Source organism: Malaclemys terrapin, chromosome 20 (genome assembly GCF_027887155.1).
Source record: "Malaclemys terrapin pileata isolate rMalTer1 chromosome 20, rMalTer1.hap1, whole genome shotgun sequence".
Lineage (NCBI taxonomy): Eukaryota > Metazoa > Chordata > Testudines > Emydidae > Malaclemys > Malaclemys terrapin.
The window spans coordinates 17839377-17904006 of record NC_071524.1 but is presented as its reverse complement, the minus strand read 5'-3'; the positions used below and the strand labels follow the sequence as shown (position 1 = coordinate 17904006).

Sequence of the window (64630 nt, the reverse complement as noted above, 5' to 3'; positions counted from 1 at the left end):
CACCCCAGAGCTGGCTGCACCCCTCTGCCAGGGCCGCTTCAGACCCTGAAAGTGGAGGAGAGAGACACGGTGCGGGGGCTGGGGTCTCTGGGGGGCTGCTGGGGGACATGCCCCACCCCAGAGCTGGCTGCATCTTGCTGCAGGTTTGGGCCGTGGCTCTTGGCATGTAACGATCAGCCTCACACCAGCGGGGCACCTGCCTGCCCCCCTGGGCTAGGGGGCTGGGATTCCCGGCAGTGGTGGTGGTGGTGGGGGGGGAGAAATCAGAAACAGGGAATCCCCAGCAGAGAATTACCCTGTGGGGGGATTCCCAAGGGCTTTACACCCCGCAGTGGTGCTCCGCCCCGTCCCTGCCCCTGCGCAGCACCCCCCGCCCCCACCCCACGGCTGTCGGGCCTGGGCGGCCTTTCCTGGAACCCGGACGATCTGATTCCCCTGGGCAAATCCCACTTCCCTTGCGGAAAATAGGAATCTGGGACGCGACGCTGGAAAACCCCGCCTGGCGGGAACCCTGCCGGCTGGGGGGGCGGGAACCCTGCCGGCTGGGGGGGCAGCGGGGTTAGGGGTGGGGATCTCAGTGGAGCAGGGCCAGCGGCCACTAGCCAGGGATCTGGCCCCAGACCCTTAACCAACAGCATCAACCGGGAAAAGCCCGGGGCCTGGGTCCCACCATCCCTGGTTCTAACCACCAGACCCCACTCCCCTCCCAGAGCAGGGAAGAGAACCCAGGAGTCCTGGCTTCCAGCCCCCCTGCTCTAACCACCAGCCCCCACTCCCCTCCCAGAGCTGGGGAGAGAACCCAGGAGTCCGGGCTCCCAGCCCCCTGCTCTAACCCACCAGCCCCCCTCCCAGAGCTGGGGAGAGAACCCAGGAGTCCTGGCCCCCAGCCCCCTGCTCTAACTACCAGCCCCCACTCCCCTCCCAGAGCTGGGGAGAGAACCCGGGAGTCCTGGCCCCCAGCCCCCTGCTCTAACTACCAGGCAACTCGGATGCCCCCTGGCTTTTATTTCCTGGGCTGGAGGGAGGGAATGTGGGGGTTTGGTAGGGGGCTGGTAGCCTCTATTTCTTCAGCCCCATTAACCCCCCCCCCCGATCTGAGCCCTGCCCCCCCCCCCCAGCTGCTGTTCCAGGAACTGGCTGGCAGAGGTGGGGCTGCCCCACAGGCACGGGCAGGGCGTGTTCGCTTGGCAGGTACAGGGAGTCCATGGTACAGCCACCCGCTACCTGCCGCGCCCAGCCGGCCTGCGCCCCCCCCGGGTCAGGGCTTGCTGGGGCCTGTGGATCAGAGCACAGGGCTCCGGGGCGTGTCTCACGCACTGCCCACGCACTGCCGGGGGGGCAGAGGGGAAACAGGACGCCTGGGTCCCATTCCTGGCTCAGGGGGGAGTGGGGTCCAGTGGTTAGAGTGTGGGGGGGAGGGAGCAGAGCACCAGGACTCCTGGGTTCTGTCTCTGGCTCTGGGGGGAGTGGGGTCCAGTGGTTAGAGTGGGGGGGGGGAGAGAGCAGATCACCAGGACTCCTGGGTTCTGTCTCTGTCTCTGAGGGAGTGGGGTCTAGTGGGTTAGAGCAGGGGGGCTGGGAGCCAGGACTCCTGGGTTCTGTCTCTGGCTCTGGGGGGAGTGCGGTCCAGTGGTTAGAGTGGGGGGGGGAGAGAGCAGATCACCAGGACTCCTGGGTTCTGTCTCTGTCTCTGAGGGAGTGGGGTCTAGTGGGTTAGAGCAGGGGGGCTGGAAGCCAGGACTCCTGGGTTCTGTCTCTGGCTCTGGGGGGAGTGGGGTCCAGTGGTTAGAGTGTGGGGGGGAGGGAGCAGATCACCAGGACTCCTGGGTTCTGTCTCTGTCTCTGAGGGAGTGGGGTCTAGTGGGTTAGAGCAGGGGGGCTGGGAGCCAGGACTCCTGGGTTCTGTCTCTGGCTCTGGGGGGAGTGGGGTCCAGTGGTTAGAGTGTGGGGGGAAGGGAGCAGAGCACCAGGACTCCTGGGTTCTGTCTCTGGCTCTGGGGGGAGTGGGGTCCAGTGGTTAGAGTGGGGGGGGGGGAGAGAGCAGATCACCAGGACTCCTGGGTTCTGTCTCTGTCTCTGAGGGAGTGGGGTCTAGTGGGTTAGAGCAGGGGGGCTGGGAGCCAGGACTCCTGGATTCTGTCTCTGGCTCTGGGGGGAGTGGGGTCCAGTGGTTAGAGTGTGGGGGGAAGGGAGCAGAGCACCAGGACTCCTGGGTTCTGTCTCTGGCTCTGGGGGGAGTGGGGTCCAGTGGTTAGAGTGGGGGGGGGAGGGAGCAGAGCACCAGGACTCCTGGGTTCTGTCTCTGGCTCTGGGGGGAGTGGGGTCCAGTGGTTAGAGTGGGTGGGGGAGGGAGCAGAGCACCAGGACTCCTGGGTTCTATCTCTGGCTCTGGGGGGAGAGGGGTCCAATGGGTTAGAGCAGGGGGGCTGGGAGCCAGGACTCCTGGGTTCTCTCCCAGCTTGGAGCTAAGCTGGTCTCTCTCTGAGGGGGGGCCTGGGGGCTCCGTCCTAGGAACCCAACCTGCCACCCTCACCCCCCCACGCCAGCCTACTAGGCCCCACTCAACTCCCAGAGTACAACATGGCCAGTCACAGTGGGCCTGGGATCGTAGGGGGCTGCCGGTGAGGGGCACCGGCAGAGCTGGGGGGCAGTGGGGGGAGCCCAGGGCTGCATAGATCCAGCTCCCGTCACCCTGGGAGAAGTCGCTCACACAGCAGCCTCCCCCCGCCCCCCATGCTCCTGGGGCTCTTAGCTCCCCGAACCCCGCTTCCCTCAGCAGCAAATCCGGGGGAGGGGGAGACGCTCCCCGGGCGGAATCGCTGGGCACAGGCCCTGGGTGCGGGGGGTCAATCCGGGGCAGGGGGCAGATTTCAGCCCTGGACACATGACCCACATGCCCCCCACCACGGTGCCACGTCTCCCCACTGTGGTGCCACCTGCCCCATGCACCACGGTGCAACCCAGCCCTGCAGCAATGCACCGGCCGCCTGCAGCGTGGTCCCCGGCACCCTGCCTGACCACGTTGAGGTGGCTGATTTTGCCCCCCGAGGGGGAGCCCCAGGTTGGGCTGAGCTCGGGTGAGGAAAGGAAGGAAACAGCCTGTGGGGGGTGGGGCTGGAACACAGCTGTGAATAACAGGGGTGGGGTGGGGGCGAGCAGTGAGACCCCAGCCCAGCCCAGCCCAGGCTGTCGGGAGGTGTCTGGGATCTGAGCCAGGCCTGCCCGGCGGTCCCCCAGGTGCCTGGCGAGGGGGACACAGGAGGTGCCGGGGGCAGCCAGCCCTGGGCTCCTTCTGCAGCTGGTGCCCCCAGACACAGGTGTGTGTGTGCGGGGGGGGGGGGGGGGGCTACAGGGTCCTGCTGAGCCCCTGGGCTGGTTCCACCAGTCTGGGACCCCACCACTGGCCCTTTCCATACAGCGACCACCCCCTGCCCGCTGGGAGCCGCCTCTGCCCCATGTCCCCTCCCCGCCTGGCCCTTCGCGCCAAGGGCCCTGGGGTCTGGCCGAGGCAGCGGCTTCTCCCGGACACGCTCCAGCCCCTGCGTCCTTAGCCCAATGGCACACAAACAAAGCCAGGGAGAGAACCCAGGAGTCCTGGCTTCAGCCCCCCCTGCTCTAACCACTAGACCCCACTCCCCTCCCAGGGCTGGGGAGAGAACCCAGGAGTCCTGGCTCCAGCCCCCCCGCTCTAACCACTAGACTCCACTCCCCTCCCAGAGCCAGGGAGAGAACCCAGGAGTCCTGGCTCCCAGCACCCATCCATCCCTTGTTCACAGGCGACGCTGTGGTGACATTGGTCTGGATTCGCCGCGTCCTGCGGGTACGTGTGCCCTGGGGCTTTGCGGTTCCCCCGTCCACTCCTTGTGGCTGCCTGCGTGGGACGTGGGGGATGCTCTGGTGTGAGTGATGGGATCCCTGGTGCTCAGGGGCTCTGGAGTGATCCAGAAAGGCCCCTCTCCGGATGAGCCGCCCTTCTGGTCACACCTTCCCATTGAAATGTCACATGGTTCGGCAATTAAACAGCCCCTGCGCCCCACCCCAGAGGTGGCTGCATCTCAGCGCCGGGTGCATGATTTGCTGCAGAGTTGCTGTGCAGCTGTCACACAGCTGCCCCGCTCCCACGCCTGAGATGGCTGCGTTTCCTTGCTGGCTGGGAGATCCCCATATAAAGAGCTGTTGTGCTCCACCCTAGAGGTGGTTGCATCGCGGTGCTGGGCAGAGCGAACCCTGTCTCCATGCTCAGTGGAGATGGCTGGAGAGGGAGTCCCAGAGCAGCCTGGGAGTCGGGAGATCCTGGGTTCTAATTCTGCCACTGACGCCAATTCCCCCTCGTGGACTCAGTTCTTGCTGTCGCTCTGTGCCTCAGTTTCCCCACCTGGGTTGCAACCTGCTGTAGCTCCTGGAGCGGACGGATGTGAGGAATGAGGGGTTCATGCCTGGGAGGTGCTGTGGAAATATCAGATCCACACACCGCCCCCACCTCAGGCCTGGGGGAGGAGCCCTGTGCCGGGATTAGTGAGAAAGCCGGTAATCCCCTGGAGAGGGGCGAAGCGAAGCTGGATTTAATTCCTCGTGCCCCGCTTGGCACAGCAGGGCTCGCTCAGGTTTCCAGTGTCTGGTGCGGGGCACAGTGTGGGTGGGCAGCCCTACTCCCCACCCCCGCCAAGCAAAGCAGTTTGGTGTGTGGACAGATCTCAGCTCTCGGAGAGCCTGTTCGGTTACTCCATCCCTGCACTGGGAGTGTCTGAGCCTGTGGCATTCGCTGGGGGGCTTCCCACGCACAGCAAAGGGGTTGGGGTCAGGAGCCCCCTTGGATTTGGGGTCCCACCCGGCCGTTGGTGTCATTTAGAGCAGCCTCAGGGCTGCTCTAGTTAATGCTCTGCTGGGCCCAAGCGGCGCTGGGTGGCAGAGAAGCCGCATGTGGCCCTGCAGGGTGCGGGGTGGGGGTCGTGGGGGACTGATAGGCCTCAGAATTGAGCCACCCCCTGCCCTGATGCCATTGGGGTCACGGGGGGGACGGGACTTGAATTCTGGGGACACAAACCAGCCCCCTACTGGCGGAAGGGGGCATGACATTGACACGCTGCCCCCGGCAGCCCCCCAGCCCCCGGGAAAGAAGTTACACTCACTGCCCCCCAGTGTGACCCCCCGCTCCCAGAGCCAGCAGAGAACCCAGGAGTCCTGGCTCCCAGCCCCCTCATTGATCCCCCCCTCCCCGAGCTGGGGATAGAACCCAGGAGTCCTGGCTCCCAGCCCCCTCATTGATCCCCCCTCCCCTCCCCGAGCTGGGGATAGAACCCAGGAGTCCTTGCTCCCAGCCCCGCCCTCTTCTCTGCCTTTCCCTCTAAGCCCCGCCCCTGCACCCCCCCCTCTCCTCAGGTGACGTCAGACGCACGCTGGCGTGAGCGCGCACGGACCCGGAAGCACCTCCCCCGGCCGGGTCTCCGGGCGCCGCCATATTGGCGGATCCTGGGCGCCGCCATATCGCGCCCGCTCCGCTCCGCTCGGCAGCTCCCCGGCGTCGCCGCGTCCGCCCCGGCCCCAGCCCAGCCATGTCCGAGAGCTACGGTCAGGGGGGGCGAGCGCCGAGCGGGGGGGCAGTGGGGGGAGGGGTGAGCTGAGTGCGGGGGGGGGTGCAGTGGGGGGAGGGGTGAGCTGAGTGCGGTGGGGGGAGGATGCAGAGTGGGGGAGGGGTGAGCTGAGTGCGGGGGGTGTACGGTGGGGGGAGAGGGGAGCTGAGTGCGGTGGGGGGAGGATGCAGAGTGGGGGAGGGGGTGAGCTGAGTGCGGGGGGATGCAGAGTGGGGGAGGGGGTGAGCTGAGTGCGGGGGGATGCAGAGTGGGGGAGGGGGTGAGCTGAGTGCGGGGGGATGCAGAGTGGGGGAGGGGGTGAGCTGAGTGCGGGGGGATGCAGAGTGGGGGAGGGGGTGAGCTGAGTGCGGGGGGATGCAGAGTGGGGGAGGGGTGAGCTGAGTGCGGGGGGGGGAGGATGCAGAGTGGGGGAGGGGGTGAGCTGAGTGCGGGGGGATGCAGAGTGGGGGAGGGGGTGAGCTGAGTGCGGGGGGATGCAGAGTGGGGGAGGGGGTGAGCTGAGTGCGGGGGGATGCAGAGTGGGGGAGGGGGTGAGCTGAGTGCGGGGGGATGCAGAGTGGGGGAGGGGTGAGCTGAGTGCGGGGGGATGCAGAGTGGGGGAGGGGTGAGCTGAGTGCGGGGGGATGCAGAGTGGGGGAGGGGTGAGCTGAGTGCGGGGGGGATGCAGAGTGGGGGAGGGGTGAGCTGAGTGCGGGGGGGATGCAGAGTGGGGGAGGGGTGAGCTGAGTGCGGGGGGATGCAGAGTGGGGGAGGGGTGAGCTGAGTGCGGGGGGATGCAGAGTGGGGGAGGGGGTGAGCTGAGTGCGGTGGGGGGAGGATGCAGAGTGGGGGAGGGGGTGAGCTGAGTGCGGTGGGGGGAGGATGCAGAGTGGGGGAGGGGGTGAGCTGAGTGCGGGGGGATGCAGAGTGGGGGAGGGGGTGAGCTGAGTGCGGGGGGATGCAGAGTGGGGGAGGGGTGAGCTGAGTGCGGGGGGATGCAGAGTGGGGGAGGGGTGAGCTGAGTGCGGGGGGGGGGTACGGTGGGGGGAGAGGGGAGCTGAGTGCGGTGGGGGGAGGATGCAGAGTGGGGGAGGGGGTGAGCTGAGTGCGGGGGCTGGAGCCGGGGGCAGGGGGGTTCTGTGCTGTGGGGGGGGTTGGCCCATCTGAGTTAGTATTAAAGCCAGGCGGGGGTGCGTGGCATGCAGTGGGAGTGCACTGAGGGGGGAGGACAGGCGTTGGGGTGTGGCTGGGGGCAATGGGAGAGGAGGTGGCACTGGGAGGAGTTGGGGTGGGGGAGAGGGGTGCTGCTGGGCCGAAGCTGCCCCACTACGATCCCCCAACCCCCGTTCTCCAGCAGGCTGTGCTAGGCGAGAGCCGGGGGATTGGCTCAGGCCTGGCAACGCTGCCCTGGCCTCGGAAATCCTCCCCAAAGTAGCGTCCTTGGCCCGGTTTGGCGTCTGTGCGTGGTGCCCGGGGGGGCGAAGGGGGGCTGGGAAAATCCCTGGTGCGGAGAGGCCCTGCCCTCGGAATGACCCCCGGGGCGCCAATCGCCCCACAATCACATGGGCCCCAGCAGGGCTTGCGCGTTACTGGAAACCACTTCCTGTGCCAGATCCCAGAGCCAGGCGCTTAACAATGGAAGGAGATGAAGCGCGTACCCCAAATGTGGGGGGTGGGGGGCAGACGAGGGGTGGCAGATTTCTGCCCCGGGGGAGCCTGCCCGTGGTCTGCCCACTGCCCTCTGCGGCTTGCATGAGCTGAAAGTGGGGGTGGTACATGGGGGGTGTCTCGGCATTTTAACCATTCGGATTGGAACTCTTTCCCCCTCGCCCAGTAAACAAACAAGCCCTGCGCGTCCCAGGTTCAAACCCTCATGGGACGGATTCGTCCTTCCCCGGTGGGGACACGGCGCACAGGCTGAGCCAATGGGAGGTCTTTTCTTCTCCGCTCCAGGCACCGCGTTTCAGGGGCCCTGTGTGCACCCGGGGGTGCTGTGGGACAGCAGGGCTGGGCGCTAACCGAGGAACAGAGACGTGACTTTTCCATCTCCGCCCGTGCGGAAAGCCCAACAATTCCGCTTCCTCGGGTTGTCTGCATGGGGGGTTCTTGCTCCGTAACGCCCCGTGCGGGCGGGCGTTCTTCCCCGCGAAGCCTCTGGCTCTGAATTGGGCTAAGGTGGGTTAAGGTGCTTTGGAGGAAGGCCTGGGGACGTCACCTTTCAGTACAGCCCAGGCCGCATGGGAGTCGGCAGGCTGCTGCTAGCATTCTAGATAAAGCCTTGAGGCCTTGTCTGTACAGACAACCGGCTGTGTTTAGCCTTACCGGGAGAGCGAAAGTGAGTAGTGAACTAGCGTCCACACTGGGGCTTGGCCTGGTGTCACTCGGCCAGTAAAATAATAGAAAATCACGCCACCTGCCCCCAGCCAACACGACAGGCCGACCTTTGCTACTGGGCACTTCAAGAGGATGAAGAGTTTGGTTGAAACCGCCTTTGTCGGAAATCGTGCTGGCTGTTCGTCACGGGGAGAGCAGGGGAATCTCTTTTCACTTGTTTTTCTTTGTGCCTTGGTCAGCACTGTGCATAGCGTCAGTTTCACTGTTTGCACGGTTTCCTCGGTACCTGCGCTTGTGTTTGTGTTGTGTTCCGCACGAGCACGGACGGCGCCACGTGAAAAATGTGATCATAAGACCGCAGTTGGCAGAGAGGCAGGTGCAATGGCTCGGACGACTTTGAACTCGCTCATAGCCTAGATATCAAGATAACCGAGCTCCCTTTAAACCTGGCAAAGGCTTTCTGTTTGCTGGGCCCAGGTTTGTCTTTGAGGCGTAGTCCTGGGGTTTTAAGCTTGAGAGAGAGCCCCCAGTGCTTGAGGCTTTTCTTTCTGGGAAAGCAGCATCCCAAATATTTCCCTTGTAAACAAGATAATAATGGGACCTAAATCATTGAAGGGAGATGGTTTTGCTTAATGGGAGAAGCCTTTCTCTCAAAGCTAGCATTGATTTTTAGCTTAGGATTCTCCATCGCTGGCCATTTTAAAATCACGCTGGGATCTGCTCTGGTTCAAAGAGGAATTATTGCTGCAGGGAAGTGCTGTGGCCCGGGTCAGGCGAGATTACTTAGCCCGGCCTCCGAGCGGGGGACAGGCCTAGGTGACTTCCCGAGATCCCTTCTAGTCCCATGGTTCTGTGGTTCCTTCTGGCCGTGGAGTCTCTGAACTAGTGAAGGGGGAGCAGGGAGAACACTTCTGCTTTCGGCGCGCGTACGTTATTCCATCGTTGTTCCCTGCGGGGTTTCTTGCACCTTCCTCTGAGCCGTCCCGAGCTGGCCTTTGTGAACACAGGTGATAGGCTTGGCTGGAGGCTGGTCAGAGCTGTCGTGGCCGTGCCCAGCACTCCTATGCCAGAGAGGGAATGGGGCATGAAACCGCCCGGCCGAGAGTAAACAAACAGCCTGACTTGGGAACGGTGACAAGAGGGAGCGACATGGACACCTTCTGTGACCCTGAGTGAGCCCCTGCCTCAGTTTCCCCATCTGTAAAATGCTTTCCCGCCAATGGACGAGTGGTAAAGATTGAGGTGCTCGGATACCACAGTCATGGGGCCATACATGGACCGATGCCTTTCACCCCCAGTGTGTTCTTAATGGAGCGGTTACCCAGGTGAGGAGTAAAATTGCTGTCCCTAGATCCGAATGGGGTGAATACCTGGGCAGGTGGTAATTTGGCGCGGGAGCAGGGAATGCTCCGTGTATCGTATGGAGCCTGCTCCGCTTGGCAACCCCTCATCTGATGCCAAAAAACTATTGATGAGAATAAGTCTCTGTTATTCTGAGGGCGAAGACTTGCCCTGGAAGGGGAAGGGTGTGTGGGGACGGGTGGAGAGAGGGTTTTGTGGCTTTAGATTGGACCAGAATTGTCAATGCCTTATGTCCCCCGGCTGCCTTCGGTTGCGACCCACCAGTCGAGTAGCATTGATGTGGGCTTCGATGCAATGACTCTTGCTTGCAAATTCTTCCAAACGTGCCTCTGTTAAATGAAAGATGACGTTAGATTCATAAACAAAGCGCCAGTGAGTGGGACTTAAAAACAGCTTCCACCCATGGGAGTCTGCGAGCTGGGCGCGTACATCGGCATCGTGTGAAAAATCCACCCCCTGAGAGACAGAGTTAAACGGACCTGAGCCCCGTGCAGTCAGGGCTAGAAGTGCTGTCGACCTAGCTACCGCCTCTGGGTTACCCAGGCCGCCGGGAGAACCGACCGGCAGCGTGAGCTTGATTACAGCTATGGGGATTGCCGCTGTGGTAGAGGTGCCAGTTCTCCCTTCAAGCAGTTCGTTCCCCTTCCCGTGCGGCGCACGTCCCGCCGGGGTGACTGGGCCCACGCTAGGAGTGATCCCCCATCACCAGGCTGGCATAGGTAAAGGGGCATGGCTTTTGAATGGAGATAAGGCCTTTCTCTGTGTGGGGGACACCCTGCAGAAGGGGGTTTCTAGGCTTTACCGTCGGGCCACCGGGGGCAGGTTAGAATCCGAGCCGGAGATCGCGCCGCAGCTGGAAGGAACTGGCTCTGGCTGGGGGGAGCGTATGGGACTTCAGCCCAAGAGATCTCCTTGGAGGCTTTCGGGGGTGGAGGGAATATGGTCCGGTTCTGTCCAGTGCCCGCCCGCGGGAGGGCGGACGACACGGAGCACTCTGGGAAATCCATTGGTCTCATTCGAACTCGTGTGTTGTTTCTGGCCTTCCCTTCTGAGCGTGGTGAAAACTGCCCCTGAGGTCTTTGCGCACTGCAGTTCGCCCTGGGCAAAGGCCAAGGGCCTGGATCCCAACCCCCGGTGCTGGGCAAAGCAGGTGCTTACAGAGGATCTGCCGGCTGGAGCAGCCCCCAGGCCTGTCTCGGCCTGTGTTCTGGCTCGCACCGTGGTTGGTGCTGGATGCTTCAAGGACTGCAGCAGGCAGGGGATAAGCTGCACCCGTGTTCTGTCCCATGCTGGTTTCTAATAGTTCGCTTGCTTAAGCCCTGGGGTAGGAGGAGGGTTAATGACGCTTCTCAAACTGGTCATTAACTAGGACGACTCTGGCTCTTCTTGTTATGCACATAAATGTCCAGGCCCTTCTTGAATCTTCCTAAGTTCTTGGCCTCAGCAACTTCATGTGGCAGTGAGTTCCCCAGTCTGACCACGCTGTGTGGGCAAAGTCTGTCCTTTGGCCAGCTGTGCATTTCCCACCGTTGAATGTCATTGGAGTCCCGTTGTGCTTGAGCTGCCAGCCAAGGCGAACGGGAGCTCCCGGTCTCCCTTCTCTAGACTGGCCATTTTATCACGCCCCCCGCGCTCGTCTCCTTTCTGAGGTAACCGGTCCCACTGTCTTCACAGGACTGTTGGTCCAGGCCCTTGATTGTTCTGACTGCCTCCTGTGAACGCCACCTAATTCTGTAATAACCTCTCCTCCTGCCAGTAAGACTCGGAGGGGATTTGAACCTGTGACCTCACACGCTCTGTACTGGCGTGGGGCCGGGGCCTAGTTTAATACCTGGCAGGCTCAAGCCCTTAACCCCTGGGGGGCCTCTCTCCGTGCTGAGCGGGGTCCTGTCTCTGCTCCTGCGTTGTCATACCTGGTGAGGCCGCAGCGTGCTGATCGGGTATCCGTGCCCCGCTGTGAGCAGAAGGGAGCTGGCTAACGCCGAATGGGGGGCAAATAATGCTTTAGTAAGTTAACAGCGGTGCCAAAAGACGCCAAGCTGGGATCAGGCCCCCATTGCGCCAGGCGCTGTACCTACACCTAGGATGAGACTGTCCCTGCCTCGGCGCGCTTAGTCTAATGAGACACAGATGGGCCAAAGGAAGTGTCACTAACCCTTTTACTGAGGCGCAGGGAAATGAGGTGACACGGGGAGTTGGATGCAGGCGAGCGCTGCTCGTAATGTTTCTCCGGGCATGTTTCTAAAGACTGGTTGAGAAGATGCTTTGCTTTTCGTAAACCTCCCCAGAACCCCTTAAACAGAAGGTGCTGCCCCTTCCCCCCGCCCCACGCTCGAGTGTTACAACCGTGCTTATTTCGTTCTTCAGATTTCCTCTTCAAGTTCCTGGTGATAGGAAGTGCTGGTACTGGGAAGTCCTGTCTCCTGCACCAGTTTATAGAGAATAAATGTGAGTAGCCCTGTACCTGTGGCCAGTGCTGTTGTTTGTTGAACTGATTTCTGTTCTGCTCCGGTGTGTTTCCGAATACCCGAGACCCCCCGGACTCATCCGAAGGGAAAGATTCCCCTGCACAGTTGTTGCCAGAAAGACAATTGAATTTGCCTTCCGGTCTGTCCTTCGGCTCCAGAACTTGCCTTTACAAAAGAAACTGGCGAAAGAGTGGGAGTTTTCACCTCCAAACGTGTGGTGGAGATTTTTTTTATCAGGACATTTTAAAACTTCAGCCTTCTTGAAAACCACCTTCTTCTTTTAAATGGGAAAACTGAGACGGCTCCACTAGACTAACTGGAAATCCAATGTGAAACCCCTCCTGCTTTGTGGTTTTCATTGCAAATGTCTTTGCACAGCTCTGGCTTCCTCCATGTGTTCAGCAAATTACAAAATTGTATCCCAAAGGGGCGTCCCATGTTAGTAAAGAATCCGCCGGGCACTTGACTTTCACACACTGTTGTGTACTAGGTTAACTGTGCCAAGGAAATGAAAAGCGCGCGCACGCACACACACACACACACACACACTGTTGACACATCATCCCTGCTGCTTCTTTAGCAGGCTTGTCTCCCCATGCGAGCAGATTTGTGCTGGGTTATGACCGCTGCCTGCGTTCCATTTTGAAGCTGCCGCAGTGGGGTGCGGTGGTGTTCCTGGCTTTCTGTTTAGGTGACGTGACTTCCGGGGGGCTGGGCACAGGCTGGGAGATTGCATGGCAGTGCTGGATCATATTGTGTCGCTTCAGTAAGCCCTACAAATAATGTAAATGACTCTTCTCTCCCCCCCCCCCCCCCGCCACGTCGCTCTGCAGCACCTGGAGCTTCCAGTCTGCGCAGGAATCGGATTGAAGCAATTGCAGGTCGCTGGGGCTCTCGGGTATCAGCACTTGGACTGGAAGCTCCTGGTTCCGGAGCGGCTCCGCCTTGGAGCTGACCCCTAAGCGGCCAGGGGCCTTCTCAGTCAGTCACTGATTTGGGATCTCTCCCTTCTCCAGTCAAGCAGGATTCCAACCACACGATTGGAGTGGAGTTTGGGTCGAAGGTGGTTAACGTCGGTGGGAAAACGGTGAAACTGCAGATCTGGGATACGGCGGGACAAGAACGGTTTAGGTAAAAAAAAATCCACCTATCCAGCGAATGAGCGTTTGAAATGTCTCTGGAGTAAGGTCCAAGGAAGGTGTGCCGTAGCAGCCAGCTTTCCAGGCTAAGTCTGGAGACGGGGTAAAATAGCGTTCGTGGTCCCAGAAGCCTGCCAAAGGGGTGTCTTGCATGCGGGAGTTAAGCGGAATCAGAGATTTACAGGGATCGCTTTTCCCATACCCATAGAGATGCAGCCACCTCTGGGGCGGGACATGGCAGGTGGTTACCAGCATAGCACAACGCTCCACGCCGGTGTAACACAGGACAGACCCGTGTGCAGATAGCGGGATGCTGTACTTAGATTTAGTCCTGGACCCTTGACCATATTTCTGCTCTCGTATTACGGCAGCACTTAACGGACCCCAGGCGAGATTGGGGATCTCATTGTGTCCGGTGCTGCACAGCGAGACACGGTCCCTTCCCTGCAGAGGTTACGGGGCAAACAGGCAAGAGCCAGAAAGGGTGGGAGGGGAAACCGAGGCACGGCAGGGTGGGGACTTGTCCAAGATCAGTGGCCGAGCTGGGACTGAGCCAAGCTGTCCTGACTCCCAGCCCGGTGTCCTGCCCACTAGACCCTGCTGCCACCCAGCCACCTAACGCTTGGCTGCTTGTAGCTTTCCCTGTTGTGGAGCCGCCTCCGTGTGCAATTTAAAAAGCCCCCAGTCCCTGAGCCTGCTTGCTTGTGGGGCTGCGGCTCGGGACCAGGGGCGCGGCAGCAGGGTCTCTGCTCCTCTGGGTCTCCCCAGAGCTTGAGGGGTGTGGACGATGGCCGCGTGGCCGCGTCTCTGATCGGGGACCCACCCCCAAGGGCAGCGCAAAGACACGCCCTCCTTTCCATTGGTCTTGGGGTGTGGGGCCTTTCCCCGCTAGGACGCTGGCCTCGATCCGCCTGGGTGGGGGCCGGCTGGTCTCAGCAGGGTGGGGAATGGAACACAGAACCTTCTCCTCTGCTCCGTCCCTGGGGTGAGGGGCTGGCGGGGCACTGGCAGCCGCAAGGAACTCGTTCCAGTTTGGCTCCAGCCGGGGGTGGCCGCTAGAAACCCACCTCGTGCCATGCTTGTCCCTTCGGCTCCTCCGTTACCCAGCAGCCCAACGCCTCCCCCCCCCGCCCCTTTCCCACGGGGCTGTTCCCGAAATGGCCCCCGCGGCTCCCAGCGAGCTCCTGGCCCCGCTGATCGCTCTGAGTCTCTCTCCTCGCCCTCTAGGTCGGTGACTCGGAGCTACTACCGCGGTGCAGCTGGGGCCCTGCTGGTATACGACATTACCAGGTGAGTGTTCATCGCCGGCGTGGGGGAACTCTCCTGGCTGTGGTTCGGGGCGATGCCCTGGCCCCTCCCCTCCCCCCCCACTGGGGGCTCCCAGGAACGGCGCGGGCTCCCTGGGCAGGGATCCAGACAGAACTAGATTAAAGCCACAGAAATGGAGCAGGAACAAGCCCCCCCCATGAGCATCTGCGCCGGGGAGCCGGTCCGGTCCCATCCCAGCGGCCGAGCTGAACCGGTTCTGTTCTGCTCCTCGACCTGACCCTGTCGGAATGCCCCCCGGGTCCGTTCAGCCCGCGGCCGAGGTCTGCCAGCAGCGGGCGCCGCACAGGGAAGGCGTCAAACAACCACCTGCCGGGGGAAGGTGGACGCGAGCCATATCAAGTGGGGGTTGGAAGAGCAGGGCCTGGGGGGCAGCCCCTAATCTGGGATCTGCACGACGTGCCTGGTTGCCGGATGCCCCCTGCTGCCCCCTCTGTCCTATGTTGCAGCCGGGAGACTTACAACGCACTGACTAACTGGCTGACGGACGCCCGGACCCTCGCCAGCCCCAGCATCGTCATTATCCTCTGCGGGAACAAGAAGGACCTGGATGCGGACCGGGAAGTGACCTTCCTGGAAGCCTCCCGCTTTGCACAAGAGAACGGTACCGAGCCAGGGCTGCTCTGGGGGTCGTTAGCTTTGACTGTGACACGGTCCTGCCTGGCCCTTTCCCTGTGCGGGGGTGAGGGGGTGTTTCGGTCCCCTGCTTGCTTTGCCATGGCACCAGGCCTCAGTGCTGCGCAAGTGTCCTGCGATCTCCCCGTCAGGCCAGGGCCAGCAGGGTACGGAGCTATGGAAAGTGGTGTGGAGGCAGGCAGGGCTGGCCCCAGGGCGGCACTAGGGGGCACTGGGCAGCAGGGGGCTCGGCAGGGGGTGTTCTCCCCCGGCAGGCAGGGCTGACCCCAGGGGGGTGTTACGGGATGAGGGGCTCGGCGGAGGCAGGGTGGGGGGCTCAGCAGGGGCACTCTCCCCTGGCAGGCAGGGCTGTCCCCAGAGAAGTGCTAGGGGGTGGGGGACTTGGCAGGTGGTAGGGTGGGGGGCTCGGCAGGGGCACTCTCCCCCGGCAGGCAGGGCGGGCCCCAGAGCAGGTGCTGGGGGGCGCAGTGTTAGCAGGTGCTGTCTTTCCCATGAGCGGTAACACTGCAGTCCTGGCCACACCAGCATTAAAAGCCCATGGTCCCAAAAGGGGTCATAGGCCCTGGGGTACCGCTCAAGCCCCATCCTGCCTACTTAAACGTTACTTGGGGGGGAGGCGTTAGCTGCATTTGGGCCCCTCGGGGTGGGCGGCGGAGCTCTGCAGAGCCCCGGGGCGAAGGGGGCTGGATGAAAACGGCGGGAGAGCTGCTAGGAGTCGCTCCCTGGCACTGGTGCTGTTTGGCCAGGAGGGGGAGCTCGGACTCTGTGGTTTGAACCCTGCGTCAGACTGGACGTGCTGGGTCGGGTCCCGCTAGGGTGACCAGACAGCAAATGTGAAAAATTGGGACAGGGGGTGGGGGGGTAATAGGAGCCTATATAAGCAAAAGACCCAAAAATCAGGACTGTCCCTATAAAATCGGGACATCTGGTCACCCTAGGTCCCGCTGACGAGCAGCGTCTCCGTTCTGGGTGTAGCAGTGGCGCTGGGTCGGGCCCCGTTGTACGTAGGCCCTGCTGACGAGCAGCGTCTCCGTTCTGGGTGTAGCAGTGGCGCTGGGTCGGGCCCCGTTGTACGCAGGCCCCGCTGACGAGCAGCGTCTCCGTTCTGGGTGTAGCAGTAGCGCTGGGTCGGGCCCCGTTGTACGTAGGCCCTGCTGGCGAGCAGCGTCTCCGTTCTGGGTGTAGCAGTGGCGCCGGGTCGGGCCCCGTTGTACGCAGGCCCTGCTGGCGAGCAGCGGCTCGGTTCTGTGTGTTGGTGGGCGGGATCCCGAGCGAGGAGTGGCGTTGTCTCGCGACACCCAGCTGGGGCTGTCCCGGGCTTAGCATGGGTGCCGTGGCGAATCGGGCTGGGAGCCGTCCCCCGGTTACCTTCCTGCCGTTTCTCTCTCCGCCTCGGCAGAACTCATGTTCCTGGAGACCAGCGCGCTGACGGGGGAGAACGTGGAAGAAGCTTTCTTAAAATGTGCCAGGACCATACTAAACAAAATTGAATCAGGTACGAGGCCGGAGCTGGCAGGGGGCCCCGGGGGGCGCGACGCAGCCCCATGCTTCCCCCTGGAGTGTTCCCAACCTCAGCGTCTCAGCCAGGAAGGGAAATGGGTTTCCAGGACTAAGGGTGATAGAGCCCGATAATGGTCTGGGCTCTGGCTGAGACCAGCGCCCCCAGGTGTGTTCTGAACCAGGGGAGGGGGGGTAGGGCCCAGTTCTCCAGGGGAGCGGCGCTGGGTGTCTGCTCTCCTAGCCCACCGCGGCGGTCGCTCCCGAATCGATCTCATCAACGGGAGTCAGGCTGGAGTCTGTTAGTGACTCCCACGGCTGGGCCCCGCCTGTCCTGGCAGGGTCCTGGTAAAGATTCCTCCCTCCCAGCCCCACGCAATCCGGGGAGCGGGAGGGGAGGTGGTTGTGGGGGAGGGACGGTCGTGTGTCCCGCCCTGCTGAGCGCTGCTCTGTCTGCCCAGGTGAGCTGGACCCCGAGAGGATGGGCTCAGGCATCCAGTATGGAGACACCTCCTTGCGCCACCTGCGCCAGCCCCGCGGGGCCCAAACACAGAGCAAGCAGCCGTGCGGCTGCTAAGTGTGACGGCACCAGGAGTCTGTCTGCAAGTAAGCTGGGGGGCGCCGAGAAGCCATGTGCGTGCAGGCTCGGCCCGGGGGGGGGGCGGGTTGTCCAGACCCGAACGACTGACGGTCTGTGGAGCGGGCTCCCTCCACAGCCCCCTAGCAGTGGGGCAGGCCTGGGGCACGCGGTGCTGGCTGGGAGGAGAGGCTGGAGCGTCTCTCTCTGCCGTACTCCCCCGACACCGGTCCCACCTCCCAGGCAGCTGTCAAATCCCCCAAACCCCTGTGGAAGCTGCCCACGCTCCTCGGCCGCGGAGACTGACTCTCTCTTCTCTCCCCAGCGCTGTACCTTGGCCAGTCGGGCCCCCCGGGGCTGAAGCACTTTCTCTTCTCTTCCCAGGACCACGTGCCTCGCTCGCTGAGCCCCCTGCTTCCCGAGCCGCCCGCCCCTGGGCCTCTGGCAAACTGCCCGTTTGATTGTATGCAGCCACGGTGTCTTCTGTCGGCCGCTCCCTGCCTGCTGCTTGTCCCCCTGAGCCTGGCGCGGGCCCGGCTCAATAACGCAGAAGTAACGGGGCCCCGGCCAGCTGCCCGGAGCGAATTGCTGCTCTGGGTAGGAGAGTTAACGCCAGGGCGAGGGGGGAGCGGGTTCTCCTTGGGAGATGGTTCGTTTGGGGTTGTCTCCTGCTGCTCGGAGCTAGGCGGGTGGGGGGAGCTCGGGAGCGGTTCCCTGCAGCGTGCGGCCGGCTGGGTGGGGATTTCTGTTACACTGGTTTTGCTTCTGAAGCCGGGGTCTGGCTCCGCCGGGCTCTGCCTCGTCTCACTGCTTTTCCCCCAGCCAGCCATTGTGCTCCCAAGCACTGTGCTTGCGAACTCCGCCCTGCCCCGGGCGGTGTGACGGCGGGGCGGGGCTGGGCGGCTGGCGCGGCCCCTTTGAAATACTGTAACTTAATACTGGACCATTGGCGGCTGGGGTCACTCCTGTCTCCGGGACTCTGACCTGGCTGGGAGCTGCTCTCGAATGGTTTAGTCTCGTGCAATGCCCGTGGCAGGAGCCCCCCTCGGGCTCGTGCGCCGAATCCCTTGGGCGGGCGCTGGGATCTGACTTTTACAACCCCCTGGCAGATGTAACAGCACATCCGCATCTCAAACCAAGCCACCTACCGGGCCAGAAAGTCCAGGTCTCCTGAGCCGGGGTAACGTGCCCACAGCACCTTCCCCTCAAGGGGCCGGTTCGAATCCGGCCCCGCGGGGTCCAGACCCAGGGTCACGTTTTCAAGAGTGCTGAAGGGACAAGCTCCTAAAGCACCTAGTGCTGAGTGTTAACCGCCTCTGGCTCTCCTCTGGCCCCTTCGGGGCTCCTGTAATGGCCCCAGCCGGCTGAGAGGGGCTCGCCCTGCCACTGCCCATCTCTACCCGCCCTGGGCCGAGTCTAGCTGGAGCCGGTGGCCTCCCTGAGCAGCCAGAACCCGTCTGCTTTGTCCTCACGCTGCCCCTTGCCTGCGCCCCTTCCCCGTCCCTCTCGCCTCCTCCGGCAGCAGTGATCCCTGGCCCCCTCGTACAGCTCGGCCGGGCTACGGCCCCGGGGTCTCTCTCCTAATCCTTGGCCCAAACCATCGCATGGCCCTCCTGGTAACCGCCAAACCGGTGATACGCAATAGGCGGCCCACAGGCCAAATGTGGCCCACCCCGGCTTCCCGGGGGCCCGCCAGCTCCCCTTACAAAACGTGTGTAATTCAATTCAGTCCATGATGCGCTGCCTTAGCAAGCGACTTACCCAGCCTGAAGTTCTGGCGAGAGCGTCACCCCCGCCCCTTTTGTCGTTAGTGACGGAAACGGAGCCACAAACAAATGCGACTGGGCGTAAATGTCACCCAGTCGGCAGCGGAAACCGAGCTTTGAACCCGAACTGGCCAGCGGGTTTTCTCTGTTCCGTCGGCTCGTCGAGTTGCCAAACGGCCGTATCCGTCTGGAAGGTCGCCACGGTGAATCGAAGTAACTTGGCCGCGGCCTGTCCTCCTGGCAGTGTTGTAAGACGGGACAAAATGGGAAACCTGCAGTCTGTGTATTGCACTTCAAATGTCCTTCTCACCCCAGCAGCGCCTGCAGGGAAAGCTGCAGCTGCTTCTCTTCGGAGAATGTAGGTTCTGGCGCAGAAGAAACGGCCTTTCCTGGCTGCCGAGCTGGGACAGGAGGGCACGCTGGACGTGTGGGGGGAGCTTTTTGCCAGAGGTAAAAACAAAGGTGACACTGAACCGTATAATTCCACGGGAGGTAACTTGAGGGTTGTTTGTCAGCACTGCTTTCCGATTTACAAAACGCCAAACGCCTCTGACTGTGGACGAATCGAGCGATTGACGGGACACTGCCCAGCCATCGCTGTTTGCTAGAATTTATGAGCTATATTTTAAAACCCCCGAGGATTTGCTTTTATTCGCCATCCCTTTGTCCGTGCCCGAGGGACCTCGCCCTTCTCAAGCACCGAACCTTCGCAAGCCAATTGCCGAAGGGGTCTTTCAATTTCCAGCACTCGGATGTCTTGGCAAAATTCAGAGCGGTGGGTCTTGGTGATAGCAGAAGAAGGTCCAGGCCGGGTCAGACCAAAGGTCCATCTAGCCCAGTGTCCAGTGACAGGTGCCGCAGAGGGAAGGAACAGAACAGGGAGCAAGTGATCCGTCCCCCGTCGCCCATTCCCAGCTTCTGAGCTTAATATACTGACCAGTTTGGGGATGGTTAAAAGATAGATGGCTAGATTCGGCTCAACGTCCTTCTGCCACCCTGGGTTTTCCACCGGGAACACGATGAAAAACCCAGCACCCCAATCGCCTGACGGACGTCCGCCTTGCCCTGACCACTCACAGCGTGCCCCAGATCGCTGCCGTCCCCTCTCCCGTTGGAGAGTGCCACCCACAGGGGCTAATATCCGTTTGCAAACTTCATTAGAAGATAGAAACGCTCCTCCTGTTGTCAATCAAGGTCTTTATTTACACGCAGCTGAAACGTTTTTCATTTTATTTGGTCAGGTACTACCGCCCGCCTCTTGTCCTGACATTCTCCGATGGGCTGGGGGTCGATCAAATGGAGTATCACGGGTGAGGCCCTCCTGTGTGGCCTGGGGCTAGTGCTGTGTGTGGTGGGGGGATGGGGAGCCCAGCACATCGTCTTGAGCAAGTCCCCTTCACGTGGCTCCAGAGAGCCCTGGGGGGCGTCTGTCCCTGGATCAGGCTGTGCCCTGTTGAAAGGCTCCTGCGGGAGCGGGGAGGGGAGCAACGATGGGGCCGCTGTTCGGAGAGGTGGGGTGACCCCCGACCGTGTGCTCTGGTGGGTCCGTCTGTTTTTATGCTGAAGCTGCTGTTATTTATTAGGTGGGGGAGGACGGGAGGCTGCGGCCTTTGGCTTTCCTCGCACTCGGCTCTTGCCTGGCCCGTCCCAGGGCGCTGGGGGGAGGACGCAAGTGCGGCTCCGTCCAGCTCCTGACGCTGGGGTGGGGTGGGGAGAAATGGCTGGATCCAACCCGGTTTATAATTCACACCCTGTGAAATTTCTTCTTTAAAAGAAAAATCCCTCCGACTTCAGGCTGTGAAAATGTGACTCGTTCATAAAGTATTAATGTTTTCCACCTCCGGCCTCCTGGCATCTTATTGCTGCTGACCAGGGGCCCGGCCGCGGTCCGCTTCTGCTCGGCGCTCAGCGCTGTACGTAGTCCTCACCGCAAGGAGCTGACAGGCCAGGCCGCAGGGCGGCCGAGCTGGGTCTGGGGAAGCAGAGACAGCCAGGGCCTCGCCCGTGATGCCACAGCCCAGGAGTCAGAGCTGGGAATTTCATCTCCTGAGGCTGGGCCGCCACCTTTTAACATTTGCAAAGCTACGGTGCGCCCGGAGCTGGCCAGGTGGAGCCAAGCGGCCGTCCGCCCATCTCACAGGCAGGGGGGCTGGCCCCGGCCCTGTGGCCTTCCCAGGGGAACACGGGTGTGAACGCTCCCGGGCTGGCTGGAGGAGGCGGGGGGGTGACTCTTCCCTGCGGGGCTGGGCCTAGGGTCCCCTGGAGGGGGCTTCTTGCCTCCGGTGGCAGCATGTTCCAAAGTTCCCGGCCGGTTTGAATCCCAGCTCCCCCCAGCCTTCGCATCCACCCCGTGTCCAAGCCCTGGTTCCCCGCAGCACGTGCTTAACGCCAGCGGAGTTCAAGGGAGCTGAGCGTTGATGGGGACCCCGGGGAGCTGCAGCCAGCCCTGGCTCGGCGCTGGGTGGGGCCAGGGGCCGCAGCTTCTCTTTCCGAGTGGGACGTAAAGCCAAGGCCGCAGCGGCTGGGGGCTGCGGGAGGCCCACCTGGCCGGGGATTGCTCGGGCGGCTGCTCGGGCCCTGCACCCTGCTCCTTGGGAAGCAGATTCCTCCCCCCGGGCTCCTCCCAACACTGGAGCCGCTGGGGTTGAACACATGCCTCTTGCCACACGAGGGCATCCTTCAGTGGGCCGGGGGGGGCTAGTGACTCCCTGAGCTGGGGTCCCTGGGGTCTCACGCCCCTGTTCCCAGTGCCCTTCCCACGGGCCACAGGGCCAGCACCCTTTTCCGGGCTCCCACTGCCCATATTTTGGCCCCGCTTTGCCGGTGTTCTCCCTATGGTTTTAATGCCAGCGTGGGGATCATTAATCTGCCTCCCCTGATCCCAGATCCTGCTGCCCCTCAGCACCCCCCTCCCCGGGCCGCTTGCTGGTTTGAGGTCCGGGGCTGGCACCTGCTCCCCTTGGTCGGCCCCCCCCACGCCTCTGGCTTTCCGGGGCCGCCTTGGGCCTGAAGCTGGCTGCGTGGGCCACTCAGCGGGAAAGGACTGTGGCCATCCTTCCCCCAGGCCAGGAACCTGGGGCTGCCCCGCTGAGTGGGAGGCCGTCCCCATGGGGCTGCTTGGCTCACGGAGCAGGGGAGACGGAGGCCTGGCAAAGCGCCGCTAGAATGGGAACTAGCCCCTTGTGGGTGTCTGGGAGCTGGGGGTCAGGCCTGGGCAGAGCGCAGGGGAGGGGGGGCTGGTGCCTGGTCTGATTTCAGGCTCTGCCTCAGTTTCCCCATCTGCTAAGGGATAATGCTCCGGTCCCTCTGGGACGTGCTCTGAGGAGGCGTGGTGGCGTTAGTCCCCCTCTTGCACAAACAGGGCCCGGGCGCTGCAAGGGGAAAAGAAACGTTTGAACGGGATTCCAAGGAAGGGCGAGTCTGGGGAACTCACTGCCACATGATCTGACCTGCCTGAGCGCTCAGGAGGGCTCCCACAGGGAGTGGAGAAGAACGTCACGTGTCAACCTTGCTCTGGTCAGGCTGCACGGGCTGGGGTGGGGGGGTCTGGGGCACGTTCTCCCCTCATGGCACCTTTTCTTGCAGCGGGGTTAGCTCGGGCCTTGGGGGTGGGGGCTATGTCCTGCAGCCGGGCCATGTTTTTACAGGATCAGCCCCTTCTCTCCCCACCGCCTGCCCGTCCCTTTCCCACAAGAGCAGAGGGTTCCCCTGGCTCCATCTGCCCCGGCAGCTTTGTGGCTGGGGGTTGCAGGTCGGGACTGAGCGGCCCTGTTCTGCTCTGCACGGCTGCCCCCTCCCCAGCAGTGGCTGCAGTTTGCCGGCGCTCTGGGCAGCGGCCAGCAGGGGGGTCTCCTGCCTGAAAAGCCCCCCCAGAGGAGGCTGCTGGGGTGGGCGAGGGGGCGAGTGCCCTGAGGGGCTGCGGCTGCCCCAGCTGCCCCCCACCCCCCCGGCTGTCTTCCGGGAAGCGGGATCCTGGCGACGCTGGGTGGAGCCGGCCCTGGGATTTTCCTCCCCTCCTAACCCGGCCTCTGCTCAAACCACTGTCGATTTCTCAGCCCCTTTGGGTGACAGCCCGGCAGGGGCAGCTCCGTGCTAGCCTAGGGGCTGGCTTCCTACGGCTGATTTTACCTGCTCCAGCCAGCCCGGCTCCAAACAGCCGGCCCCTGTGTGGACGCTCCTGTGCCCCTTGTAAAAGGCTGCGGGATTGAATGAAGGCTGCTTGGATTCGGGGTCAGAGCGTCCCCCTGGCGGTTTCAGGTGGTTGAAATTCGCTTTTCTTCCTTCGGATTCGCTGTGTGTGTGCCCGGTAGGAGCACCCAGCCCATGACAGGCGTTTGGGGGGGGGAGGACTCGAGTGGGGGGCAGAGCCGCCCCCGCACAGGGACTCTGTCTTCCCAGCGCTTGTGAATTAACCTTTCTAAAGGCGACGGCCACCCCTGCCCCCCAGCTCCAGGGGAAGCCGGCTCCTCAGGCCTTTCGCTGCCCAATGAGAGGTCTGCGTGGGTGCTGTAGACCCTGAGGGGCTGTGCTGGGCTGCGTTGTTCCCCCCCAAAACCTCGCCGCTGCTGTGACCCACCCCGGAGGTGGCTGCATTTCGGCCCGAGGACAGGTGGCTCTGGGGTATAGGAGAGACCCCTGGGCGGGGTGTGCTGGTGAGTGCGTAAGGTCCCCAGAGAAGGAATCTCCCAGGGGGTCGCTGGTGCGAATTAACGCCCCAGCCTGGGGGCCGCACTTCCCAGCGCAGGGACGGGGACACACGACAGGGAAAGGATGTGGCCAAGGTCACAGCTTGAGTCGGCCGCAGAGGTAGGAACGGGGGTGGGGCTGGGAGCCAGGACTCCTGGGTTCTGTCCCTGGCTCAGGGAGGGGAGGGGAGGGGAGGAGAGGGGGGGCCGGTTAGAGCAGGTGGGGCTGGGAGCCAGGACGCCTGGGTTCTCTCCCGGCTCTGGGCTGCTCAGGACGCCTGGGTTCTCTCCCGGCTCTGGGCTGCTCAGGACGCCTGGGTTTGCCAGAGGCCTGCGCTCCTGCCCGCCCCAGCTCTGCCCTGGCTTTGGCCTTAGATCACCCCTGGGCTGGCTGCGAGCCGGGGGAGAGACATGCTGCTGGCAGAGGCCCAGCCTGCCCCACCTGCCTCACGTGAGACAGCAACTCTCCAGCCCTGCGGGTGGGGTGCGGGGTCTTTAAAAGGGCAATGGCCGGGGGGGCCCTCACCTGGCTCTGAGATGCAGCCAGCTCTGGGGGGAGGCAGCCCCCAAGCAGAGGTGCCAGGTGCAGGGCAGGAAGGGAAGGATCAGCCAGCGCGGGGGTTTGGCCCAGACCCGGAAGGCGACCCCCCCCCCCCCCCCCGGTGCTCGCGGTGAAAGGTCCTGGGGTCTCTGGTTTTACATGTCACCTGTGTGTAGCGCTGCGCTGGGGTTTGGGGTTGTCCGTGCCCCCCAGGCCCTGCAACCCAGCCCCCCACTGAGCCCCTCCCCCTGCAGCCCGGTGTCCCCCCACTGAACCCACCCAGCCCCCTGCAGCCCGGTGTCCCCCCACTGAACCCCCCCCAGCCCCCTGCAGCCTGGTGTCCCCCCACCCCAATCCCCACCCTACCCTCTGCAGCCCGGTGTCCCCCCACTGAGCCCCTCCCCCGCCCCCTGCAGCCTGGCGCCCCCTAGTGCCCATTGGGGGGGTTGGTGCTGAATTCTCATGGGGAAATCCCATCTCCCGCAGGGCTGTTTCCAGGGGTGACCCTGTGGGGGGAGGGGCTGTGTGTGTGTTGGAGGGGTGGGAAGGCTGCCCGGGGGGGGGGGGGGAAAGCTGTTGGGGTCCTGGCCGTGGGGCTGTTTACCCCAGTCTCTGGCCTGTTGGCCTTCCAGGAAAATCCCCTTGGGGGAGGGGAATCGGAGCCCCCTGCAGTGGGCAAGGGACCCCCTGCCCCCTGACTGCCCCCAGCCTGGAGCCGGGGGGAGGGAGGCTGGGCCTATCCAATCCCTGTTTACCAGGAGACCTACAATCCTCCCCCACCCCACACTGCGCCTTCCTGGAACTCTGGGGTGGGGGGAGGTGGGGAGTGGGAGCGAATCCATGGGGCAGGCAGTGGGGTGGGAAGGAGGCACCTGCACTGTGGCTGGGGGCCTTTCTCCAGCGCCTAGGAGATCTCAGGGCCCAGCAGCACCGCTGAGATGCAGCCACTTCTGGGGTGGGGCGTGAGGGAGCTGGTTATACGGGGACCCCTGGCCCAGTGCTGAGATGCAGCTGCCTCTGGGGTGGGGCACAAGTTCATATTAAGTGAATCACGTCCCTGGATCTGTTCTATCCTTGGGGGGCAGCAGGTTTAGGAAGAAATCACGGGAGACACAGAGAGCTGTAAACCTGGGAGCCGCCATTTATTCCCATGCTCAGGACTAACCAACAGCCAGCCCAAACTGGCTGGGCTATCCCCTAATAATCTAACTCAGTTGCCACAGCAACACAAGATTCTATTACCGTGACAACCAAACACACAACATATCCCTCCCCCCTTAATAAGAGTGTGCCCTAAATAAAACAAACACTAAACTAGAGAGGGAGGTAGACTGCCTCTGTTCCCGGCTACACCCCGGGGATTATTTTGCCCCGTAACCGTGGGTTCGCCCTAGCTAAAGATCCAGCCGACGAGGAGGTCTGCTGTCTCTAGGTGGATTACGGCGAACTTCTGGTGTTGCACCCGAAAGTACCATGGGCGCGGGCCTGACAATGGGCTGAGGGTTCGTAGGGCGAAGGGGTGAGGATGGGGTATCAGCTCGTGCCGGGCAGGGGGTCTCTCTGCCGCCGGCAGTAATGGAGGGGAGAAGTCAGGAAGAGGTGACTCTCGATTCGGGGTCTCGCCGGAGGTGGTGAAATCAGGCAACTCAACTGAAGCTGTGTCCTGAGGACTGGTGTGATCTGCCAGCAGCTGATCTACACGTCGCCACCAGGTGAGATCCTCTGCAGTCCGGACTGTGTAGGAAACAGGTCCCGTCTGAGCGATGACAGTGGCAGGGACCCATTTAGCTCCAGAAGTATAATTCTGAGCCAAAACCGGCTGTCCCGGGTGTAACAATGCGGTTCTGGCGGGACTCAACGGAGAGTGGCAATTCAGGACTAATTGCTTAAAACAGGGCAGTTACAGCCCAAGGCTGGGGTTTTTGCACCTCTAAGGCAAACCAAACCAGCCAGACTAGGAGGACTTTGGTTTCACCCCCTGGCTAACTACAAGTCACACAAGCAATTCCCTTAGACACTCCAGTTTCCCAGTATCACCACCAGTGCCATCGTTATGGGGACGAATGGTTATGAAAACCAATACCCCAGTAAAAGAAAAAGGTTCTCCTGATCCCAAAGGACCAAGCCCCAGACCCAGGTCAATATACAAATCAGATCTTACCCAGAAATCACACTGTTGCCAATCCTTTAGAATCTAAAATCTAAAGGTTTATTCATAAAAGGAAAAAGATAGAGATGAGCGAGCGTTAGAATTGGATAAATGGAATCAATGACATACAGAGATGGCCAAGTTCTTGGTTCAGGCTTGTAGCAATGATGAAATAAACTGCAGGTTCAAATCAAGTCTCTGGAACATCCCCAGCTGGGATGGGTCATTCAGTCCTTTGTTCAGAGCTTCTGTTTGTAGCAAAGTTCCTCCAGAGGTAAGAAGCAGGATTGAAGACAAGATGGAGATGAGGCATCAGCCTTATATAGTCTTTCCCAGGTGTAAGATCACCTCTTTGTTCTTACTGTGGAAAATTACAGCAAAATGGAGTCTGGAGTCACATGGGCCAGTCCCTGCATACTTTGCTGAGTCACAAGGCGTATCTGCCTTCTCTCAATGGGTCCATTGTGTAGCTGATGGTCCTTAATGGGCCATCAAGCAGGCTAGGCAGAGCTAATCTCAGCTTGTCTGGGATGTCACCCAGAAGCATAGCATAAGTTTGAAATACAGACAGTGTAGAGCCAATATTCACAACTTCAACTACAAAACTGATACGCTTCCCCGGCCTTTCTAATGATGGGATGACAGCTCCACACTTGCTTTGATCTGCTGAAACCTTCTGAACTCTGACAAATGGTGCAACATCAGCAGCAAGATCCAGTCATCAGGCGTGCACCCAGAGCAAAAGACCAAACCTGTAGCCCGGTGTGACGTTATTGACATAATCTGGGACCATATAGAACATTGTTGCAACCAAGGTCCTGTAGTGGCACCAAATCTTGTATAAAGGGGGTCAAATGGGGTGTCTAAGACAAGGTTCTGGTTTACTGGTTACGATTATGCTGTCTATATGTGTGTGTATCATTCTTGTAGTTGAAGTTATGAATATTGGCTCTACACTGTCTGTATTTCACACTTGTGCTGTGCTTCTGGGAGACATCCCAGACAAGTTGGTGTTGGCTCTGCCTAGCCTGCTTGATGGCCCATTAAGGAGTATCCAGCTACCCTGGGCAGAGGCCGCACTAAAGCGACAGATTCAGCGAGGCCGCATCGGGCGCAGCTCCCTGCTGATGCCCTGTTCATGCCCACGCGGACATGGCCGGCTTTGAGGGGCAGGTTGAACCAGCCTTAAACCCCGGCTGGACACACAGGGGGCAAATGAATCTATGCAGAGTCCTAACCATTAATAGCTGGGTACACAGAGGAATGTGGGGGCCGCCCGGCTAATGACTCGTCTCAGTGCCACGTTGGAACCACTCGAGTTTATAAAACATCCCAGGGTAGCAACCGGCCACCCCCTGGGGTCAGAGCAGCTCAAAGCGCTTTTACAGATGGGAAAACTGAGGCTCGGGCGCAGCGGTGACCTACCCCAGGTCATGCAGGGAGCTTGGTGGAAGAGCCCAGAATGGAACCCAGGAGTCCTGATGCCCAGTTACTGCCCCCTCCCCCACCCCCCCCCCCGATGCTAACTAGGACTGGCCGAAACTTGGAATTTCCGGTTCCTGGGAAGTTTTGCTATTTTGATTTTGTTCCAAAGAGAAATTCCCCAAAACGTTTGTTTTGGAAACAGGGTTTTGCTTTCGTTTGGGTTTTTCGCTGCCCATTTTCAATCGAGATGGGCTGGTTTTGCTGAAAGCTCTGCGCCAGGACTCGCTCTGGCCCGGGGGACCGACTAGATGGTCACTTCTTGCCTTGGCGTCTCTAAAACTATGACACCAAACCTAGGATGGGCAGCTCATGAAATGGACGTGATTCTTGTCGGTTTCAGCCTGACCCCACTGAACAGCAGCAGAGAAACTGAGGCCAGCCATGTGCCAGGGCCAGCAGCTCCTCCGCCAGGTGGATTGCGCCAGGCCGGGGACCCCAGGGCCGCCAGGCTCTTGGGCCAGTGGCTTCCTGCGCTGCTCGGCTAGTGGGGCAGCTGGGTCCGTAGGTTGCCGAGCTCGGGCAGTCTGGGGGGAGTCCTGCCCTGGAGCTGGGGAGCCCGTGAGCTCAGCCCCCCGCGCTGTCTGCTAGGAAACCGGGCGGATTTCGTCCGAACCGTTTCACAGGTCGGCATTTCCCAGTAAAACCCGGTTTGCTGGAAACTCCGTGAGCAGCTCGAGTGTTAACAGCCACTAGGTCACGTGCAGTCTGGACTCCTGGGTTCTCTCCCCGGCTCTGGGAGGGGAGTGGGGACTAGTGCTTAGAGCAGGGGGCTGGGAACCAGGACGCCTGGGTTCTCTCTCCAGCTCTGGGAGGGGAGTGGGGGCTAGAGGCTGGAGCGAGGTGGTATGATTATGTTTGGCTCGGGGCTCCATATTCTGACCCTTGGGTCGCTCTGTGTTTGCAGCTAAGCGAGCGCTATGGGCCCGTCTACACCCTCCACCTGGGCCCCCAGCGGATGGTGGTGCTGTGTGGCTACCAGGCGGTGAAGGAGGCCATGGTGGACCAGGCCGAGGCATTCAGTGGGCGCGGGGATCTGCCCGTGATGTTCCGCTTAACCCAAGGAAACGGTAAGGAATCCCCTCCCCTGCCCCTTCCTGGCTTTCAGCCACTCAACCCTCCTGCAGACATGGGGAAGTGGGGCAGGACCCACAGTGGGGCCGGCTGGCCTTGTGGCTTAGGCACTAGACTGGGAGCCAAGACACACGGGTTCTCTAATAACTTGCTGGATGACCCTTCCCCCAACCGGCCAGTCATTTCCCTGCTCTCTGCCTCAGTTTCCCCTCCCACCCTTTGTCAGTTTAGATTGTAAGATGCTCCGGTGGGATCTGGATTCAATTCCCAGCTCTGCCACCAATCTCCTGCGTGACTGTGGGCAAGTCGCTGCATCTCACTGGGCCTCAGTTTGCCCACCTATAAAATGGGGATAATCATTCATCCCCCCACAGAGCGCTTTAGATCAAGAGTCAGTGTCACAGGCCATCTCTGGGTGACCTGGATTCCTAGTTTCCCTCAGTCCTGGTGTGTGTGTGTGTGTGTGTGACAGACCAATTTAAGGGGTAGTGGGGTATAGTGGTTAGAGCAGGGGGGCTGGGAGCCAGGACTCCTGGTTTCTATCCCAGCTCTGGGAGGGGAGTGGGGGCTGGTGGGTTAGAGTAGGGGGCTGGGAGCCAGGACTCCTGGGTTCTGTTCCTGGCAGTGGGGCAGGTCCCTTGGCAGCCAATGAGCGGGGGTCGGTTACCGTCAGTCGTTCCAAGCGTGGGGCTGGCGTTGGTGGGGGGAGCCGGGCTCTGGTGCCCTCCCGTCACTGCTCCGTGCCCCCCGCCCCAGGCATCGCCCTGAGCAACGGGGAGAAGTGGAAAGTCCTGCGGAGATTCGCCCTGCAGACGCTGCGGAACTTCGGCATGGGCAAGCGGAGCCTGGAGGAGCGGATCCAGCAGGAGGCGCAGTGCCTGGGGCAGGAACTCGCCCACACGCAATGTGGGTCGCCCGGGGGCCACGCGCGGCCAGGCTGCAGCCCCTGTCCGGGACGCAGCTTCCCCCTGCTGCCCCACCTGCCCCCGCCCCACAGCGCGCCCTCCTGCCCCCCCTGCCCCCGCCCCACAGCACCCCCTAGCGCCGCCCTGGGGCCAGCGCCAACTGCCAGGGGAGAGCGCCCCCTGCTGCCCCTGCCCCACAGCGCCCACTGCTGCCCCCGCCCCACAGCACCTCCTGCTGCTCCCGCCCTGCTCCCTGCCCCACAGCGCCCCCTGCTGCCCCCGCCCTGCTCCCTGCCCCACAGGACCCCCTAGCGCCGCCCTGGGGCCAGCACCAACTGCCAGGGGAGAGCGCCCCCTGCTGCCCCAGCCGCACAGTGTCCCCTGCTGCCCCTGCCCTGCTCCCTGCTCCACAGTGCCCCCTGCTGAACTCCCTGCTGAGCCCCCCCGCTCCCTTCCCCACAGCGCCCCCTAGCGCCGTCCTGGGACCAGCCCTGCCTGCCAGGGTAAAGCGCTGCCTGCCCCTGCCCCACAGCGCCCCCCACCGCCACCCTGGGGCCAGCCCCACCTAGCAGGGGAGAGCGCCCCCTGCTGAGCCCCCCACGCTGCTCCCTGCCCCACAGCGCCCCCTAGCGCCGTCCTGGGGCCAGCCCTGCCTGCCAGGGGAGAGCGCCCCCTGCTGAGCTCCTGCCCCACAGCGCCCACTAGTGCTAGGCTGGGGCACTAGGGTCAGCACTGAGAGAAGAGGGCGCCCCCTAGGGCTGCACTGACACCAAGGGGAACCCCTCCCCCCTCTACTGAGCCCCACCAGTTTCGTGGCCCAGCAATGACGGAGTCAGACCCTGCTTAGCTCGGGGCCCCCCCGCTTGGACCCGTTCCCGCCGCTCACAGCCGGTTCCCTCCCCTCGCCAGCCGCGCCCTTCGACCCCACCTTCCTCATCAGCCAGGCCGTCTCCAACGTCATCTGCTCCATCGTCTTCGGCGACCGCTTCGACTACCAGGACGGGAGTTTCCTCACCTTGGTCGGCCTCATGAACGAGAACGCCCATCTGTACAGCTCCCCGTGGGGGCAGGTGGGTGCTGCTGGGGGGGGACTGTGTCTGGGGGGCCCTCCTTGCGTCTGTGGGTGGGGTCCCCCACGTGTCCCCCTCCCAAGTGTCCCCCTGAGCGGACATGGAGAGCAAGTGGTCACCATCCCCTGGTTCCCCGCCCAGCCATCTCTTCGCTCGACCAACGCCTCCGTCCGACAGGAGGAGCGATGCACGGCCCCCCTGGAGCGTGTGCGCACGGGTGGTTATGTCAACGGATGCACTCCCATGCACAGTTCGTGTGGGTAAGAAGCTCGCACCCTGCACGGCGCATCACAGTAACGTGCCGGGCGTGGGCACAATTTGTTATGGTTGCCTGGCCTGCACACGCGGTAATGAAGTGAGCGACACGCCCGCACTGCATTGGTCATTAGGGTAAGGTGCATATGCTTCACTGCCTCCCTGTTCATTACGGTAATGCATGTATAGCGTTCACTATGGTGTTGCACGCCCAGAGCTCACCATGGTAATACATGCACAGAGTTCACTATGGTAATACACATGCACTGCTACTCTGTTCACTACGTTTTTGCACACATAGAGCTCACGACGGTAATGCACGAGCACTGCTGGCCCGTGCATCACGGTAACACGTGCACTGAGCTCACGCACTGCCGTGGGTGACTCGTGTCCCTTTCCCCAGATGTACAACATCTTCCCCGGCCTCATGTCCTGCCTGCCGGGGCCTCACAACAGGATCGTCGAGAACTTCGAGCAGCTGCAGCTCTTTGTGCTGGAGCGGGTGAAGATGCACCAGGAATCCTTTGACCCCAAGTTCCCCCGTGACTTCATCGACTGCTTCCTCCTCAAGATGGAGCAGGTGAAAGGGTTGTGGGGGCAGGGCAGGGCCCGCATGACCAATTCCTTCCCCTTTAAAGTGGCTTAAAAATGCCCCAAGACTCTTGCCCAAAACCTAGCCCCTGCCGCTGACCTCGGCTGGCACTAGGCCCATAGGAGCGGATTGGCTTTGTTTGGGGTTGATGTTAGAACAGACGGACTCATGGCCCAGCCCCACAGAGCTGTGTGCCACGCAGACCAGTGGCCCTTGACCAACCCCGAATCGCTCCCCGCAGTTGTAGGGAGGGGAGTCTTTCTGGAGACCCTCCCTGCTCCATCACCAGCCGTACTGATTTCTGCCTTTGTTGCTGCTTGGAGATTATCTCTGGGGCCTCTTAATCTGTTGTGGGATGCCGAGCTGTAACCCAAGCTCTGGTGAATAAGAACATAACATAAGAACATAAGAACGGCCGTACCGGGTCAGACCAAAGGTCCATCCAGCCCAGTATCCCGTCTACCGACAGTGGCCAATGCCAGGTGCCCCAGAGGGAGTGAACCTAACAGGTAATGATCAAGTGATCTCTCTCCTGCCATCCATCTCCATCCTCTGACAAACAGAGGCTAGGGACACCGTTCCTTACCATCCTGGCTAATAGCCATTAATGGACTTAACCTCCATTAATTTATCCAGTTCTCTTTTAAACCCTGTTATGGTCCTAGCCTTCACAACTTCCTCAGGCAAGGAGTTCCACAGGTTGACTGTGCGCCGTGTGAAGAAGAACTTCCTTTGATTTGTTTTAAACCTGCTGCCCATTAATTTCATTTGGTGGCCCCTAGTTCTTATATTATGGGAACAAGTAAATAACTTTTCCTTATCCACTTTCTCCACATCACTCATGATTTTATATACCTCTATCATATCCCCCCTTAGTCTCCTCTTTTCCAGGCTGAAAAGTCCTAGCCTCTTTAATCTCTCCTCATATGGGACCCGTTCTAAACCCCTAATCATTTTTGTTGCCCTTCTCTGAACCTTTTCTAGTGTCAGTATATCTTTTTTGAGATGAGGAGACCACATCTGTACACAGTATTCGAGATGAGGGCGTACCATCGATTTATATAAGGGCAATAAAATATTCTCCGTCTTATTCTCTATCCCCTTTTTAATGATCCCTAACATCCTGTTTGCTTTTTTGACCGCCGCTGCATACTGCGTCTTCAGAGAACTGTCCACAATGACTCCAAGATCTCTTTCCTGACTTGTTGTAGCTAAATTACCCCCCACCATATTGTATGTGTAGTTGGGGTTATTTTTTCCAATGTGCATTACTTCACATTTATCCACATTAAATTTCATTTGCCATTTTGTTGCCCCATCACTTAGTTTTGTGAGATCTTTTTGAAGTTCTTCACAGTCTGCTTTGGTCTTAACTATCTTGAGCAGTTTAGTATCGTCTGCAAATTTTGCCACCTCACTTTTTACCCCTTTCTCCAGATCATTTATGAATAAGTTGAAAAGGATCGGTCCGAGGACTGACCATTGGGGAACACCACTAGTTACCCCTCTCCAGTCTGAAATTTACCATTTATTCCTACCCTTTGTTCCCTTTCTTTTAACCAGTTCTCAATCCATGAAAGGATCTTCTCTCTTATCCCATGACAGCTTAATTTACGTGAGCGCTTTCGGTGAGGGACCTTGTCAAAGGCTTTCTGGAATCACGTTCTCACAGCCCTGCCCTCGATGCGGGCAGCATTGCCAGAGAATCGCGGTTTGAGGTGTCCCTGGGAGCTCTTTGCAAACATTAACGGTTTAGTTCGCGTGACGCACCACCCTGGGAGGCAGGACAGCTTAGAGTGGGGGAAACTGAGGCATGGGAGGGACGGGGAAGTGACTTGCCCAAGATCACTCAGCAGGTCAGGAATAGAACCCAGGAGTCCTGACTCTGTCCCCCTCCACCACTCGACCCCATTCCCCTTCCAGGGCTGGAGATAGAACCCAGGAGTCCCAAAGGCCAGCTCTGTGCTCTAACCACTAGACCCCAGTCCTTTCCCCCAGCCCCCGTGCTAGCGAGAAGTGCATGCTGCCTCTGCTGAATATAGCACAGGTCCTGAAAGTCCAGCATTACGGGGCCCCTGGCTGTTCAGAGAGGCTGTCACCAGCCGTGGGCTTTGAACCGGGGAGATGTGGGGCTAACAGCGTCCGGCTCGGCTCCTTGAGCTAAAGGATTAGCCCCCTCGCCCGGCAGCAGCAGTAGACCCAGAAACTGCATCCGTGGAGCCACCACTAAGGGGAGACGGTGGGAGATACCGAGTGCTGCGGGTTCGAATTCTGGGCGCCTCCCCCTGCAGGAAAACCAGGACCCGCTGAGCTACTTCCACATGGAGACCCTGGTGATGACCATGCACAACCTGTTCTTCGTGGGCACGGAGACCGTCAGCACCACCCTGCGCTACGGCTTCCTCCTCCTCATGAAGTACCCGGAGATCCAGGGTGAGCCGCGGGCGTGGATGGTTCCCCCCTCGTGCACAGGGGGAACTGGCGGGGGGGGAGGGTCGAGTGACTGTCCAAAGGGCACACAGGGAGTCTGTGTCTGAGTTGGGAACTGAAGCCAGGTCTCCATTCCACGGCAGTCAGGGGTGACTCCGGATTGGCCCCAAGCGGGCTGAGATCAGAATCCGGCCCTGCCCCCACTGCAGTCAGGGGTGACTCCGGATTGGCCCCAAGCGGGCTGAGATCAGAATCTGGCCCTGCCCCCACTGCAGTCAGGGGTGACTCTGGATTGACCCCGGGGAGCTGAGTGTGACGGGTTGGATCACAGAAACCCCCTTGGGAACTGCCAACTGATGTGCCAAGACTACTTCTGCCCCTGCTTTCCCTGCCAGGTCGGGACCCCAGCACCCTGTCTTGTTGAGCCAGACACGCCCGTCTGCTCCAACACAGACCCAGGGTCTGAACCACGTGCCCCAAAGCTGCAGACTTGATTGAAAGCAGCTCACAGAAGTGTTCCTGTCTTTAACATGCAGATGCCCAACTCCCAATAGGGTCTAAACCCAAATAAATCCGTTTTACCCAGTATAACGCTTATACAGGGCAAACTCATAAATTGTTCGCCCTCTATAACACTGATAGAGAGATATGCACAGTTGTTTGCTCCCCCAGGTATAATACATACTCTGGGTTAATTAATAAGTAAAAAGTGATTTTATTAAATACAGAAAGTAGGATTTAAGTGGTTCCAAGTAGTAACAGACAGAACAAAGTGAATTACCAAGTAAAATAAAAACCTCACCAGTTCCAGTAAGCTTTCTTTTACAGACTAGTCTCCTGCTAGTCTGGGTCCAGCAATCACTCACACCCCTGTAGTTACAGTCCTTTGTTCCAGTTTCTTTCAGACACTGAGGGGTCTCCCAGGGGTCTGCTTCTCTTGCGGGTGGAGACCCCCTACTCATTCCTATGCAAAGTCCAGCTCCAAGATGGAGTTTTGGAGTCACATGGGGAAGTCACATGTCCATGCGTGACTCAGTTTTTACCAGCCAAGCCACATTCCTGGGAAAGCCCCGATGTGGATTGGCATCTTCGAGTTGATTGTTGGCTTAAGTGGTTCTTGACTGGGCATTTAATTTGCACATTTCTTTCTCCGTAGAAATCAAGCAAGTATACAGCCAATATTCCTAACTTCAAGAACAAAAACGATACATCCCTACAATCAGGAGGAATGTATTCAATAGATCATAACCTGTACAGAGAGATGTTACATGGCATGTGTAGCATAAAACAGATTCTAGTTATGTCATAGAGACATTCATCAGCATATTCCATAAAGCCTTATGGGGGGTCGCATCACACTGAGATCGGGATCCAAGCCACTGTCTATATTTTAAAAGGGCAGGTGTAGAACTCACCAGCCAGGTCTCAGACGTCACCAGCTCCAGACCGAGCGTGTCCCTGCTGCCTGCGTGACCAGCCGAGATGTCAGGCTGCCCCGTCCCCCCCAGAAACCGCTTCCCATCCCGCTTGTTTCCCCCCAGCCAAAGTCCATGCTGAGATCGACCAGGTGATCGGGCGGCACCGCAGCCCGTCGGTAGAGGACCGGAGCCGCATGCCCTACACCGACGCCGTGATCCACGAGGTGCAGCGCTTTGGCGACGTGGTCCCCATGGGGCTCCCACACGCGGTGACCCGGGACACCCACTTTAGGGGTTTCCTGCTTCCAGAGGTAACGGGATTTCCCTCCTCCCCGCGTTCGAGCAAGAAAACACGTCTCTCCCCCCTGGGCTGGAATCTCCCCCTTGTGAACTTCCAAAGGTGTTCGGAGAGGGACAGACGGCTGGAACCATGGCTGGCTAGACTGGCAAATGGGTTGGATGGATGGACGGACGGGTGGCTGAGTGGGTGGCCAGAGAGAGGGGCGTGAGTTGGGATGGATAGATAGGATGGGTGGATAGATGGATGGGTAGATAGACAAGTAGGTGGAGGGATGGAAAGATAGATGGTTGGAAAGGCTGAGGGACGCGTCAGTAGATGGGTAGACAGACGAAAGATGGACAGATGGATGGATGGACGGGGTGGAAGGACAGAAAATGATCCAGATGGCTAGAGGGTGGATCGTTGGATAAGTGGACAGACAGACTGAGGAGGACGGATGGATAGACAAGACGGACGGATGGCGGCACCGGTGCCAGACAGAAGAACGAGTCAATGGATGGGCAGACAGACAGATGTGTGGATAGACGGGTGAGTGGGTGGAGAAGCCAGGTGGATGTAGAATCACAGAACCAGAGGGCTGGGACAATTTGCAAGGGACAGTTTTTCTAAGCCCCCACCCAAGACAGACAGCCCCACCGGGCGCGATGGATCCTGAAACGCCTCTGACCCCCGCGCCCGGCCGGTCCCTGTGTTCCTTTCCCCCAGGGAAGCGGGCGTGCCTGGGCGAGGGCTTGGCCCGCATGGAGCTCTTCCTCTTGTTCACCACCGTCCTGCAGCGCTTCTCCCTCACACCCCTCGTCCGCCCGGAGGACATCGACACCTCGCCCCTGATGAGCGGCCTGGGGAACGTGCCACGTCCCTACGAGTTCCGGGCCGTCCCTCGCTGAGCGAGCCGCCGCCCCATCCCCCCTCCGCTGCCCCTTTCACGGCCTCGTGTCCTGCAGCCTTTGCACGCCGGAGATGAGTCCGCAGGCCTGGTCGCTGGCAGTGTCTCCGGCTCCGGAGATTTTACGGTGCTGCCTGGCCGTCTTCTCTCTTTTTAAAGTCCCCAGCTCCAGATTCGTGAGCTTAGTTCAAGTTTTCATTACAATTAAACACAAATAAAAATTGTCCAGCTCTGGGGGCGACAGAGAAAAGTTTAGAAACTTGACTCGAGTAAAGAAACCAGAAGCAAATCAAACGAACCCAGATCCCAATGACTCTGGGAGGGGAGTGGGGGCTGGTGGTTAGAGCAGGGGGGCTGGGGGACAGGACTCCTGGGTTCTCTCCCCAGCTCTGGGAGGGGAGGGGGTCTAGTGGTTAGAGCGGGGGGAGGGGCTCTGGGAGCCAGGACTCCTGGGTTCTGTCCCTAGGGGCTGGGTTGCTCGGGGACGTGGCTGCTCCTGGCTGCTCGAGACAGCACGTTATGGGGGGCTGGCCCCGGGCTGCAGCTGCTGACGGGGACGGGGTGAGACGCTGTAAGTGACCACGAGGTGTCAGCGTTGTGCTGAGAACAGGTACCCGCAGTGGGCAGTTCCAGCTTCTCCCTTCGCCCAGCCCTGGGGCCCTGCGCTGGGCAAAGCAGCCCAGAGACTCCCCTTAGCCCCCCGGGTCATGGCACAGAGGGAAAATGCCCCACAGCTCCGGAGCCGGATTTCGGCTCTCAGTTTCAGCGGTGTCAATCCGAATCAGGCTGGCTGCCGGAGTGGAGTCACTCCAGATTTACATGTGGTGCAGGGTGGGGGCCGGAGCATCCTGCCGCCCGGCCGATGGGCAGACAGGAGCCAATGTGTCTACGGGAATAAAACAACCCCAGGAGCAGAACCCGTTTGCTTCCAGGCCGGAGCCGTCTCCCCTGGGAGCAGGTTATCCCCTCGCTTCACACTTGCTCGCACCTGTGAGGCAGCAGGGGCCGGTCACTGGGGCGATCCCCGTGTGTGTGACTGTGGTAACGACTTGGAGGTGCTCAGGGCTGGGGGCCAGCCAAGGGCTCTGGGGGAGTCTGATCTTGGGGGGGGGGCGCTCGTTGGAAAGGGGGCAGGGAATTTGCACCCCTGAGCACCTGGATTTTGCAGGCGGTTGCAGAATGGGCGCCCAGCTGAGCTTAGTAGCATGCGGTCGTGTGTGTGTGTGTGTGTGTGTGAGTTTGGGGGGGGGCGGAGCTCCCCTGGAAAATCCAGCATGGGAGTGACTCTCCATCACCTGCCACTGCCCCTTAGCACCAGGCCTCTAATCTGCAGGTGGATCCTGGGCAGATTAGCAGTTGTGATCAGGGCGTTGGGCCCCTGACTGCATCTAATGGCCATGGGCTGGGTAATGACAGTGACAGATGCCTGCAGGTGGGGTGGGGGTGGAGGGTGAGTTGGATGCCCAGTTACCTGGGTTATTTGGTCTCAGGATCCTGGAGAATAGGTAAGGCTGGGGCACTTTTCCCAGGCCAACGGTTTGCGGTAGTGGGGAATCTCCCTTTTTATTAGCACTAGAGGGGCTATGAAACACACCACTGAATTAAAAAAAAATCAACCTCAGCATTGCTATGATGGCTCAGTTTCAGCAGTGACTAGTTACCCAACAGTTGTCAGTCCAGAGCATTTCTGTGGCTCAAGCAGTGGTTAATTATTAGCTACTTATGGCTTCGCCACCCCGCAGATTAAGCCGAGTATTATCTCTGCAGCGCAGATACTGTCAGGGGCTGATCCCCTGACCCCACCTAGCAGGGCCGTGCTTAGGATTTATGGGGCCCTACGCAGTATTATGAAACTGGTGCCCTATGTCCCACGGCAGCCCGGGCTCACAGCCCGGCGGGGAGTGACGCGGGGGAGGGGGGGGGAAGGCAGCAAATGATAGGGAGACGCTAATTTTAAATCAATCAGTCGCAGAGGTTTAGTGTGTTCAGAACAATGGTTGTTGCTTTTGGAAAAAGGGACACTCATTTACTGGGGGTGATCTCCAGAACAACAGACGTGTTTATGAAATTTCACCAACTTTCAGAAATATGTGTCCAAAGATTTTAGGCATCACAAAGAATTTTCTATCTTACTAAGGTCCGGCTGTTGCTGGAGGGTCGCTTAAAACTAGTTCATCAGAGAGTCAGAAGTAAAGAAAGGGGAACTCTTTGTCCGGCTATCTGGCAGGAAAGGGGTGTGGTCCCTTTAAGGGCTCTCTTCAAGGGGCAGGGGCGGGGGGTGAAGGGAGAAAGGGATGGACAGAAAGGACAGGAAGATTTTGGAAGCAAGTTTTTGTACTATAGTAATTACAATTAAAATGTGTATTTTAGATCGGGGGGGTCTTTTGAAGGATTTATTTAAAAAACTCTATGTCCGACGATCGAAGCCTTTAAGGCTAACGATGAATACTCACATTGTGTATCTAAAAGTCTGTGCAAGGATATTGTAGAGATGTGATTTTCTAATCTTCTTAAAAGCAAATTTGAAAGGAAGGTCGTGTAGACTGACCTGTTTGGAGTAACGATGACAGTCCGGCATAGCTGGTTTTGTCAGTAAATTCAGAACGTGACTAGATCCCTTCGGAGGAAGAGTCACCAGGCCTCAGCCAGGTGTGGGAGCCTGCAGGAAGGCTCAGAACAGGGATAGGAAGAGGGGGACGGGGGGGACATTAAGACCCAGGAGTGCCCCAAATTTTCCGGTGCCCTACGCAGCGGGTATTTGGCCTATGCCCAGGGACGGCCCTGCCACCTACCTGCGCCCACCAGCCCCGCTGACTTTAGTGCCGCACAATGACCCTGCTCCCTGCACGACACTGGGAAGGGAGGCAAGTCTCTGGTTCTGTCCGGGTGGAGAACGGCCCAGAGAGCTCACGGAGAAAGTCTGCGGATGATACCGAGCTGGGAGGGCTGCAAGTGCTTTGGAGGAGAGGATTGAAATTCCAAATGCTCTGGACAAACTGGAGAAATGGTCTGAAGTCACCAGGATGAAACTGAATCAGGACAAATGCAAAGTGCTCCCCCTAGGAAGGCCCAATCAGTTGCACACACCCAATGGGAAAGGACTGCCTGGAAAGGGAGCTGGGGTCAGAGTGGCTGGCCAAAAATATGAGTCAACAGTGTGACGCTGTTGCAGAAAAAGCGACCATCGTTCTGGGCTGGATTAGCGGGAGTGTTGTCAGCCAGACACGAGCAGTAATTCTTCCGCTCTGCTCCGCGCTGATTAGCCCTCAGCTGGGGACGTATGTGCCAAAGACCTTCCAAGCGGGTACCACGCCATGCCAAGCCACCCCCGCTCGACGCCTGGCTTCAGAGTGGGCTGCGAAATCCCCGTTCCATCGTGTTCAGCCTCCTTGCCAGAGCGCACCTGGGCAAGGGACGCCCGCTCAGCTTGACAGCAGCTGGCACGGAGCCCTGGGCCCTGCCCGCCCGGCAGGCGAGTCAGTCGGCTCCGAATCCCGCCCCTTTCCCTGCTGAGAAGTCAGTCGTCAGGGCACCCGAAAAGTCATTCGGTGCCAGTGCAGCCAGGAGCACCTTGTTCCCCCCGCGCCCGAGCGAGCGACATGGAGATCACCGCGGCCACGCTGCTTCTGCTGCTCCTCGGCCTCTCCTGCCTGGTCGTCCACCTCCGCGGGAAGGGCCAGCGGAAGGGGGGGTGTTTGCCCCCGGGCCCCCGCCCGCTGCCCCTGCTGGGGAACCTGCTGCAGCTCGATACCAAGGACATGGCCAAATCCCTTCTCACGGTAGGGGGTGTTTGGGGGCTGGCGCGGGAACAGGCTGGGAATCCCTGGGGCGGGCGGGGGAATTTCTGGCTCCCTGTTGTTATCACTAAGGGGGGAGCAGGTCTCCGGCCCTGCTAGGACAAGGGGGGACAGCGCAGCTAGTGAAGCCGCAGGTTTAATGTAGCCGGGGGCTTATGCCGCAATGTTCACGTGCTGGGCCGCCTCGCTGACTTATGTACTTGTGCAAACACCAGCACTAGTACTGGGCACTCAAACCCCCGTGCAAACACCAGCACTAGTACTGGGCACTCAATCCCCCCCGTGCAAACACCAGCACTAGTACTGGGCACTCAATCCCCCCCATGCAAACACCAGCACTAGTACTGGGCACTCAACCCCCCTGTGCAAACACCAGCACTAGAACTGGGCACTCAAACCCCCGTGCAAACACCAGCACTAGTACTGGGCACTCACCCCCCCGTGCAAACACCAGCACTAGTACTGGGCACTCAACTCCCCTGTGCAAACACCAGCACTAGAACTGGGCACTCAATCCCCCCCGTGCAAACACCAGCACTAGTACTGGGCACTCAATCCCCCCCATGCAAACACCAGCACTAGTACTGGGCACTCAACCCCCCCGCCCCCGTGCAAACACCAGCACTAGTATTGGGCACTCACCCCCCCGTGCAAACACCAGCACTAGTACTGGGCATTCAATCCCCCTCGCCCCCACTCCGGCTCCCTTGGTATGTGGCTGCCGGTAGCCCCTGGAGACCCCAGTCCAGATCGGGCCCCCTTGTCTTGGGTGCTGCAGCTTCCCCACAGGTCACACAAGGAATCAGTGACAGGGGTAGAAGAACCCAGGTGTCCTGGCGTCCAGCCCCTCCCTGCAGCTAGTGAAGTGCAGGGCGTCTCTAATGAAGAATGTCGAGTATCCAGCTACCCTGGGCAGAGGCCGCACTAAAGCGACAGATTCAGCGAGGCCGCATCGGGCGCAGCTCCCTGCTGATGCCCTGTTCATGCCCACGCGGACATGTCCGGCTTTGAGGGGCAGGTTGAACCGGCTTTAAACCCCGGCTGGACACACAGGGGGCAAATGAATCTATGCAAAGTCCTAACCATTAATAGCTGGGTACACAGGAGAACATGGGGGCCGCCCGGCTAGTGACTCGTCTCAGTGCCATGTTGGAACCACTCGAGTTTATAAAACATCCCAGGGTAGCAACCGGCCACTCCCTGGGGTCAGAGCAGCTCAAAGCACTTTTACAGCTGGGGAAACTGAGGCACGGGCGCAGCGGTGACCTACCCCAGGTCATGCAGGGAGCTTGGTGGAAGAGCCCAGAATGGAACCCAGGAGTCCTGATACCCAGTTACTGCCCCCTCCCCCACCCCACTCCCGATGCTAACTAGGACTGGCCGAAACTTGGAATTTCCGGTTCCTGGGAAGTTTTGCTATTTTGATTTTGTTCCAAAGAGAAATTCCCAAAACGTTTGTTTTGGAAACAGGGTTTTGCTTTGGTTTGGGTTTTTCGCTGCCCATTTTCAATCGAGATGGGCTGGTTTTGCTGAAAGCTCTGCGCCAGGACTCGCTCTGGCCCGGGGGACCGACTAGATGGTCACTTCTTGCCTTGGCATCTCTAAAACGATGACACCAAACATAGGATGGGCAGCTCATGAAATGGATGTGATTCTTGTCAGTTTCAGCCTGACCCCACTGAACAGCAGCAGAGAAACTGAGGCCAGCCATGTGCCAGGGCCAGCAGCTCCTCCGCCAGGTGGATTGCGCCAGGCCAGGGACCCCAGGGCCGCCAGGCTCTTGGGCCAGTGGCTTCCTGCGCTGCTCGGCTAGTGGGGCAGCTGGGTCCGTAGGTTGCCGAGCTTGGGCAGTCTGGGGGGAGTCCTGCCCTGGAGCTGGGGAGCCCGTGAGCTCAGCCCCCCGCGCTGTCTGCTAGGAAACCGGGCGGATTTCGTCCGAACCGTTTCACAGGTCGGCATTTCCCAGTAAAACCCGGTTTGCTGGAAACTCCGTGAGCAGCTCGAGTGTTAACAGCCACTAGGTCACGTGCAGTCTGGACTCCTGGGTTCTCTCCCTGGCACTGGGAGGGGAGTGGGGACTAGTGGCTGGAGCAGGGGGCTGGGAACCAGGATGCCTGGGTTCTCTCTCCAGCTCTGGAAGGGGTGTGGGGGCTAGTGGCTGGAGCGAGGGAGCGTGGTTATGTTTGGTTCGGGGCCCCATATTCTGACCCTTGGGTCGCTCTGTGTTTGCAGCTAAGCGAGCGCTACGGCCCCGTCTACACCCTCCACCTGGGCCCCCAGCGGATGGTGGTGCTGTGTGGCTACCAGGCAGTGAAGGAGGCCCTGCTGGACCAGGCCGAGGCATTCAGCGGGCGCGGGGATCTGCCTGTGGTCTTCCGCTTCACCCAAGGAAATGGTAAGGAATCCCCTCCCCCCGCCCCTTCCCGGCTTTCAGCCGCTCAACCCTCCTGCAGACACGGGGAAGTGGGGCAGGACACACAGAGGGGCCGGCTGGCCATGCGGCTTAGGCACTGGACTGGGAGCCAAGACACCCGGGTTCTCCAATAACCTGCTGGGTGACCCTCCCCCTATCCCGGCCAGTCATTGCCCCGTGCTCTGCCTCAGTTTCCCCTCCCACCCTTTGTCTGTTTAGATTGTAAGAAGCTCCAGTGGGATCTGGATTCAATTCCCAGCTCTGTGACTGTGGGCAAGTCGCTGCATCTCGCTGGGCCTCCGTTTGCCCACTTATAAAATGGGGATAATCATTCATCCCCCGCAGAGCACTTTAGATCAAGAGTCAGTGTCACAGGCCATCTCCGGGTGACCTGGTGGGACGGAGCAGGGAGCGGGCGGGTTTGTCCAGGGAATGTTGCAGGGGGGTAACATTGGGGATGGGAAGGAAGCTACCTGAGGTGTAACCTGAGCCAGGAGGGGGGGTGGGAGAAGTGACACCTTCTGCCGGGGAGACTGGACAAAGGAGAGGAAGAGCTGTGGGGAGAGGGGGAGAGCTGCTGGAGGGTTTGGGTAGTTTGAGTTTGGTGCTGGGTGGTGGAAGGCAGGGAACCCCCAGGCTGGGGTCTAAGCTCCCTGAACCCCTCAGAAGGTCTTGACCGAGGGGTCCTGGCTGTACCTACAAGCTCTGTTGTAGCTTGTGTTCCTACTGTCCACTAAACCTTCCGTTTTACTGGCTGGCTCAGAGTCCCGGTGAATCCCAGGAAGAGGGGTGCAGGGCCCTGACTCCCCCACACTCCATGACAGCAGGACTCCCTCAGTCTTGGTGTGTGTGTGTGTGTGTGTGTGACAGACCAATTTAATGGGGAGTGGGGTCTAGTGGTTAGAGCAGGGCTGGGGGCTGGGAGCCAGGACTCCTGGTTTCTATCCCAGCTCTGGTAGGGGAGTGGGGGCTAGTGGTTAGAGCAGGGGGCTGGGAGCCAGGACTCCTGGGTTCTGTTCCTGGCTCTGAGAGGGCAGTGGGGGGGGGCAGGTCCCTTGGGGGTCGGTTACCGTCAGTCGTTCCAAGCGTGGGGCTGGCGTCAGTGGGGGGAGCCGGGCTCTCTGGTGCCCTCCTGTCACTGCTCCGTGCCCCCCGCCCCAGGCATCGCCCTGAGCAACGGGGAGAAGTGGAAAGTCCTGCGGAGATTCGCCCTGCAGACGCTGCGGAACTTCGGCATGGGCAAGCGGAGCCTGGAGGAGCGGATCCAGCAGGAGGCGCAGTGCCTGGGGCAGGAACTCGCCCACACGCAATGTGGGTCGCCCGGGGGCCACGCGCGGCCAGGCTGCAGCCCCCGCCCGGGACGCAGCTTCCCCCTGCTGCCCCACCTGCCCCCGCCCCACAGCGCGCCCTCCTGCCCCCCCTGCCCCCGCCCCACAGCACCCCCTAGCGCCGCCCTGGGGCCAGCGCCAACTGCCAGGGGGAGAGCGCCCCCTGCTGCCCCTGCCCCACAGCGCCCACTGCTGCCCCACCTGCCCCCGCCCCACAGCGCCCCCTAGGGCCAGCGCCAACTGCCAGGGGAGAGCGTCCCCTGCTGCCCCTGCCCCACAGTGCCCCCTGCTGAACTCCCTGCTGAGTCCCCCGCTCCCTGCCCCACAGCGCCCCCTGCTGAGCCCCCGCCCCGCTCCCTGCCCCACAGCACCCCCTAGCACCGCCCTGGGGCCAGCACCAACTGCCAGGGGAGAGCGCCCCCTGCTGCCCCAGCCGCACAGCGTCCCCTGCTGCCCCCGCCCTGCTCCCTGCCCCACAGCGTCCCCTGCTGAACTCCCTGCTGAGCCCCCCGCTCCCTGCCCCACAGCGCCCCCTGCTGAGCCCCCCGCTCCCTGCCCCACAGCATTCCCTGCTGAACTCCCTGCTGAGCCCCCCGCTCCCTGCCCCACAGCGCCCCCTGCTGAGCCCCCCGCTCCCTGCCCCACAGCGTCCCCTGCTGAACTCCCTGCTGAGCCCCCCGCTCCCTGCCCCACAGCGCCCCCTGCTGAACTCCCTGCTGAGCCCCCCGCTCCCTGCCCCACAGCGCCCCTTAGCACCACCCTGGGGCCAGCACCAACTGCCAGGGGAGAGTGCTGCCTGCCCCTAGTGCCAGGCTGGGGATTTGGGGTCAGCATTGAGAGAAGAGAGCGCCCCCTAGGGCTGCACTGACACCAAGGGGAACCCCTCCTCCCGCTCCTGAGCCCCCCCAGTTTCCTGGCCCAGGATTGAGCGAGCCAGACCCTGCTTAGCTCGGCCTCCCCCCCCCCCCCCGCTTGGACCCGTTCCCGCCGCTCACAGCCGGTTCCCTCCCCTCGCCAGCCGCGCCCTTCGACCCCACCTTCCTCATCAGCCAGGCCGTCTCCAACGTCATCTGCTCCATCGTCTTCGGCGACCGCTTCGACTACCAGGACGGGAGCTTCCTCACCTTGGTCGGCCTCATCAACCAGAACTTTCAGCTTCTCAGCTCCCCGTGGGGGCAGGTGGGTGCTGCTGGGGGGGGACTGCATCTGGGGAGGCCGCCTTGCGTCTGTGGGTGGGGTCCCCCACGTGTCCCCCTCCCGAGTGTCCCCCTGGGCGGACTTGGAGAGCAAGTAGTCACCATCCCCTGGTTCCCCGCCCAGCCGTCTCTTCGCTCGACCAACGCCTCCATCTGACAAGAGGAGCGATGCACGGCCCCCCCGGAGCATGTGTGCACGGGTCGTTATGGCAACGGACGCACGCCCGTGCACATTTTGTGTCAGTAACACGCTCGCACCCTGCACGGCGCATCACGGTAACGTGCCGGGTGTGGGCACAATTCGTTATGGTGGCCTGGCCTGCGCATGCGGTAACGAACTGAGCCACACGCCCACATTGCTTTGGTCATTAGGGTAACGTGCATACGCTGCACTGCCTCCCTGTTCATTACGGTAATGCACGTACGGAGTTCACTACGGTAGTGCACACGCACTGCTGCCCTGTTCGTTACGGTAATGCATGTGCACTGCTGCTCCGTTCACGATGGTATTGCACACACAGAGTTCACCATGGTAATGCATGCACACTGCTACTCCATGCATTATGGTAATGTGCACAGAGCTCAGCTCACCACAGTAATGCACGTGCTCTGCTACTCCGTGCATTATGCTAATGTGCACAGAGCTCAGCTCACCGCAGTAATGCACGTGCTCTGCTGCCCTGTTCGTTATGGTATTGCACGTGCAGAGCTCACCACAGTAATGCACACATAGAGCTCCCGACGGTAATGCATGTGCACTGCTGCCCCGTGCGTCACGGTAACACGTGCACCCAGTTCACGCACTGCCGTGGGTGACTCGTGTCCCTTTCCCCAGATGTACAACATCTTCCCCGGCCCCATGTCCTGCCTGCCGGGGCCTCACAACAGGATCTTCGAGAACTTTGAGCAGCTGCGGCAATTTGTGCTGGAGCGGGTGAAGATGCACCAGGAATCCTTTGACCCCAACTGCCCCCGTGACTTCATCGACTGCTTCCTCCTCAAGATGGAGCAGGTGAAAGGGCTGTGGGCGTGGGGTGGGCACGGGGCAGGGTGGGGCAGGGCGGGGAGGGGTGGTGGGCCCACTGACTCCTTTAAAACGGACATGCATCTGACGAAGTGGATATTGACCCACGAAAGCTTGTGCTCCAATACGTCTGTTAGTCTAGAAGGTGCCACAGGACTCTCTGTCGCTTTTTACAGATCCAGACTAACACGGCTACCCCTCTGATCCTTTAAAACTGTGTCTGCTTCAATAAGAAAGACCTTGTGTCCTAGTGGCTGGAGACCTGGGTTCTGTTCCTGGCTTGGCTACTGGGTGATGCCTCAGTTTCCCCATCTGTGAAAAGGGGATAATGGGCCTTCCTTTGCCTGGACACTGTGAGCTCTTTGGGTCATGGACTGTCCCTTGTCTTGGCAACACCTGGCACAAGGAGGGCCCCTGATTTTGGTTGGAGGAGGGGATTCTGGGTGCCACAGGGTTTTGTGGTCTTGTGTCCATACAGCGCCTGACCTGGGGCTGGGGTGGTGCTACCATAATGCACCTAATAGCTATAACAATGAGCAGCACCTGGCGCAGTGCGGGGCAAGCCCATGGCTGGGGTTTCTTGGTGCTCCTGTAATACAGGTATTGTTTGGGGTTGGCTTAAACCTTTTTGCTACGGGCCGGGTGCATCCTGTCCCGACTCAGCCTTCCCGGCTCCAGCCCACATGACCAATTCCTTCCCCTTTAAAGTGGCTTTAAAAAGCCCCAAGACTCTCGCCCAAAACCTAGCCCCTGCCGCTGACCTCGGCTGGCACTGGGCCCACAGGAGCGGATTAGCTTTGTTTGGGGTTGATGTTAGAACAGACGGGTTCATGGCCCGGCCCCACAGAGCCGCGTGCCACGCAGACCAGTGGTCCGTGACTAGCCCCGAATCGCTCCCCGCATTTGTAGGGAGGGGAGTCTTTCTGGAGACCCTCCCTGCTCCATCACCAGCCGTACTGGTTTCTGCCTTTGTTGCTGCTTGGAGATAACCTTCGGGGCCTCTTAATCTGTTGTGGGATGCCGAGCTGTAACCCAAGCTCCGGTGAATCACGTTCTCACGGCCCTGCCCTTGATGCGGGCAGCATTGCCAGGGAATCGCAGTTTGAGGCGTGCCCGGGAGCTCTTTGCAAACATTCACGGCTTAGTTCGCGTGACGCACCACCCTGGGAGGCAGGACAGTTTAGAGTGGGGGAAACTGAGGCATGGGAGAGACGGGGAAGTGACTTGCCCAAGGTCACTCAGCAGGTCAGGAATAGAACCCAGGAGTCCTGACTCTGTCCCCCTCCACCACTCGACCCCACTCCCCTCCAGGGCTGGAGATAGAACCACGAGTCCCGAAGGCCAGCTCTGTGCTCTAACCACTAGACCCCAGTCCTTTCCCCCGGCCCCCATGCTAACGAGAAGTGCATGCTGCCTCTGCTGAATATAGCACAGGTCCCGAAAGTCCAGCATTACGGGGCCCCTGGCTGTTCAGAGAGGCTGTCACCATCTGTGGGCTTTGAACCGGGGAGATGTGGGGCTAACAGCATCCGGCTCGGCTCCTTGAGCTAAAGGATTAGCTCCCTCGCCCGGCAGCAGCAGTAGACCCAGAAACTGCGTCCGTGGAGCCGCCTCTAGGGGGAGACGGTGGGAGATACCCGAGTGCTGCGGGTTCGAATTCTGGGCGCCTCCCCCTGCAGGAAAACCAGGACCCGCTGAGCTACTTCCACATGGAGACCCTGGTGATGACCACGCACAACCTGTTCTTCGCGGGCACGGAGACCGTCAGCACCACCCTGCGCTACGGCTTCCTGCTCCTCATGAAATACCCGGAGATCCAGGGTGAGCCGCGGGGCGGGGGGAGCTGAGATCGGGATCCAAGCCACTGTCTATATTTTAAAAGGGCAGGTGTAGAACTCACCAGCCAGGTCTCAGACGTCACCAGCTCCAGACCGAGTGTGCCTGCGTGACCAGCCGAGATGTCAGGCTGCCCTGCCCCCCCCAGAAACCACTTCCCATCCCGCTTGTTTCCCCCCAGCCAAAGTCCATGCTGAGATCGACCAGGTGATCGGGCGGCACCGCAGCCCGTCGGTAGAGGACCGGAGCCGCATGCCCTACACCGACGCCGTGATCCACGAGGTGCAGCGCTTTGGCGACGTGATCCCCATGGGGATCCCGCACGCGGTGACCCGGGACACCCACTTTAGGGGTTTCCTGCTCCCAGAGGTAACGGGATTTCCCTCCTCCCCGCGTTCGAGCAAGAAAACACGTCTCTCCCCCCTGGGAGATCTCCTGGAATCTCCCCCTTGTCAGCTTCCAAAGGGTGTTCGGAGAGGGACAGACGGCTGGAACCATGGCTGGCTAGACTGGCAAATGGGTTGGATGGATGGACGGACGGGTGGCTGAGTGGGTGGCCAGAGAGAGGGGCGTGAGTTGGGATGGATAGATAGGATGGGTGGATAGATGGATGGGTAGATAGACAAGTAGGTGGAGGGATGGAAAGATAGATGGTTGGAAAGGCTGAGGGACGCGTCAGTAGATGGGTAGACAGACGAAAGATGGACAGATGGATGGATGGACGGGGTGGAAGGACAGAAAATGATCCAGATGGCTAGAGGGTGGATCGTTGGATAAGTGGACAGACAGACTGAGGAGGACGGCTGGATAGACAAGACGGACGGATGGCGGCACCGGTGCCAGACAGAAAAACGAGTCAAATGGATGGGGAGACACACAGATGTGTGGATAGACGGGTGAGTGGGTGGAGAAGCCAGGTGGATGTAGAATCACAGAACCAGAGGGTTGGGACAATTTGCAAGGGACAGTTTTTCTAAGCCCCCACCCAAGACAGACTCTATCCAGCCGTGCCTGGGCAGAGATGGATGGACGGTCAAGATAGATAGGATGGGTGGATAGACAGAAAGACAGATGGATGGATTAAAAGCTAGATGGACATCAGGATGGATGGATAAGCAGGGGATGGATGGATAGGTAGGCAGACAGACAGACGGAGGGATAGCTTGATGGACGGAGAGATCCCTTGGATATGTGCACTGGAGCTGTGTGTTTCCCCTGCCCAGGGCACCAACGTGCTCCCGCTGCTGTTCTCTGTCCACAACGACCCTGCCCAGTTCAAAGACCCGGCCACATTCGACCCGGCCCATTTCCTGGACCCGAGCGGAGGCTTCCGGAAGCATGACGCCTTCATGGCCTTCTCCGCAGGTACGTGTGGCCGGCCCGGGCCGGGGCCGCGGAGCGGGAGCGGGACAGGTTGAGTCTCCCCTAACGCGTCTACTCCAGCACCGGCCTTGGAGGATGCGACTGCCTGGACCGGCCCCGACCTCAGATGGAGTAACTCAGCCTGGCTCCACGGCCAGGGGGGTCAGGGCGAGGAGGGATCAGGCCCCTTTGTGTCACTGTGGGGCAGAAATGACCCCCTGAGAGTCTAGGGCCCTCCCCAGTGGTAGGCTGGCCAGCCCCGGCCCCAGGCCCGGCCACTGAGCCACGGCAGAGCACCGGAACGGCCGGAGGGGCCTCCTGGGGACGGAGCATGAGATAGAGCAACCCCAAGGCTGCTGTAACTGACCCTGGGGGCCGGTCCCCAGAATACAGGGAACATGAAAGGGTCTTAAAGGCGCCTGATCCCCAAGTGCAGGGGGAGGGTAACCGAGACGTGGGGCGCGATGGATCCTGAAACGCCTCTGACCCCCGCGCCCGGCCGGTCCCTGTGTTCCTTTCCCCCAGGGAAGCGGGTGTGCCTGGGCGAGGGCTTGGCCCGCATGGAGCTCTTCCTCCTGTTCACCACCGTCCTGCAGCGCTTCGCCCTCACGCCCCTCATCCGCCCGGAGGACATCAACATCTCACCCCTGATGAGTGGCCTGGGGAACATGCCGCACCCCTACGAGTTCCGGGCCGTCCCTCGCTGAGCGAGCCGCCGCCCCATCCCGCCTTTTCACGGCCTCGTGCCCTGCAGCCTTTGCACGCCGGAGACGAGTCCGCAGGCCTCGTCGCTGGCAGGGTCTCCGGCTCCGGAGATTTTACGGTGCCGCCTGGCCGTCTCCTCTCTTTTTAAAATCCCCAGCTCCAGATTCGTGAGCTTAGTTCAAGTCTTCATTACAATCAAACGCAAATAAAAATTGTCCAGCACTGGGGGTGACAGAGAAAAGTTTAGAAACTTGACTTGAGTAAAGAAACCAGAAGTAAATAAAACGAACCCAGATCCCAGCCAATCCCGTGAGTTTCTTTGAGTCCTGATCTGTTGAGCGCGCGGGGCCGGCTGGGTTGCTGTTATTAAAGTGACTATCCACCGGGCACGGGAGGGGCAGAGCCGGGAAAGCTGCTGCCAGTTTTGCATTTTGAGCGCAGATAAAAGCCGCAACAACAATCAGAGGGTTGGAAAATCACCTTGCTGGGAGAGGCTTCGTATCTCGGTCTGTTTAGTTCATCGGGGTCTCGCCCGCAGCTTATAAATACATTCACCAGACCTAATGGGCCCGTTAAGCTAGAGGAGAAAGGCACAACCAATTCCTGGAAGTTAAAGCCAGACAAATTCCAATTCGAAATAAGGCAGAAATTTAGGGCACAAACTCCCTGGGGAAGTGGTGGATTCTCCACCATTGACAACTTTTACATCGAGATGGGATGTTTTTCTGGAAGATCTGCTCCAGCAATTATTTTTGGCCCATTCTCTGAGCGGATCATTTCATTAGACATAAGTTAGTGAGCTCCGTAAAGGTCAAAGGAACTGATCGTAATAGTCATTATTGGCCTTAAAATCTATGAATCCCAGTTGTCCTGGGACAATCCCCGTTTGCCACAGGATGTCCCGGGAATTTCTTTCAGGGCACCTGAAAAGTCCAAGTTTTCCAATTCGTCCATCCACAAGGGTTAGCCTTTGTAATAACTACAAAAAACTCCTCTTGCTGCATGGGGGCGAATCTGCGTACAGCTTTACCGGAAACAAAGGAGCATTCAGGGTAACGACCAGTGTCTGGAGCGAAGGCAGGATCCGAGTGCATCTCTTAGAGCTCATTTGGTGGGGGTTTCTGGCTAGGTCTGAAATTCTAGGGGGCTTTCTCAGGCTGCGTAGCGCATGGCCCAGGAGGGAAGCAAACCTATCCGGTGTCTTTCACCACGAGACGAGACAGCCAGAAGGAAGGTGGTGAAAACGAACATTTCTCTTGCTCTGCTTGCTCTCAGAAGGGCAGAATTTGGCCCAATTTAGCTACCGCAAAGCCAGGCTGTTTATTTTAACTCACCAGGCCCCTGTGGGAGAAGGTTTAAATACCTCCCACCCTGCCAGCCAACCCACGGGTAAGCTGACGAAAGGGCCTGTGTCTGTAACACCTTCCCTCCTGCTGTGAACTCATCTCAGGAGCGCTTAGGTTGGTGAAAGACTGTTTTTGGGATGATGGGCGTTTTCAACTCCCACTGAGAGAGCTGGGGCCATCGCAGAGCAGACGCCTGGCAGAGAAAATCACGTGTTCATTTAAGGGCCAACTCGAGACCCCTTAAAGGGCCCGGATTTTCATAGGGTGGACGTGCCGCACTTTCCAAAAAGTCTCTTTAAAGTGTCTCGGGCGCTGGCGCTTTGTCAGTTACTCTGAAAAACGTAGACTTCAGAGGTTAAGGGCCAGATCCCTGGCGGGTGTGAACCAGCGTGACTCCACTGACTCTGGTTCACAGCCGCTCAGTGTCGGCAATCCTCGGGGGTTTCACAGGGAGGTGTGTGCTGTCTTAAATCACCAGTCGCCTGAGTCATGGGATTCTGTGAGCTCAGCTTTTGTTTTGGTTTGGGTTTTTTTAAGCATGTTTCTAGTCTTCACGGTGGCAGAGAAAATGTGACCTGCAAAACCAGAATCCAAAATCTATTCTATACACAAAGCTCATAATTTCTGTTAAGCCAATCTTGCAATTTGTTTGTTTGGTTTGATGGTACCAGCGTCATGCTGTTTGAACCCTTTGAGTTTAGCACGACTGGAAAAAAATTGAGTGGCAGGTGGGGCGTAGCTAACTGAGTCTGACCTCAACTCCACCTCTTTTCCTAGGGTCTTTTTAAGCGCAGTGGAGTCCAACTGGGTTGGCTTGTCGGTGTTCACACGCTATAAATATCCAATAATAATCAACAAATGGGGAAACTGAGGCAAAGAAGTGGGGGAGAGAAGTGACTGCCCACGGTCACCCGGGAAGCCAGGGGCAAAACTGGGATTAAAACCCAGGTCTCTTGAATCCCACGTCAATGCTTTATCCACTAGGCGACACTGCCGCCCATAACAAAACATATGCTTCATGCGTAGGATATGAATAATTAGCTCCACTATTGCAAAGAGACAATTATATAAGGAATCATATAATTACACACCTATGCTTCGTTAAGCTGTTGCGTGACCTCTGCGATACAGCCAAAATGCCGATGTATACCCGACCCTTTTCAAACATGACTCAACGTCTTGGCTGGCTCCCTCTGAAAACCGCTTGGGTCTGTTTGCCTCTTTTGCTCCTTTGTCCTGCTGACTGGCTCGTGCGGGCTGTGGGTGAACGTTATGTAAGCTGTGTACTGTGGGCCTACTTCAATAACACTCGTTTTATAACGCCGGGTCGTTTTTCTCCGTCACCTGTGCTGCAGAATTGCAGGCTCATTGATTTAAGCGGGGGGAAGACAGGTCACCATGGGGGCAAATATAACCCATCGGCTTCTGCAAGGTGGTAGGTTGAATCGTGCACCTCCTAGTGATGCTGGTAGAGTGGTCCCATGTTTTAAAAAATAGGATTCATTCACTGTATAGTTAACCTGGTTGATTAATGAAGATGTGCTATGGGATGCGAAGCCAGAGGACGTTACTGAGTCAGATAGGCTCATATTTGTGAATCACAATAGCAGACGAATGACATCTTTTTTTATACTCATTGTAAAGTTAATCAGTGGAACTCATGGCCGCAGGATACTGTTGAGGGAAACAGGTGACAGGATAGGACGCTGTACTCTTCTAGACCATTGCTGGAATAATAATAATAACCTAGTTCTTTTCATCCGTAGCTCTCAACGTCTTTTACAAAGGAGGCTGGGATCAGTAGCGCCGTTGTCCAGATGGGGAAACTGAGTCACAGAACAGTGAAATGATTTGTCCCAGCCAGCAGAGCTAGGACTAGAATCCATGTCTGTAGAATAACATCATACTTTTTATAAAGGAAGGCTAATGACAGATGTTCTTATTGCCAGGACAGTCTAACTTCTCTATTAAAAACAAATCTAGCCAACCTCCTGGCCTCATTAATGTCCGGTGGGGCTGAAGCTGGGATCGACGTGCCCAGATTGTGTGGGGCGAATTGGGCAGAACATAATTTTCTCCTCAATGAATATTCTTGAGAGTTTGAAATCTCCCTCCCCGCCCCCCACTCAAATCAGGATGAAAAGTCGAAATCTCAAACAAAACTTTGCAAACTGAAAAAAAACAAACAACGCCCCCACCCAAACCTGCTGACTTTTGTGTGTTGTTTTGGGCTGATCAAACCCGTTTAATCATTTCAAAACACTTGGACTTCTTTGTTTTTTGGGTCTAATCTGCTTCAATTTGGAAAGGAAACCAGGAAACCCGGGCTGGTTCCCATAAACAATGTCAAAACGTTTAGCCGAGCTCAAAATCCTCCTCACCCCCCCAACCCTGACACTTTTATTTGAGTCAGGAGATCCGTCAAACCCGACCCTTCCTTACCAATTGTTTGGACCAATCGGCATTTTTCAATGGGAGAAAAAAACAATTTGTCGAAAAAGTCCCACCCAGCTCTGCTCACTGGAGCCTCGGCCAGAAGCCCAAAGCCCTTGAGAGGTCAGCTTCCCACCGCACACCCAGGGGGTGCCAGGGTGGGCAGAGATGGCCCCATAGGACTCCCTTCTTATGTGGGGCTGGTCCATGTGTCTTCTCCCATCCCCTGGTGTAGGGGGCTGCATACAGCCCTATATCTATTCACCGCTTCCCTAAGGGCTGGTGGGCGGCAGAACGCAAGTTCGAACCTGGACTGGCTGAAATTTTTCCTTCTCAACATAGGGGAACACCAGGGTGCATCATGGGAAATGTAGTCCTCCCGGGGAGGCTGGCCTATGGAGGAGATGGGGTTCATGAGCCACCTGAACTACAACTCCCATGAGGCACTCCTGACTCAATATATTTCTGGTTTTGATCCCCTCCTCCCCAAAATCACACTTTTCTGTGGGAAAATTTTGATGACACATTTCACACCCGCCCCTCCCCTTGTCAAATTTTCACCAGGGAAGGGGAGGGAAAAAGTCCATCTCTAGTTAGAGCAGCCCCAAGGCTGCTCTGAGATACACGAGGCCCAGAACACAGGCAGTGCAAAGAAGTCTTTAACCCAGCTTCATCCTGCCAAAGGTTTGAAAAGCTCTGTGCGACGTCCCAGGTGACTACTAGACCCGCGTCTGCTTTGAAAAGGCGTCTGGGCCTCACTGCGGATGCTTGGGGAGCTGGTGTCGCTCCCGGACGAGCGGACAAATCTCACCCCCGGAGTCTAGCGCGGTTGGACTCGCTGGGCAGAGCTCATGGCGGGAAGCGGGGGTGGGGCTGGCATCGAACGGGGATCCCCTAAGGGACGGTTTCAGAGTTGGGGGTGCAAGACCGCTCCTGTGGCCTCGTTGAGCCTGGCTGAAGTTGGGCGTTATGGGGCTTTTCCCTGCACAGCCCTTCAGGAAAACCCACCGAGTGGGACGCGAGCTGGCGAAAGGTAGGTCCCTTTATTGGGGAGCGAAGGGGGGCAGCAGCCGGGGGGGGGGCCGCTGGGAGGCAGGGCTCAGCGGGGAAGGAGGCAGAACTGGTAGGGCCGCGGGATGCTCCCCAGGCCACTGGACTCGGGCGTGATGTCGATCTCAGCGGGCGCCACCAGGGTCCGGAGGGTGAAGTTCTGCAGGATGGCGGTGAGGAAGATGAACAGCTCCATGAGGGCCAAGCTCTCGCCCAAGCAGACCCGCTTCCCTGCAAGGGAGAGAGGCCGAGGTGCTGGGGAAACGGAGCCGGCCTGCCCGGCCTCGGCCCAGTCCCAGCTGCCCGCCTCCCCACCGCTCAGCAACAGCTGCGAGCCCTGCCCCAGGGGAGCTGGCGGGGGGGTATCATGGGGGGTGCTGCAGGGTGGGGCCCTGCCAGCGGCGAGTTGCGGCGAGTCCCTGGGAGTTGCCAGGGCGACGCCGGCATCAGTTAGCGGGGGGGCAAGATCCCACGTGGTGGCAGGAGGCTGCTCCTCAGAGCTATGGGAAAGGCGCTGGTTTCTACTTGTGAACAGAGTCACAGGTGGAACTGGGGAGAGAACCCAGGAGTCCGGGCTCCCAGCCCCCCCCCCCAACCTCTAGACCCCTCTCCACTCCCAGAGCTGGGGAGAGAACCCAGGAGTCCGGGCTCCCAGCCCCCCCCCAACCACTAGACCCCACTCCCCTCCCAGAGCCGGGGAGAGAACCCAGGAGTCCGGGCTCCCAGCCCCCCCACCCCCGGCTCTAACCACTAGACTCCACTCCCCTCCCAGAGCCAGGGAGAGAACCCAGGAGTCCTGGCTCTCAGCCCCCCACCCCCTGCTCTAACCACTAGACCCCACTCCCCTCCCAGAGCTGGGGAGAGAACCCAGGAGTCCTGGCTCCCAGCCCCCCCTGCTCTAACCACTAGACCCCACTCCCCTCCCAGAGCTGGGGAGAACCCACTCCCCTCCCAGAGCTGGGGAGAACCCACTCCCCTCCCAGAGCCGGGGAGAGAACCCAGGAGTCCGGGCTGGGGGCCGCACTCTGCCCACAGCAATGGGAGAGGCTCCTGCTCTGCTGTGTCCTGGCGTCGTCCCCGCCCGGCTCTGCCCCAGCGGCGCTACCTGCCGAGAAGGCCATGAAGGCGTCGTTTCTCCGGAAGCGCCCGTTCTCGTCCAGGAAGTGGGAGGGGTCGAAGCAGGTGGGGTTCTTGAACTGGGTGGGGTCGGCCTGGGCCGTGCACAGCAGCGGGATGATGTTCAAGTCCTGCGGAGCCAGCAGGGAGTTCAGCCATGAGACCCAGACATCCCGATATTAGGGGCTTTGTCTTGTAGAGGCAACTATCTCCCCTCCCCCCACCTGACTTTTCACACTTGTGATCTCAGCACTCTAGGTTGGGACGAGGCCTTGGAGACGGCCACGTGCCCTGTGGGGCTGGCTTCACCGACCCAGGTCGGCTCGCTCCAGCACACGGCGCATCCTGCAGGCTGAACCCTGCCACCAAGCCTACTGCAGGTGGGGCAGTGAAAGGGGGCGTGGCTAGTGAACGGGGCGTGGTTGGGGTAGGGGGCGTGGCCAGCAAAAGGGGGTGTGATTGGAGAAGGGGGAGTGACTAGTGAAAGGGGGTGTGATTGGAGAAGGGGCGTGGCCAATGAAAGGGGCGTGGTTAGGTAGGGGGCGTGGCTGGTGAAAGGGGCGTGGTTGGAGAAGGGGGTACGGCTAATGAAAAGGGGGTGTGGGTGAAGAAGGGGGCGTGGCTACTGAAAAGGGCTGTGGTTGGGGCGCGGGGCGTGGCTAGTTAAAAAGGGTGTGGTTGAAGAAGGGGGTGTGATGAGTGAGGGAAGGGGTGTGGTTGGAGAAGGGGGCGTGGTTAGTGAAACGGGGCGGGGTTGGCAAAGGGGCATGGCTAGTGAAAAGGGGCGTGGTTGGAGAAGGGGCGTGGCTAGTGAAAGAGGTGTGGTTGGGGGAAGGGATGGGACTGGGTGCCCTCCCAGTCGGTGATTTCAGCCCGTGCAGCCATCCTTCCCCAGCGTAACTCAGAGCAGCCCCCGGGCTCCCGCGTGGGGCCCACCTACCTTGGGCAGCGTGTAGCCGCGGAACTGAATGTCCCGGGTGACGGTGTGGGGCACGCCCATGGGGACGATGTCCGCGAAGCGCTGGATCTCGTGAATGACGGCGTCGGTGTAGGGCATCCGGCTCCGGTCCTCCATGCAGGGGCTGCGGTGGGGGCCGATCACCCGGTCAATCTCCTCGTGCAGCTTCTCTGGAGGAAAGGGGACAGGGTCAGGCCGGCGCAGGGGCGGCACCCGCCATAAAGCCCCCAGGGCCAGGAGCCTCACCGGTGTTGGTCCACATCACTTCACTGCAGCCTGCAGAGACGTCAGCGGGGGAACCCGGCCTCCCCTGGACGCCAGCTCAGATCCGCCCCATTGACTCCCCCGGAGCTCGCGCTGGGGACATTTGACCAGCAACTCTCTTTGGGTGAGTTACGAACGTGAGCCCCTCCTGCCCCCGTCTGCCCCCCGCCTACGTTGGGATACTCCCGGCCTCTGGGAATTCTTCACCCCCTGCCCCGGGGCTACCTTCTATCTCAGGGTGTCGCAGTAAGATGCGGAGCCCGTATCTCAAGGTGGAGCTGACGGTCTCCGTCCCGGCGAAGAACAGGTTGACAGTGGTTTTCGACATCGTCTCGTCGTTAAAGTGTGTGTTGGGGTTGTGCTTTTCCTGTGGAGGAAGGGTGCAAGAACGTTTAGTGTGTGTGTGTGTGACACCACCACGTACTAGGATTCTCTCTGGGGTGTGTGACCCCACTGGGGGGATTTCCTACAGTTAGGTGAAACTTTTATTCGGCAAACAGGCCGCCCGGAAGCACCCGGCCACTTTGCATCGATTTCGCCACGTGGGGCGTTAAAAGAACATTGGAGGGGGAAAGTCGCCACGTTTCGTTCATTTTGGTTTGAAACAACTTTGTTTCAACTTGTCCTTTAATTTTCAGAAGGAAAAAACATGTAAAGTGTTTGACGGTCAAAATCCAAATGAAAGGAAAATGTTCCCGACTTTTCGATTTGGCAAAAAGTTTCAATTCTTTTCCTCGTGATTTCTGGAGATCTGGGTTCTGGCGTGTGAGCGGCTTGGCAGGAGGAGCTCTCCCTCTGCATCCCAGCTGACCTGCTCAGCGGTGCTATTGATGGATCAGTTGTAAAATCGAGGGCCTCTTGACTAGAGATGGATAATTCCTCCCCCCACCCTCCCACCCCCAGCAAATAGTGCCTTTTCGGGGCACCAGAACTGTTTGCAAATTTAGGTTGAATCCAGCAAATAGTTTCGGCCAAAAACAATAAGATTTTTTTTTTCCAGAAAAGGTTGAAACGGTTCATTTCAGCTAGTTCAGAATGGCTCACTTCGATTTTTCATTTCAAAATGGAGTTTCATTGAAAAAAAAAAGAAAAAACAAAAACACCTGAAAATGTCCTGACACTACATGAAAAAAATAGCAATAAAAATGGTTTGGGGTTGAATGAAACATTCAGTTTGACCCGAAACAAATTTTTTTTTTGTTTCAGCAAGAACAATCTTTAAAAAAATCCAGTTTTGGTTTGAACCAAACCAAATTTCTTTTCTTGGTTCGGGCCCTCAACCAACCGTCAGCTCTGCTCTTCATGGCTTGTGCTCGTGAAAGATCAACTGACGTTTTCTTGCAAGTATTTTGCGACCACAGCGACTTGTCAGATTCCAACTCAGACAATTCTGTGCAGCCTGCTGCCATCCCCCGGGTGCATGGAGATTGTCTCTTTCCTCACCCCCCACCCCCAATCCCTTTTTAAATCTACCAATTCTTTCAAATGAAGGGGGAAAGGGCCAGCAAACCCCAAAGAGTTTTTAACCCCCCCTCCGCCCATCCAAAAAATAGTGTGGGAGCTTCATAACTCATGTCCCCCTGCGACTCCACTAAATTAGGAACGTAGAACTAGAAGGAACAATTAGGAACCTAAGTCCCCTGCTATGAAATTCACCCGCCTCTACTTCAAATCCAACCCACGTGAAATCATAGAATCATAGAAGATCAGGGTGGGAAGGGACCTCAGGCGGTATCTAGTCCAACCCCCTGCTCAAAGCAGGACCAATCCCCAGACAGATTTTTGCCCCTGGGGGAAAATGCATCCTGGCACCCTCTTTTGGCTGATCCAGCGAGAGGATAACAGCTTACTACTGCAGCCAAAGAATGGGATTGCCCCCGCGCTCAAGCGGTGGAATTCTGGGCTTTGGGGCCGGGTTCAAGGGGTGTGACCAGCAGGTGCTAGTTTTCCGTGAGCAGCACCCTTTTTGCTACTGTTCGGGCTGGGGCCAGCTCGGGGGCTCTCCTGCTGGCCAGGACGGGCTACCTGCTGGATTTTGATGAGGAAGCAGTCGATGAAATCCCGCGGGTTGTTGGGATCCAGGAGCTCTTTATGCATCTTCAGCTGCTCGCCGACGAAAGCGGCCAGCTTCAGGTAGTTCTTGTAGATTTGCCTGTGGGGCCCGGGGACGTGTCTCATGATCTTGGGGAACGTGAACAGCAACTGGAAAGAAGCCGGGGGGAGGGATAGAACTGTTAGTGGCTCTGTTCTCCCGGGACACAGCCAGGGACTGTGTTCCCCTCTAGGGACAGCAGCGGGGTGTAGATCTCAGACCGGCCCTCGGCTTGAGGACTCATGATCATGGCTGGTCTGGCCAAATCTTGATCAAGGGCTTCTGGGCAGAATGGGCTGGGGCAGAGTAGGGGTAGGGTGGTCGTGCGACCATGCTATGGGGCACGAATGAGACTGGAATCCTGTATCCAGCCTGGGCTCCACCCTGCAAACAAGACGTTGAGAAATTGGAGAGGGGTTCAGAGGAAGACGACTCGCGGGCGGTCTGGAAAACCTGCCTCGCAGCAAGAGGAAGCGCCATGTCTATTTAGCTTCTGCAAGAGAAGGCGACTGCAGCATGGTCCATACGTACCTCCAGGGGGAGGAGATTTCGGACAGCCGAGGGGTCTCTAATCTAGCAACAAAGGCTGAGTGAAATCTAAAGGCTGGGGGCTGAAGGCAGAGAAATTCAGACAGGAAATAAAGAGCAAACATTTAATTGTGAGGGCAATTAGCCCTGCGGATGGGCTGGTGTCTCTGTCATGGCAACCCTGAAAGACACGGGCTAGCTCACCCATCAGATATGGGCTGGAGGCAGGAATTGTCGAGTGAGGTTCTCAGGGCTGTATGGTGGTCTAGGAGAGGAGGCCCCCCCGATCCCGTTCTGAATCCTCTCTCACCTGCCCCCAGGTGGAGCTCATGAGTTTCCAGTTGCTGTTGATCAAGTTCAGCAGGGTGAGGAACTTCTCGTCGGTGTATTCGAAACGCTCCCCGAAGACCAGGGTGCAGATGATGTTGGAGCCGGCGCAGCTCAGGAAGAAGGTGGGGTCAAAGGGTTTGCCTAGAGGGGAGAGCGAGGGCCTGCTGTTAATCCCAGGCTTTGTGACCTCAGCCGTCTCCAGGGATCTCAAAGCACCGTAAATTAATTTAGCCGCACTTTTCCCTGGCAAGCAGGGGTTCTCACTGCCTGTCAGATGGGGGAAACTGAGGCACAGAGCGGGCCACTGACCCAGCCCAGGTCACAGAATCAGTGGAATGGAATCCGGCGTTCCCGACTCCCTGCTCGACCCAGTAGATGACAAGCTATACCCAGACACAGAACCCAGGAGTCCTAGGCACCTCCCCCTGCTCTAACCACTAGACCCCACGCCCCTCCCAAAGCTGGGATAGAACCCAGGCGACCTGGCTCCCCCTCCCCCCCCAAAGAACCTAATTGGGTTTGTGCAGACTGGAGGCAGAGCCCCAGTGTTCGGATCAGGACGCAATGTTTGGATCCTGGATCTCTGGATACCCTGGTCACTGCCCCTCCCCCCCGGCTCATCCGTGAACGGAGCCGAACCTTCTGTTTTCCGGAACTCAGACACCAGGTACTGGGCCTCCTCCTTGATCCGCTCCTCCATGCTCCGCTTCCCCATGCCGAAGTTCTTGAAGGTGGTGATGGCAAATCGGCGCAGCTGCCGCCACCGCTCCCCGGTGCCGTAGACTATCCCTGTGCAAAGGAAATTCAGTGCTGATCATTGCAAAAGTAACACACAGTGGACAACGTGATCCCAGCTCTCCATACACAACGATCGGGTCTCAGTGGGTGTTACAGCGCAAGACAGAGATCTTGGCGGCACTGTGGAGAGTTCTCTGAAAACATCCACTCCATGTGCAGCGGCATCAAAAAAGCAAACAGAATGCTGGGAAACATCAAGAAAGGGAGAGATAATAGGACAGAAAATCTCATGTTGCCTCTATATAAATCCATGGTATGTCCACAGCTTGAATACTGTGTGCAGATGTGGTCGTCCCATCTCCAAAAAGATCTATTGGAATTGGAAAAGGTTCAGAGAAGGGCAATAGAAATTCTTAGGGGCATGGAATGGCTGTCGTGTGAGGAGAGATTAATTAGACTGGGACTGTTCAGTTTGGAAAAGAGACGACTAAGGGGGGATATGCTAGAGGCCTATAAAATCATGACGGGTGTGGAGCAAGTGAATAGGGACGTGTTATTTACTCCTTCACTTAACAAGAACTGGGGGTGAAATAATTAATAATCATCAGGTTTAAAACAAACAAAAGGAAGGACTTCTGCACCCAACACGGACAACCTGTGGAACTCCTTGCCAGGGGATGTTGTGACGTATAACTGGGCTCAAAAAAAGAACTGGATCAGTTCCTGGAGGATAGATCCATCAACAGCTATTAGCCAAGGTGGTCAGGGACACAACCCCATGCTCTGGGTGGCCCTAAACCTCTGACTGCCAGAGGCTGGGAGTGGACGCCAGGGGATGGGTCACTCGATAGCGGCCCTGTTCTGTTCATTCCCTCTGAAGCAGCTGGCACCGGCGGCTGTCAAAGACAGGATACTGGACTAGACGGAGCATTGGTCTGACCTAGCCTGGCCATTCTTATGCACCACGCACTAGACACCACTCCTTTCTGTGACCTGGGGAGAGAACCCAGGCGTCCTGACTCCTGGCTCCAACTCACTGGACACCACTCCCCTTCCTGACCTGGGGAGAGAACCCAGGAGTCCTGACTCCCGGCCTCCCCCGCTCTAAGCACTAACGAGCGAGGTCTCTCCTAGGAAGGGGAAATGGACGGGAATCGACCGTGATCGCTGCCCCGGGGTTTCACACCCGTCCGCGGTACGATTCTAGACCCTGCAATACAGGGGGCCAGGACACTGAGTCGTGTGTGCGTTCGTCCGCGCCTCACCGTTCCCGTGACTCCACATCTGCACTGCCGGGAAGTCTCCCCTGCCGCTGAACTCCTCGGCCTTATCGATCAGGGCTTCCTTCAGCACCTTGTACCCAGAGAGCACCACGCAGGGCCGGGAGCCCAGGTGAAAGGTGTAGATCGGGCCGTAGGTTTCGCTGAGCTGGAAGGAATAAAGGAAGGCGGCTGTTAACCCCCAGCTGCAAGGGTCAGTGCTCAGGGCGCGCGGCTGGGAGTCAGGACACCTGGGTTCTTGCCTTAACTCTGCCACTTACGTGCTGTCCGACCTTCGACGAGTCATTTCCCCCTTCTGCTTGTCCTCCTACCCTTTGTCTGATCCGACTGTGAACTCGCTGGGAGCAGGGCCTGCCTCTGATGCTGTTAGGGTGACCAGACGCCGGCAGCATTCGGCTGGCGGACCCCCTCCGCCATGTGTCCCGATATTTTCTTCCTCTCATCTGGTCACCCTAGATGCTGTATCTGTGCAGTACTTGGTTTAGCTGTGTGGCTGGGAGCCAGGACTCCTGGGTTCTGTCCCCAGTTCTGGGAGGGGAGTGGGGGCTGGTGGTTAGAGCAGCGGGGGCTGGGAGCCAGGACTCCTGGGTTCTCTCCCCAGCTCTGGGAGGGGAGTGGGGTCTAGTGGGTAGAGCAGGGTGGGGGCATTCTCAGAGTCTAGGCTCCCGGGTTCTCCTGTGATACTAATAATAAATCGAGCTGCGTGACAAAAAGAATTCCGTTTTTGAGACAAATTTCCAAAGTGACAAACGGTTTTTGTTTCGCTGAACTCCACGAGCGTTCGGCCCCCAAATGCCTGTGAGGCTCTGGGCCTAGACGCCCGCCTGAGGTCGCATCCGGCCGCCCATTCCTATGACTCTATGAAAAGCCACGTTTCTGACGGAAAACTTTCCTGCCCACTCGAACCATAATAACGAGCAAACCGAGGCACAACTCACCTTCCGCAGAGACTTTATCAGCTCCTTCACCTCCACCTGCAGCATGTTCCCCAGGAACGGGATGGGGGTGGGCCCGGGCGGCAGGTTACTCCAGGTTTTCTTCTTCCGGGTCGAGAGGAGTAACAAGCACATGACACATATTGCCAGGAGGATGCTGAGGGTCCCACTGAAATCCATCCTGGAGCCGGCCTTTCTGCTCTGCTGCTCTTCGCGTTAGACCCTGGGTGTTGCTGGCAGAGCCTTGTCTATATAGCCCCCCCCCACCCGCCCAGGGGCCTTGCTGATAACGGCCCTCTTTGCATCACAGCTCTGGGTAAATAATTGCAAACGCTGCTGGATGGCGAAATTTGGAATTTTCCCCTGGGGCCCCTTGCGCCATCCATGGGGACCACCTGGGACAGCTCCTCAGCGCGGGCTTGAACCCACAACCTCGCTCGCAAGCCTCCCTCACTGACGCGCTGTGTCCTCTCCGTGGTGGACTCGTTCGCCTCGGCCCCGGGCGAGGGAAGGACTCAGCGTGGGCTGACGTGTGTTTATCTGGTGGGTGTCCACAGGCTGGGGCGTTATTCACCAATAAGGAATTCCGCCACACGAGCAGTTTATTCGCTATGGGAGGACCAACGACCACCAACTCCTTCAGTGCATCACTGGCTCGCTCTGTGCCTCAGTTTCCCCAGCTGTAAAATGGAGAGCATAGGCTCCCTTGTTTGTCTGTTCAGAATGAAATATCTTTAGGTTGGAGTCTGGCTGTAGCTAAATGGCGTCTTGAACTCGGTTGGAGTCCTTAGGCGCTATTGTAAATAAAAAAAAATAATAAAAGACAGGGTGAGGCGCGGTCTGGTGAAAGAAATAACAAGATCTTCACAGACAGGGAAGTGGGACACAGAGAGATTCAAGGCTGGGGCAGAGATGACAGCCAAAGGCAGAGCTGCTGGGTCCTAAGCCAGTGTTAATCCCAAACCCGTCAGCTCTCACCGCAGCTGATGCGTTTATTTGCCTGGTGTCAGGAGTTCACTGATAAACCATTTCATAGGAAGGAGGAGGGTAATTCTACTGCCAGACACCACCCTATTCCCTTTCGTTAATGAGTAAACTTCCCCTTGCCCTCAAGTGGCTGGAGAGGACATGCAGTTATATTTTAAAAAAATGTTGAAAGGGAAAAAAGTGTTTTTTCTCCAATTTTTCTGACCTGTGAGTGAGCTGAAATACGTCCATTCTTTGCACAACTCTGCTTAGACCCAAAGTGGGGTTTGGTTTAGTGGGGGGACCAAACGTTTCAGAGCAAAATGATTTTAGAAGCACACAAGTCTGTCTTCCCTAAAGCTCTCCCTTCCCCATACGGTAACCTGAGCAGGGCCACCCAGGGCATCGTGTGTTGCAGGCAGGGCCCCAAACTGGACCGGTCCCCACACTTGTCCCCTTTGACTTCCTGT

The 64630-nt window shown here is 59.1% G+C and overlaps 3 protein-coding genes across 6 annotated transcripts; 2 read left to right on the top strand and 1 right to left on the bottom strand.

Moving 5' to 3' along the window:
- Positions 1 to 5446: 5446 nt before the first annotated feature.
- RAB4B (RAB4B, member RAS oncogene family) lies at positions 5447 to 20512 on the top strand. Of its 2 annotated transcripts, none has more exons than XM_054009714.1 (8): positions 5447 to 5568; positions 11634 to 11714; positions 12751 to 12865; positions 14101 to 14163; positions 14649 to 14803; positions 16235 to 16330; positions 16794 to 16938; positions 17294 to 20512. In XM_054009714.1, the coding sequence occupies exons 1-7, from the start codon at positions 5553 to 5555 to the stop codon at positions 16907 to 16909; spliced, it is 642 nt and encodes a 213-aa protein (XP_053865689.1). In that variant the 5' UTR covers positions 5447 to 5552; the 3' UTR covers positions 16910 to 16938; positions 17294 to 20512. The 2 variants fall into 2 exon arrangements, with proteins under 2 accessions (XP_053865689.1, XP_053865688.1); XM_054009713.1 differs by having other exon boundaries at positions 17235 to 20512.
- A 4704-nt stretch (positions 20513 to 25216) lies between these two features.
- On the top strand, positions 25217 to 50424 carry LOC128826429 (cytochrome P450 2F3-like). 2 transcript variants are annotated; one of them, XM_054009690.1, is made up of 9 exons: positions 25217 to 25613; positions 28440 to 28602; positions 29363 to 29512; positions 30421 to 30581; positions 31240 to 31416; positions 33720 to 33861; positions 35400 to 35587; positions 49281 to 49422; positions 49945 to 50424. In XM_054009690.1, the coding sequence occupies exons 2-9, from the start codon at positions 28491 to 28493 to the stop codon at positions 50124 to 50126; spliced, it is 1254 nt and encodes a 417-aa protein (XP_053865665.1). In that variant the 5' UTR covers positions 25217 to 25613; positions 28440 to 28490; the 3' UTR covers positions 50127 to 50424. The 2 variants fall into 2 exon arrangements, with proteins under 2 accessions (XP_053865665.1, XP_053865664.1); XM_054009689.1 differs by lacking the exons at positions 25217 to 25613; positions 28440 to 28602; positions 29363 to 29512; ... (2 more) ...; positions 33720 to 33861; positions 35400 to 35587 and adding exons at positions 39676 to 40242; positions 42493 to 42655; positions 43835 to 43984; ... (2 more) ...; positions 47901 to 48042; positions 48239 to 48426.
- A 4373-nt stretch (positions 50425 to 54797) lies between these two features.
- On the bottom strand, positions 54798 to 63423 carry LOC128826432 (cytochrome P450 2F3-like). Of its 2 annotated transcripts, none has more exons than XM_054009697.1 (9): positions 63198 to 63423; positions 62245 to 62407; positions 60881 to 61030; positions 60222 to 60382; positions 59317 to 59493; positions 57517 to 57658; positions 57010 to 57197; positions 56059 to 56200; positions 54798 to 55184 (listed from the first exon to the last, which is right to left on the bottom strand). In XM_054009697.1, the coding sequence occupies exons 1-9, from the start codon at positions 63372 to 63374 to the stop codon at positions 55003 to 55005; spliced, it is 1482 nt and encodes a 493-aa protein (XP_053865672.1). In that variant the 5' UTR covers positions 63375 to 63423; the 3' UTR covers positions 54798 to 55002. The 2 variants fall into 2 exon arrangements, with proteins under 2 accessions (XP_053865672.1, XP_053865673.1); XM_054009698.1 differs by having other exon boundaries at positions 54990 to 55113.
- Between the last annotated feature and the right edge of the window lie 1207 nt (positions 63424 to 64630).

What these genes read in the sequence shown, in the direction of transcription:
- RAB4B (XM_054009714.1), top strand. An exon ending in CTGGTATACGACATTACCAG is followed by an intron (nt 14,164 to 14,648) that starts GTGAGTGTTCAT and finishes CCTATGTTGCAG; the next exon opens with CCGGGAGACTTACAACGCAC. An exon ending in ACTAAACAAAATTGAATCAG is followed by an intron (nt 16,331 to 16,793) that starts GTACGAGGCCGG and finishes CTGTCTGCCCAG; the next exon opens with GTGAGCTGGACCCCGAGAGG.
- LOC128826429 (XM_054009689.1), top strand. Translation starts at nt 40,063, where the DNA reads ATGGAGATCACCGCGGCCACGCTGCTTCTGCTGCTCCTCGGCCTCTCC. An exon ending in CCGCTTCACCCAAGGAAATG is followed by an intron (nt 42,656 to 43,834) that starts GTAAGGAATCCC and finishes CCCCCGCCCCAG; the next exon opens with GCATCGCCCTGAGCAACGGG. An exon ending in GAAATACCCGGAGATCCAGG is followed by an intron (nt 48,043 to 48,238) that starts GTGAGCCGCGGG and finishes GTTTCCCCCCAG; the next exon opens with CCAAAGTCCATGCTGAGATC.
- LOC128826432 (XM_054009697.1), bottom strand. Translation starts at nt 63,374, where the DNA reads ATGGATTTCAGTGGGACCCTCAGCATCCTCCTGGCAATATGTGTCATG. An exon ending in GCGACACCCTGAGATAGAAG is followed by an intron (nt 57,198 to 57,516) that starts GTAGCCCCGGGG and finishes CCTTTCCTCCAG; the next exon opens with AGAAGCTGCACGAGGAGATT. An exon ending in GCGGCTACACGCTGCCCAAG is followed by an intron (nt 56,201 to 57,009) that starts GTAGGTGGGCCC and finishes CTGGCTCCGCAG; the next exon opens with GACTTGAACATCATCCCGCT.